Source organism: Ascaphus truei (genome assembly GCF_040206685.1).
Source record: "Ascaphus truei isolate aAscTru1 chromosome 8 unlocalized genomic scaffold, aAscTru1.hap1 SUPER_8_unloc_2, whole genome shotgun sequence".
Taxonomy (NCBI): domain Eukaryota; kingdom Metazoa; phylum Chordata; class Amphibia; order Anura; family Ascaphidae; genus Ascaphus; species Ascaphus truei.
In genome coordinates this window covers 335,212-407,300 of record NW_027453836.1, presented here as the reverse complement: position 1 = coordinate 407,300, position 72,089 = coordinate 335,212, and the positions used below count along the sequence as shown (strand labels likewise).

The following is a 72,089-nucleotide window of genomic DNA, read 5'->3' as shown; positions in this document are numbered from 1 at the left end:
CACCCGCTCTCCAGGCTCCTCCGAGTCTGAACTCTGACAAATGGTGGCCGGATAGCCCTGTGTTAGCCCAGGATGTGGGTACTGAAGCAGAACTGCAGTACCCCTCCTGTTCTAACACCTTGGCATCCCTGAGGCTTTCAAGTCCTGACTCCGCACAGACCCAGAGGCAGCAAGCTTGGTAGCCATCTGGTCTGCCCGGAATCCCTGACTTGGAAATCCCACAGTTCATTTACAGGTTATCAGTACATATACCTATTAAATATAACCCTTAATAATAATATACTGTGTCCTATCTTCTGTGATAAAATATATGTCTCTGTTCTGGTGTCAGGGATGGAGCGAGTGTATATATTTCCTACACTCACTAGCCTCATACTTCGCACACTTTAGAACTGACATTAAAAACTTTTACACACAAGAAATCACTCTTAGCTTTATCACATAGCTGGAGTTCCCCCTGAACCCCTATACCAGGTCCAGGGTACCTGGGCATGTATCTGGGGTACCCCTTCTTATTCTAGGGACCCCTCTTTACACTAGGGACTCCGTGCATAGCTGCACGTATACATTAACCCCTTCATGCCTGTTTAGCTGGTCTGGAAGATGCTGCAGCAGGAATCCTGGCGGTGAGTCGTATGAACGTTTTCAGAGTCAGAGTTTGCCCGGAGCAATGTGCTTGGCTGCATCCGAGAATCTAACTCAATTCCCAGATCCAACTCCTGGGGTACCCCATAACTCCGGAACCCCGATACATAGACACATTCTGTAACGACTTTCTCTGACAAACCCTCCCTGAAACTTACAGCCTAGAAATCTCCCGGTCCCAGCACCCCAGGAAAGGCAAAACACGCAGAAATCTTTAATGTCGCATAATTTGCACACAGTCACAGTAATGCATTTAGGACATCAGGGTCCAAGAGCTGACACTCTAGGACCCCAACACACAGATCAGGGGTAACTAAGTGGGCTGAACCTTTATTAGTGAGCCTGGTTAACCCCTTCACCACTACACAGGAGGAAGAGGTGGAGAAGAGGAGGAGGGGGACAGGAGGAGGAGGGGGAGAGCAAGAGGAGGGGGAGAGCAAGAGGAGGGGGCGAAGGGAGAGAGGAGGAGGGGGCGTAGAGAGAGAAGAGGAGGGGGCGAGGGGAGATATGAGGAGGAAGGCAACGGGAGAGAGGAGGAGGGGGCGAAGGGAGAGAGGAGGAGGGGCGAAGGGAGAGAGGAGGAGGGGGGCGAGGAGAGAGGAGGAGGGGGCGAAGGGAGAGAGGAGGAGGGGGGCGAGGAGAGAGGAGGAGGGGGGCAAGGAGGGGGCGAAGGGAGAGAGGAGGAGGGGGGCGAGGAGAGGGGAGGAGGGGGAGAGAGGAGGAGGGGGCAAGGGGAGAGGAAAGAAGGGAGGAGGGGAAGAGGAGGGAAGGGTGAGAGGAGGAGGGGGTGAGGGGAGAGGCAGACTGACTGTCCCCAGCATTCAACACACACAAAGACACCAGTATCACATGCAGTGTGATTAAAAGACACATAAGGCAGATACACACACGCTAAGAACATGTGCAGAAAACACTGACAATATACTCACATGCACACATATACTCACATACACACATACTCACATAGACACACGTTAAGAACATGTGCAGAAAACACTGACAATATACTCACATGCACACATATACTCACATACACACATACTCACATAGACACACGTTAAGAACATGTGCAGAAAACACTGACAATATACTCACATGCACACATATACTCACATACACACATACTCACATAGACACACGTTAAGAACATGTGCAGAAAACACTGACAATATACTCACATACACACATATGCTCACATACCCACATATACGCACATACACACACACTAAGAACATGTGCAGAAAACGCTGACAATATACTCAGCACATTCAGGAAAAGTGAGTTAGAAAAAAGGGGAAAACTAACAAAACAGTAAATACCTGACACCAAGAGTACCGATCATAGCGTGTACGCAGGAATACCTGAAACCAAGAGTACCGCTCATAGCATGTACGCAGGAATACCTGAAACCGAGAGTACCGCTCATAGCGTGTATGCGGGAATACCTGAAACCGAGAGTACCGCTCATAGCGTGTATGCGGGAATACCTGAAACCAAGAGTACCGCTCATAGCGTGTACGCAGGAATACCTGAAACCGAGAGTACCGCTCATAGCGTGTATGCGGGAATACCTGAAACCGAGAGTACCGCTCATAGCGTGTACGCAGGAATACCTGAAACCGAGAGTGCCGCTCATGGCGTGTACGCGGGAATACCTGAAACCGAGAGTACCGCTCATAGCGTGTACACAGAAATACCTGAAACCGAGAGTGCCGCTCATAGCGTGTACGCAGGAATACCTGAAACCGAGAGTACCGCTCATAGCGTGTACACAGAAATACCTGAAACCGAGAGTGCCGCTCATAGCGTGTACGCAGGAATACCTGAAACCGAGAGTGCCGCTCATAGTGTGTACGCAGGAATACCTGAAACCGAGAGTGCCGCTCATGGCGTGTACGCGGGAATACCTGAAACCGAGAGTACCGCTCATAGCGTGTATACAGAAATACCTGAAACCGAGAGTGCCGCTCATAGCGTGTACGCAGGAATACCTGAAACCGAGAGTACCGCTCATAGCGTGTATGCAGAAATACCTGAAACCGAGGGTGCCGCTCATAGCGTGTATGCAGAAATACCTGAAACCGAGGGTACCGCTCATAGTGTGTACGCAGGAATACCTGAAACCGAGAGTGCCGCTCATGGCGTGTACGCGGGAATACCTGAAACCGAGAGTACCGCTCATAGCGTGTATGCAGAAATACCTGAAACCGAGAGTGCCACTCATAGCGTGTACGCGGGAATACCTGAAACCGAGAGTGCCGCTCATGGCGTGTACGCGGGAATACCTGAAACCGAGAGTACCGCTCATAGCGTGTACACAGAAATACCTGAAACCGAGAGTGCCGCTCATAGCGTGTACGCAGGAATACCTGAAACCGAGAGTACCGCTCATAGCGTGTACACAGAAATACCTGAAACCGAGAGTGCCGCTCATAGCGTGTACGCAGGAATACCTGAAACCGAGAGTGCCGCTCATAGTGTGTACGCAGGAATACCTGAAACCGAGAGTGCCGCTCATGGCGTGTACGCGGGAATACCTGAAACCGAGAGTACCGCTCATAGCGTGTATACAGAAATACCTGAAACCGAGAGTGCCGCTCATAGCGTGTACGCAGGAATACCTGAAACCGAGAGTACCGCTCATAGCGTGTATGCAGAAATACCTGAAACCGAGGGTGCCGCTCATAGCATGTATGCAGAAATACCTGAAACCGAGGGTACCGCTCATAGTGTGTACGCAGGAATACCTGAAACCGAGAGTGCCGCTCATGGCGTGTACGTGGGAATACCTGAAACCGAGAGTACCGCTCATAGCGTGTACACAGAAATACCTGAAACCGAGAGTGCCGCTCTTAGCGTGTACGCGGGAATACCTGAAACCGAGAGTTCTGCTCATAGCGTGTACGCAGGGATACCGGAAACCGAGAGTACCACTCATTGCGTATACGTAGGAATACCTAAAACCGAGAGTACTGCTCATAACGTGTACGCGGGAATACCGGAACCCGAGAGTACCGCTCATAACGTGTACGTAGGAATACCTAAAACCGAGAGTACCGCTCATAGCGTGTACGCGGGAATACCTGAAACCGAGAGTACCGCTCATAACGTGTACGCGGGAATACAGGAAACCGAGAGTACCGCTCATAATGTGTACGCGGGAATACCTGAAACCGAGAGTACCGCTCATAACGTGTACGCGGGAATACCGGAAACCGAGAGTACCGCTCATAGCGTGTACGCGGGAATACCGGAAACCTAGAGTACCGCTCATAACGTGTACGCGGGAATACCGGAAACCGAGTGTACCGCTCATAGCGTATACGCGGGAATACCGGAAACCGAGAGTACCGCTCATAATGTGCACGCGGGAATACCGGAAACTGAGAGTACCGCTGTAAGGGAGTGAAGAGGTTAACTCCCTTCCCGGACTGCACGGGTGCCGGATTGCACACCTGAACAGGGAGGTGTGCACAATCAACTCCTGCTGGAACAGGGATAAAAGACAGAAGCTGTCAGAGACAGAGAGACTGCTTTCCTCCACAGAGAGAGGCGAAGTGAAACTTCTCCCAAACCAGGAGAGAGTGGCTGTTATGGACCCTAGGACTGAAGGAAGCAGGCCTGTGGGGTCAAGCTGGGAATCACACCCAGGATAAAGATTGCTCCCCAAAACCAGCGTTCCTAAAGGAATGAAGGAGCGACACGGAGACACTGTGAAGGAATCCCTTCAATTCAGATAAGACATTCTATATTACTCCCTAAATACTGTTGTATATGTTTTGGGCTGGGAACCAGATTAGTTGTCCAGCGCCGTTACCTAGGGACCTGCTGGTGTAGTTAGTTTCCCTAATGGGAATAGAATTTGATTTTATGATTTTGTGTTTTGCCTTAAAGGGGCAGTAGCCCCAATGTTTTGGTTGCTGTTTGGTGGCAAATAAACCAGTATAGCTAAGCGGAACCCTCTGTCTGTGCATCTATCTGCCCTCACCTACAGGCCACTCCGTCACAACCGCTCATAACGTGTACGCGGGAATACCGGAAACCGGGAGTACCGCTCATAATGTGTACGCGGGAATACCGGAAACCGAGAGTACTGCTCAGAACGTTTACGCAGGGATACCGGAAACCGGGAGTACCGCTCATAACGTGTACGCGGGAATACCGGAAACCGGGAGTACTGCTCAGAACGTTTACGCAGGGATACCGGAAACCGAGAGTAACGCAGGTAACGCTCATAATAGTAATACTGATCATAACGTGTACGCAGGAATACCTGTGTAAGGATTCTGCACGATCCATGGCGGGTTTTTACTACGGTCCAGGTTTTCTGTCTCTTCTACCCTTTCTGCTCACTGTGGCCATTTTGGGTACTGGCAGTCTGCTTTATAAGGCTGCAGTTCCTGGTGGTAGTCGCCGAGCAAAGTTCTATTTGCTGCATCTCTGTTTGATCTTCGCTGTCACACATTACCCTTTCGCCTATTTGGAATTCCTGTTGCTGACCCCAGACCATGACCCTGACCTCGCTGCCTTCTGCCTGCCCTGACCTTTGCATGTCGCCTGGACTCTGCACCACTGCCGCCTGCCCTAACCTTTTGCCTGTTGCCTGGACTCAGCACCACTGCCGAAAGCCCTGACCCCTGCCTACTTACCGACTACGAATACTCTTACAGGACTCTGTCCCCGGGCTCTGGTCAGTTATTCTGCATTCCTACCTCAGACCTACGGGTCCACCTCCTGATTCGATACGATCACCATCACATTTTGCTCGACCAAACATGGACCCCACTGAGGTAGAGCGAGCAGTATCTTTCCAAGGAGAACTACTCGGAACATGAGACACGCCTCGCACTGCAAAACCAACAGCTGGCTCTTATGTCAAGTGGAATTCAGGACATTTTGACCCGGCTGGACACACTCCAGGTGGGTTCTACCCCTGCATGTCCCTTACCGGAAGCTTCTCCGGCGCCAGCCCTTTCACCCCCTAAGCCCAGGGAACAACGGATCCCGACGCCTCTGGGTTATGAAGGGGACCCTATTGCTTGTAGAGGGTTTATGAACCAATGCTCGATTCAGTTCGAACTCCAGCCCTCCATGTTAAGCACCCACCGATCCAGGGTAGCCTATGTCATTTCCCTACTAACGGATGAGGCCTTGGCCTGGGCTTCCCCTCTGTGGGAGAGAGAATCCCCACTGATCAACTACTCAGTTGCCTTTCTCCAGGCATTTAAAAGAGTATTCGACGCCCCCGGCCGCGTCTCCTCCGCTTCTGCTTCACTACATCGAATCCGACAAGGAACCCGTACCGCAGGACAGTATGCCATTGAGTTCCGAACCCTTGCTGCGGAGACGGGCTGGACTAATGAAGCTTGGGGGCAGAATTTTGGCAGGGGCTTTATGAGCGCTTAAAGGATGAACTGACTTGCCGGGATATTCCCAAAGATCTGGAGGAACTAATTTAACTCTGTATCAGAATTGACCTCTGGATACAAGAAAGACTGACCGAGCGAGCTCAGTCTCCCAAAACTCCAACAATTCGGCTAGCTCCCCATTTCAACACTCCTCTTACTGCACCTCGCCCAGATGAGGAACCGATGCAATTAGGGGATACTAAATTACCTGAGCAGGAGAGAACTAGGAGATGAACCAATGGGCTGTGCCTGTACTGTGGGCTCGGGGGTCATCATGTCCGAGCCCTGTGGGTCCGCCTCCTGATTCGAGATGATCACCGTCACAACCTGAAACCGAGAGTATCGCTCATAACGTGTACGCGGGAATACCTGAAACGGAGAGTATCACTCATAACGTATACCCAGGAATACCTGAAACCGAGAGTACCACTCATAACGTGTACGCGGAAATACCTGAATCCGAGAGTACCGCCAGGATTAATCACTTAAGCACTACTACGCATGTCCGTGTCTTTGTGCCCTCACATGGATTACTGCAATGCCCTCTACCTGTGTCTTCCAGAAAAAGAGCTGCGCCCCCTGCAGCTGGTGCAGAACACTGCGGCCAGGTTGGTAACTAACCAGCCCGCTCTTGCCACATGACGCCTGTTGTCCCTTCTCTGCACTGGCTGCCTATAAAATGGCGAATTTATGTCAGGATTGGCGTGTTGACATACAAGCATACATGACACTACATGCTCAGGGCCCCAGCTAGCTTCTAGTTCCCTACACTCCCATTCGCTCACTTCCAATCTGCAGGTGAAGGACTCCTAACAGTTCCCAGAATCCTTGTGACTTCCTCTGGTGCCCGAGCTGTTAGTCACGCTGCTCCCATTCTGGAACAGTCTGCCTCATACAGCGCGAGAGGCCCCTATCTGGCAATCTATAATAACAGGCTCAGGACCTCCCTGCTTACCCAGGCATTTAATTACTGACCCACAACCTGTCCGGCATTTAATAGCCGTCCCATCCTGTACTGAATCTTTCCTTGTGTTTGGTCTCGTTTATAACCTTACATGTTTTCTTTTTCCTTTAGTGTAACTGTGAAGCTTTGAGTCCCATTGGGAGAAAAGCGTGATATAAATAAAGTTATTATTATAATTATATTAAGAAAATCTGCCCCTCCATTTCCTGCAATCTGTACAAGTGAAACCTCCACACTCAGACACTACACTTTCCCCTTTACATTTGGGAGAAGAATTAAACCAGTACACGAGGTCTGAAAAACATGTTTCTCCATAAAAGAGATCCTAAGATACATATAAATCTATATGGCTTTTTTTCTGGGGGTTACGCGGGGATATGCCATCTCCCCACCTTTTTTACACGGCTGCTGTGTCACGCACATGAAGCTGTTATACAAAGATGAGTAGCAGGGTGAATGCGTGTAATGGGGTACTCATGCCTGAGTGATTTATGTATGAGCTCACATACCTGCAGCCTCCTGGGGTTTCTCTGCACAGACACATTTATCCTGTGAAATGCCAATTTTCCACATATTTAGAGGTGGAAATAGAATTGAATAACTGTGACCAAGGTGTATCGGGACAATAAAAACACGTGTTTTCCCATGAAATCCACACGCACAGCGCTACGTACAGCCCTATCTGCGGGGCTCCAGCTACTTTTCAGCGCCTAATGGAGAAAACCATTGGAGACATGAATCCTCGGGAATGCTTGGTCTACCTGGACGATATTATTGTCTTCCGTAAAACCTTGGAAGAACATGAAGAACAGCTGCTTAAAGTGCTGGACAGTCTGGGCCGAGAGGGTCTGAAACTGTCACTCGACAAGTGCCGGTTCTGCCACACCTCAGTGACCTACGTGGGACACATTGTGTCTGCCGATGGAATCGCCACGGATCCGGTCAAAGTAGAAGCTGTGGTGAATTGGCCGCGGCCTGAGAACGTCATGGAGCTGCGCTCTTTCCTCGGCTTCTGTGGCTTCTATCGTCGCTTTGTGGAGGGGTATTCAAGTAAGGCCAAGCCCCTAAACAACCTCCTAAAAATATACCCCGAGGACACAGGGCGGAAGGCCACCTCTGCTAGACAACCGTTCGATGATTAGTGGATGGCTGACTGCGAACGGGCCTTCCTGGAGCTGTTCTCGCTTATGCCGACCCCAAGCAGCCCTACATCCTCCATGGAGACACGAGTCTTAATGGGTTAGGTGTAGTTTTACAACAGAAACACCCGGAGGGGCTCCGACCAGTAGCCTACATCAGCCGCAGTTTGACTCCTAGCGAGCAAAATTATCTGGTACACAAGTTGGAGTTTCTCGCCCTCAAATGGGCCATTGTGGACAAGCTCCATGACTACTTGGATGGGGTAACTTTCGAAGTGAGGACGGATAATAATCCGCTCACATACATACTAACATCTGCCAAACTGGATGCTACCGACCACCGATGGCTGGCGACGTTATCAAACTACACATTCACATTGAAATATAAACCAGGGCCCCTGAATATCAGAGCAGATGCTCTATTTCGAAGACCAGGACTGAGCACCACTCCAGATGATGACCTCTGAGAGGAGATCCCGGGACCAGGGATGAGAGCCATGTGCAACACTGTCATAGAAGATAGAGTGGCCTTCTCAGAGTTGAGGGTTGCTGATTCCTTAGGGTGCCAATCCAAAGCCATCCCCGCTGCTTACTGTGACCTAGAAGGGATGAACATCACCCATGATAAGATCATAGCGGAAGGATATGGTTCAATATCAGATTCGGGACCCCATAGCTGGCATCATCCATCAGGCTGTCCAGAAAAACAAGCCTGCCATTCTGAAATGTGCTCCTAGTGGCATGGTCGCCATTCTCATGCGAGAAGCAGATAAGTTCGAGATCGACAATGGGCTACTCTGTCGGGTGCTGCAATACCACAACCACCCAGATAGAAGACAACTGGTCCTCCCCAGGAACTTATAACATATGGTCCTGAAAGCCTTGCATGATGAGCATGGACATCTCGGTGTGGAGACGACCTTTGGACTTCTCAGAGATGCAAAGATGAGTGAGGCGGTGGAACGACACTGTCGGCGGTGTTCCAGGTGTATTCAATGCAAGACGCTTCCTACTCAAGCTGCACCAATGGCTCACCTGAAGAGTTCGGGTCCCATGGACTTGGTGTTCATGGATTTCCTATGCATCGACTTGATTCCCGACGTATCTGTAACATGCTGGTCACACGATATGCACAAGCTTTCCCGACCAAAGACCAGAAGGCCATCCTGGTGGCGAAGATACTGTGGGAAAGGTACTTCGTGCATTATGGTTCTACCCATAATGCTGTTGAAAGGGAGTGCCCAAGTTTGCCTATACCATATTCTCCTTTCCCTCCCTGGTGGCTGCATACCTATAAATCCAAATGACTTTGTGAAATCCAGACGGGTTTCACAAGAAGGAATCCTTCTCAATCTGCACTCTACCTATATAATGGTCAATTTGGCAGAAATATCTGCAGAGTCCAATACTCAAAACATATCAGAATAACAAAGGGAGTAGATGGTTCCCAAGAGACCTCACTAATACGAAAAAAATAATTAAAAAAATGTTATTAACATATATATCGTGTGTTAAAAGTGACATACAAGTGATAGTGTACCATGTGAATAAAATCCCCTCCGTGATAACGGACCAACTACTGTAGCAAGTGAAGAAAAATAGGGTAAGTATATATGTTCATGATGATGCCTGTGTGTGTCCACAGTGTGGCGCAATTGCCACTGTGTTGGTGGCAGTGACTGACAACCTGATACAGTAGTAATTCCCTGTGTGACTAACTACATGGGAGAGGAGAATCCAATGGAGAGTGGAAGGGCGATTGTCCTCACAGATCATAGGGTGATACACCCTCTATATATACACACGTGTGAAATTGCATGTGTAAGGTTGTATAATAGCAAACCACAATACTACTGTGACAAACCACAGCAACGATCTTAATAGTGGATGCAAACTGTATGTATGTGTCGGTGTGGTAAGGAAACATCAGTGAAACATATGTTCCTCCTAGCTCAACCATTCAATGCATGAATCAACACATTCTACTTCAGATGAGACATTCTAATGGGCACATGGAACAATCCCCCACATATAAATGAAATGTGGCTCTATATAGTATGTGATTGTATCCAGGCTAATGATGACAAAATAGCCAAACAACCCATGTAATGACTCACTGCTGTGAGGGTCAACGTATAGCCGCTGCACCAGCTGTAGTTGTATAAATACTCAGTAGTGCTTCAAGCTGAATGGTGTATATCAAAATGGAACCTACATGCATATATAATCTTATACTATATTAGTGAAAGCACTGTATGCCTGCCTGCCTGTCTGGATGTCCGGTGTCCCTAGGGGAAATCTCATTGGTCCCTTGGGCCGCCCGCCCCCGCACACCTCTCATTGGCCTGAGGCAGAGTGACGGGCCAAACACACACACACCTCAACGCACACATACACACACACACTCACATTCACACTCACACACACACTCCACCCTCCTCAACACACACACACTCCACCCTCCTTAACGGCTGCCTGGCCTTGATCCCCCCCCCGCCCTTCCCGGCGGCTGGCCCGCAACAACGGAACCCCCCCTATCACCACTCCGCGGGACCTCAACATCACCCTCTCTCCCGGTGCTCACCCTCTCCCCCGGTGCTCATCCTCTCTCCCGGTGCTCACCCTCTCCCCCGGTGCTCATCCTCTCTCCCGGTGCTCACCCTCTCCCCCGGTGCTAACCCTCTCCCCCGGTGCTCACCCTCTCTCCCGGTGCTCACCCTCTCTCCCGGTGCTCACCCTCTCTCCCGGTGCTCACCCTCTCTCCCGATGCTCACCCTCTCCCCCGGTGCTCACCCTCTCCCCCGGTGCTCACCCTCTCCCCCGGTGCTCACCCTCTCTCCCGGTGCTCACCCTCTCTCCCGGTGCTCACCCTCTCCCCCGGTGCTCATCCTCTCTCCCGGTGCTCACCCTCTCCCCCGGTGCTCATCCTCTCTCCCGGTGCTCACCCTCTCCCCCGGTGCTCACCCTCTCCCCCGGTGCTCACCCTCTCCCCCGGTGCTCACTCTCTCTCCCGGTGCTCACCCTCTCTCCCGGTGCTCACCCTCTCCCCCGGTGCTCACCCTCTCCCCCGGTGCTCACCCTCTCTCCCGGTGCTCACCCTCTTCCCCGGTGCTCACCCTCTCCCCCGGTGCTCACCCTCTCTCCCGGTGCTCACTCTCTCTCCCGGTGCTCACCCTCTCCCCTGGTGCTCCCTCCCACAGACCGCTCCCCCCCCCCCCCAGAGCACGCTCTCTCCGCTCTCACCTTCAGGCCTAGAGGCCGCGCCCCCAGCTCACCATCCCCGAGAGCGCTGCTCCGGCTCTCTCAGTCGGGAGCTGTACGGGCCGCTGCCCACACCACCTCCTGACCTGAGCGTCTCAGCTCTGCCTCGCCGGGGGTACGGAGACCGCCGAGGAACCCGAGGAGGAGCGCGGCCCGGTGCGAGGTAAGTAACCGCAGGGGAAGGGATCTTTCACCCCCGGCCCGGCCCTTCACCCGGCCCGGCGCTTCACCCCCGCCAGCCCGGCCCTTCACCCGGCCCGGCGCTTCACCCCCCCCCCCCGGCCTGGCCCTTCACCCGACCCAGCCCGGCCCTTCACCCGGCCCTTCACCCGGCCCGGCCCTTAACAACCCCCCCCGGCCAGCCCTTCACCCCCTGGCCCGGCCCTTCACCCCCCCAGCCAGGCCCTTCACCCCCCCCCCGGCCCTGCCCTTCACCCCCCCCCTCCAGCCAGGCCCTTCACCCCCCCCCGGCCCTGCCCTTCACCCCCCCCTGGCCCTGCCCTTCACCCCCCCCCGGCCATGCCCTTCACCCCCTCCGGCCCTGCCTTCACCCCCTCCGGCCCTGCCCTTCACCCCCTCCGGCCCTGCCCTTCACCCCCTCCGGCCCTGCCCTTTACCCCCTCCGGCCTTGCCCTTCGCCCCCATCCCCACCCTCCCTGCCCTTCGCCCCCATCCCCACCCTCCCTGCCCTTCGCCCCCATCCCCACCCTCCCTGCCCTTCGCCCCCATCCCCACCCTCCCTGCCCTTCGCCCCCACCCTCCCTGCCCTTCGCCCCCATCCCCACCCTCCCTTTGCCCCCATCCCCACCCTCCCTTCGCCCCCATCCCCACCCTCCCTGCCCTTCGCCCCCATCCCCACCCCCCTGCCCTTTGCCCCCACCCCCCCTGCCCTTCGCCCCCACCCCCCACCCTCCCTGCCCTTTGCCCCCACCCCCCTGCCCTTCGCCCCCACCCCCCCTGCCCTTCGCCCCCACCCCCCCTGCCCTTCGCCCCCACCCCCCCTGCCCTTTGCCCCCGCCCCCACCGCCCCCGCCCCCCTGCCCTTCGCCCCCACCCCCACACTCCCTGCCCTTCGCCCCCACCCTCCCTGCCCTTCGCACCCACCCCCACCCTCCCTGCCCTTCGCACCCACCCCCACCCTCCCTGCCCTTCGCACCCACCTCCACCCTCCCTGCCCTTCGCACCCACCCCCTCCGGCCCTGCCCTTCGCCCCCTCCGGTCCTGCTTTTCGCCCCCTCCGGCCCTGCCCTTCACCCCCTCCGGCCCTGCCCTTCGCCCCCTCCGGCCCTGCCCTTCGCCCCCTCCGGCCCTGCCCTTCGCCCCCTCTGGCCCTGCCCTTCGCCCCCTCCGGCCCTGCCCTTCACTCACACACCCCCTGCCCTTTGCCCCTGCCCTTCACTCACACACCCCCTGCCCTTCACCCCCACCCTCCCTGCCCTTCGCCCCCACCCTCCCTGCCCTTCGCCCCCACCCTCCCTGCCCTTCGCCCCACCCTCCCTGCCCTTCGCCCACACCCTCCATGCCCTTCGCCCCCACCCTCCCTGCCCTTCGCCCCACCCTGCCTGCCCTTCACCCCCACCCTCCATGCCCTTCGCCCCCACCCTCCCTGCCCTTCACCCCCACCCTCCCTGCCCTTTGCCCCCACCCTCCCTGCCTTTCGCCCCCACCCTCCCTGCCCTTCGCCCCCACCCTCCCTGCCCTTCGCCCCACCCTCCCTGCCCTTTGCCCCCACCCTCCCTGCCCTTCGCCCCCTCTCTCCCTGCCCTTCGCACCCACCCTCCCTGCCCTTCGCACCCACCCCCACCCTCCCTGCCCTTCGCACCCACCCCCTCCGGCCCTGCCCTTCGCCCCCTCCGGCCCTGCTTTTCGCCCTCTCCGGCCCTGCCCTTCGCCCTCTCCGGTCCTGCCCTTCGCCCCCTCCGGCCCTGCCCTTCGCCCTCTCCGGACCTGCCCTTCGCCCCCTCCGGCCCTGCCCTTCGCCCCCTCCGGCCCTGCCCTTCGCCCCCTCCGGCCCTGCCCTTCACTCACACACCCCCTGCCCTTTGCCCCTGCCCTTCACTCACACACCCCCTGCCCTTCGCCCCCACCCTCCCTGCCCTTCGCCCCCACCCTCCCTGCCCTTCGCCCCCACCCTCCCTGCCCTTCGCCCCCACCCTCCCTGCCCTTCGCCCCACCCTCCCTGCCCTTCGCCCCACCCTCCCTGCCCTTCGCCCCCTCTCTCCCTGCCCTTCACCCCCTCCCTGCCCTTCGCCCCCCTCCCTGCCCTTTGCCCCCTCGCCCCCCTCCCTGCCCTTTGCCCCCTCCCTGCCCTTTGCCCCCCTCCCTGTCCTTTGCCCCCCTCCCTGCCCTTTGCCCCCTCGCCCCCCTCCCTGCCCTTTGCCCCCTCGCCCCCTCCCTGCCCTTTGCCCCCTGGCCCCCCTCCCTGCCCTTAGCCCCCTTGCCCCCCTCCCTGCCCTTTGCCCCTTTGCCCCCCTCCCTGCCCTTCGCCCCCCTCCCTGCCCTTCGCCCCCCTCCCTGCCCTTCGCCCCCCTCCCTGCCCTTCACCCCCCTCCCTGCCCTTCGCCCCCCTCCCTGCCCTTCCCCGCCCCAGCAATCACGGGCAACGCTGGGTTTATCAGCTAGTATTCCTTATTCAGTCTCACCAAGCATATGCCAGCATAATAGCCTCTATCACAGTTAATCACTAGGCCTGGAATTAACCCCCACGTCTCAATAGCAGTGCGACTTGTGTAGTGTGTGGTAATTCCACAACAATAGGTAAGGAAAAGCCTGACTGCCCGTCTAGTGTTGTGCTGCTATGCGGCCATATATACTGATGCTGCTATGGCTGTAGCTCAAGATATATCTCATAATCTTTAACGCTTCAATCTGTATCTGCGGAGATAAGCTCGGCAAAGCCACCTGGTAACCATATGCAGCATAAGAGACGCCATACGAATACAATGGCTGGCACCAACGCTATACAACCCCTCTCCACGTCGCTCCTTCTTCTCCGGTCCGTTCACTGGGTGGACGTCAACGTCATGACATCACTGCTACCCGACGCACGTTTCCCGTGAACTTGTCACGCTTCATCAGGGGAAGGAGGAGTCTCTGCCTGCTAAGCCTCAGGTCTTATATATCCTGGGACATAATTGTTTAAGTAACTCCTTTGGTATCAATCAATGTTTGTTTTAATGAGTCTTTTGTATCCATAGGGCATCTGTGGCTCCTATTACGGGTCACCTATACAGCAAAAGGAATGTCTAAATAAATAAACAGTCACCTTTGATTTAGATCAATGAGCTACACTGTAGCTAATATGTGGTAGTTAATTGCAACACTAAAGTGCAATATGCCGTGTATTGTAACATTATTTAACAGAATTGGATGCATACACTTGCAGATTGAAATGTATATACACTGGTGTGCATACACACATCCCTACACGTATACAAACACACACACAACAACAACAACAACTACATATATACATACTGTATGCATATATATCTATATATCCACATATATACACACATACATGTATGCTGTTGAGAGAAGCCGTAGTGTGGATTCAATGGTGTAGGAGAGCCCCAAATTGTCCGCCTCTAAAAGCCAATACGGACCATGCTGTTCTAGTCTCTATATACCTGGATCCCCCAATGCTCCAAAATAAATTCGATATTAGTTTTAATCATGAAGTGTGTGTGTTTGATTATTTTGGCTCACAAGAAAGGAGAGAAAATAAACCCTTCATTCAAACCATGGGGGTTTAATGTTTGTAATTTAAATATCCATCTTGTTTCGTGCTGCAGGGGCACCTGGTCCCAATTGCCTTTACGTGGTCCTAAGGGGACATGTTCAATACCTGTGAAACGTAACGCGCCACTGTCTCCATTATGAACCATTGTTACCTGGCGTGCCATGGGGGTATCCAAGGTGTTCCTAATAGAACCAATAAGTTCTAAGATCCGCACTTTCAATTGGCGATGTGTTTTTCCCACGTAAAGTTTAGCGCATTGGCAATCCACAAGATAGATCACCCTCTTGGTGAGGCAATTAACAAAATCACGGATAGCAAAAGTTTTAGTCTTTGTAGAGTTACTGAAATCGTTAGTGTTTCTAATGGCTGGACAGGCCTTACAGTGACCGCATAGGTTACTGCCATTCGGTTTCTCCCCTAGCCATGTTCTGGCTGGTACGTTCTGGAAATGACTGTGTACCAGGCGGTCACGCAGGTTCCTAGATCTACGGCTTACCATACTTGGATTTTGCTTGATGATTTTGTTAACGTCACCATCCTATAACAGAAGATGCCAATATTTGTTCATAATCTGGCGAATGGATGTCCATTGATTATTGGACGTACTTATACATTTTTTTGTTGTTGTTATCCTTGGTCTTATTTTTGTTTTTTTCTGTGAGGAGTTGTGGTTTTGGTGTAATGAGAACACGGTGGTATGCTTTTTTGATGTTATTGTTACTATACCCACGTGTTTGGAAGCGATGTTTCATATCGACTACTTTTTCCAGGAACTCCTTGTGTTGTATAGTTACGTTTTAACCTTAGGAATTGGCCTGCCGGTATGTTTTTCACCATGTGAGTAGGGCGTTGACTCTCAGCCCTAAGCAGACTGTTAGCAGATGAAGGTTTCCGAAATATAGATGTTTCGATATAGCCTTCATGATTTTTCATGATAGTTAAATCTAAGAAATCTAGATGTTCTCTGTGATACTAGTAAGTTAACTTGAGATTGTGGTTATTGATATTCAGTATATCAATAAACTGTCACAACTGTATCTCCGTGCCCTTCCATAGGAGAAGTACATCATCGATATATGTTGCCCACAATTCTATGTGTTCGGTGTGGGATACCATGATGTCACTGAAAACCACTGTCTCCTCCCACCAACCCAGATAAAGGTTAGCATAGGTGGGAGCGACGGTGGTCCCCATGGCAGTACCCCATACCTGCTGATAATGCTTGCCACTGAATAAAAAGTAATTATGAGTGAGGGTAAAATGGAGTAATTTGCCAACAAATGCATTGTGGGGTTTGTGGAAATCACTCCTTGATCGCAAGAAATGTTCAACAGCTTGTAAACCCACTTGATGCAGAATACTGCTATACAACCCCTCAACATCTATCCCTACCAACCAAGTGTCTTGATCCAGAAAGACGTCCTCCAATTTAAGAAGGACGTCCATTCGTATCCTTGACATAGTGTGACGATGGGGAGGATTTGGCCACCCTCTACCCTCACCTGGGAAGCAAGGGGTTAACTGGACTGAGGTCCAGTAATGTGTTTTTACCTCGCTTCAATATCCAAATGCTTATTCCACTGTAAAAATGTATTGTTTCTGGGCCAGTGTCTGCACCACACACACTGGGGCTTAAGGGGTTAATGAGCTGCCTGTCATGGAACAGGAATACCCCTGTCTGCACTTCTGTTTCACCCCCCCCCCTTTCCTCGCAGCCCTGCTTGTCAGCTTCTTAGTGCCAGCTGTATGTGTTTGGCTCTGTACACAAACACAGTGCTTGTGTGATAATACAGTGCCATTTCCCCTCTCCCAGCAGCTTGCTGTATTAAAGATGCAACATTCTGTGAGTTGCCATAGCAGCCCCAGCCTTTCTCTCAAATGGTCTAGTCTGCTTTCTCCCCCTCTGCTCTGCCCACAGATGGTCTGTCCCCAGACTATCTTACTACCCAGCATACATTGCCATTTCCTTTCCACCAGACCACTGGACGAGTGAGTACCTTACTGTAACTCCTGTAATGGTGCTGCAGGATTATCTTTTCACCTCCCTTTACTACTAAGCACACACAGAGATATTTAGACATACACCTCTACACAAGAGACTGTTTTCCCTGCTTTCTCCAAAATAAAGTAAGAAAAGAAACAGACCTTGTCGTGCTTGGAAAAGAGGGCCGAGTTGACACTATCTGAGCTAAGTCATCCTACACGTGACCCTCTGGCTTCCAGAATAGTGAAAAGATATCGTGTGCCTTACAGACACTTACAGGAGCTGCTACTCCAGACTCCATGATAAACAGAGCAGTCTCTGCAGACAAAGGAAGCACCAAGTAGCTCAAACTGCACACAGCCTTAACAGACAAGCAGCAGCCTACACTGCACAGCAGCCTTGCAACAAACAGTGCTTCTCACACAAAACCTAACTGCCTTTTTCTCTGTCTGAGTTCACCCTCTGCACAGCCCCATAGTGAGGAGCCACCATCTCACCTACCCCTGCGCACGTCCCCATGGCCAGCGCCATCAAGGGCCACGCCACCGGACACCCGCCAGGACACGGGTCAGAGCCACCGGACACCTGTGAGTACAGCTCCCCCTACGCTGCACGCTGCAGGACACCGCTCGGCATCATCTGAGACAGACGCCCATCGCTGACAAGGTAAAAGACCGCACGCCACACGCACTGGCAAAAGGCCTACACACACCTACAGCATGGCAGAACTCAGAGCCTCACCAGACATCACGCAGGAAAGCGATCACTCAGACACAGAGACCGCCGCGCAACCGCAACAGGCGCAGGCAGGCGCAAGGCCCAAACGGACAGTCACACTGACACAAAAGGCCCGCGAAAAATATGAGACTGACATTGAAGCGCACCGCGCTAAATTAGAGTTGGCCTGGGAAACAACCACACTTGGGATAAGCAATGCCGCCGACGCTGGTAACTATATACAACAGCTTGAGCAGGCAATAACTCAATTGAAGATAGATCACTCGCGCTATCAAGCACTATCACAGGCATATTTCACCTATCTAACAAGAACTAACACAGAAGATAGCCTGCGAGAACGCGACCTACAAAAGGCGATCGACCTAGAACGTGATGGCATCGTGCAGGCCGCCATCACGGACACCCAAAGCGAGAGAAAAGGGCTCCTCTTGGAGACCGCGTCACAGCACTCAAGCACATCCAGACACTCATCAAGGTCAGCAAGATCAGCACAATCCAATGCGTCCAGCGCAAGCGCAAGCTCTACCAAGGCGCGAGCCACCGCAGAGGCCGCACGTGCCAGGGCCGAATATGGTCGGAAAGAGGCAACCGTACGGGCAGAAAGAGCGCGCATAGAAGAGGAAGAGCGGGAACGCCGCTGCTACCGCCGCCGCTGCCAATGCCGCCGCGCGTAGAAAGGCCGAATTGGACGCGGATCTAGAGGCCCTAAATCAAGAGAAGGAAGCCGCCGCCGCCATAGCCCAAGCTGAAGTCCTAGAAGCAGCCGCGAGACAGGACGGCGGGGAGCAACCGTACAGACGGATAGCCTCAGAGGATCCAGCCCGAAGCACTGAAGACTACGTAAGGAGCCTCTTCAGTGTAAACACCAGCGCACCATCTCAACACGAAGGGAGTGACACCACAGACACTGAAGACTTGCTAGGTCCACGAGGAGAAGACGCTGCTCCGTCAATGGCACATGGTGCCTGGGATAGCCACAGCCGCATCAGTGATCCGCACGCCAGCGCGCACACGGATGCACTACAACGGGCTCGCCATCCAGGTACACCCACACGGGGAAACACAGCCCCTCACACCGACCAGCAGTCATCACGGGTCCACACCAAGGAAGAGGCTACCGCACGGACCCTCCCAGCAACTACCTCAGAACGGGACAAACACGCCGATGCCTCAGGCCTGACAGACATAGCCAAGTATATGATCCGGCGCGACCTGGTGCAAGCAGGGCTCATCTGCTTCGACGACCGCCCTGAGAACTACCGGACGTGGAAGTTCACGTTCAAAGACGCAATCAACAGCTTGGACTTCTCAGCAAGGGAAGAGCTCAACCTGCTATTCAAGTTCCTGGGAAACGAATCCAGAGAGTACGCGAATAGACTGCGGGCGGCAAACGCGCACCAACCCCAAGTAGGTCTTGACCTAGTGTGGGAAAGGCTAGAAGAGTCCTACGGCAGCCCCGAAGCAGTCGAGGATTCGCTCTTCAAAAGAGTCGAAAGCTTCCCCAAGATCACAACCAAAGACTACTCGAAGTTACGAGAGCTCGGGGACCTGCTGCAAGAACTGGAGTTCGCAAGGAAAGACCATTCCTTAATAGGTCTCTGTGACGATAGTGAGGGTTTGGCCCGGGGTTAACGGGGTTACACCCCAAGGGCCCCCCTCTAACCTCGCCAGGGAGACAAGGGGTTAACTGGGCTGAGGCCCAGAAATGTGATTTTACCCATGTTATAACCTGTAAATGTATTTTCCCTTGTAATTTTTGTTTTCCTTTTATACTGTCCCCCAAGAGGGTTATAAACTAGGAACTGTGTATGTGGGGTTAACTATGTAAGCGCAGTGGGCTAATTAATGCGTTATCTGTGTATTCCCTTTGCCTCATGGGCCTGCAACTGCCTGTGTCAGCGTGTAAGTGGATTGCCTTGTATGGGTGGCCTCTTATGAGAAATAGCTGCAGGGCAGGGATGTCTGGAGCATGAGGGGAAAGGGGGGGATATTTTAACCTGTTTTGCCTGCCAGCAAGGTATTCTGAGCTGGTGTCTTAGAGAAGAGGAGGTTTTAGAACCCCACATGATAGATGCAGATGGGGGAATGCAAGCTTGTGCCTAAATATTGCTTCTCTGTGTTTTAAAACTACATAACCCACACCCTGGATCATAAGGGGTTAATAAGCAACAGTTTAAGGAAATCCCAGTGTATTGTGTCTGTTCAGGAAACTTGGGACTTCAAAGGGCTTAGGTGTGAATTGGCCAGTTGGATGCTAAATAGGATATCCTGCTAGATTTGAGCCTGGCTTCCCAGGGGAATTGTTTATGCGGGAAGCAGGCAAAAGGAAGGGAAGTGTTTGTTATTCACACCTTCCAGCAAAAGGTATCCCCCAGCAGACAATCAAAGTGAGTAACTTTATTAAATATAAGAATATTATGAGATGTCCTTGGCTGAACCGGCTAAGAATTACATAAGTGTATTGGCGGGAGTCAGCCGATCTTTTGAGTCTAAACATTGTATATGTAACTGCGGCTAAATGCCAGATATTAATATCTCTATTAAATTTGGTCTCTCTGCGAGCGTCGGGTGTCAAGGAATGTGTTAATATATCTCACCTGATTGTATGTATTACGGAACGGAAGTTATGCAATGATTTGCAGTAAATATGAAATTTTGGTTGAGTTCTGAGAAACTGCAGCCCCCCTGCTATGATAATGAGCAGGAAGGCTAGAATTTACATACCTGGTCATCAAAGGCTAATTGCTAAGTGTTATGCGTGGCCTAGGGACCAAGGGAAGTGGATGTTTTTGTAAATGTGGTAATTCACACTTCAATGGAAGCCAAAAGAGCTTCAAAGACTTTTTACTAGACGGCACAGAGCCGTAAACTGGGAAAGAGGGGGTTAAAATGATATATAAGTCAGAACCACCTTTTACCACCTTTTACCCATTGTTGTTCATGTTGTCCATTGTTCTGCATGCAAATGATCTTCAGGCCTGCATGTCATCAGGCCTGTTGTGCTATACCATCTTGATTGCTGAGAGGAAATGCCATGCAATGTCTTGGGCTGATTGCTGCATGAAACTGCCAGTCCAGCTGGGACTGTTTTCATTATTTTCATCTTTTAAGTAAGTGTCTATATTTTGCCTGTTATTTGTACATATTTGCTGTGTTCACCTATCCTAAGGAATAAATACAATTTGTTATATCTAAGTCTCGTCCCAGTTCAAACCCAGGTACATATATAGTTTTGGTGTAAATTACAACTTGTCACAAGCTACAGTGACAGTCTCAACGTCCTAGACTCAGCTCGTGGAGTGAGACCCATCCTGGAGAAGCTACCCTTCAACCTCCAAGAAAAATGGATCTCACAAGGCTCCAAATACAAAAGGGAGAAACAAGTCGTCTACCCCCCATTCTCAGTTTTCTTGAGCTTCATTCGCGAAGCAGCCAGGACAAGGAACGACCCCAGTTTCATCTTAGGTGCGCAAACCACATACAGTGCAAGCAGTCTGAGGAACGAGAGACCAGCGACGAGATATGGTAACACCCAAACACCCATCTCGGCCCGCAGGACGGACGTGCCTCCCACGACCCAAACTACTCCTGATCAGTCAGTCGCCGGAGACAAGGAACCAAGGGACCCAAACAGGGAATGTCCCATACTCAAGAAGCCACACCCACTCAACAAGTGCTTTGGGTTCAGGATGAAGTCCCTAGAGGAACGCAAGAGGTTACTTGGAGAATTCAGAGTTTGCTTCAGGTGCTGCGGTTTCACTTCTCACCTAGCCAGGGACTGTAAAGAAGAGATCAAATGCACAGTGTACGAAAGTGACAAGCACGTGACAGCGTTACACCCAGAGGCGCTGACACTCCACCAACTCAAGAACCCATCCTCCGTAGCGGAGCATGGCGGGGAGAAAGAAGAAGGAGAGTCAACATCCGTCACATCTCAGCGCACTGAGGTTTGCGGAAAAGAAGGTGACAAAATGTCCTGCTCCAAAATATGCCTCGTTGCAGTGCACCCCCGGGGACAACCTGAGAAGGCTATTCGGATGTACGCAATCCTTGACGACCAGAGCAACCGATCGCTGGTCAGGTCAGAGTTCAACGACATGTTTAACATACAAGACGGTGCTTCTCCTTACACTCTCAGAACGTGCGCAGGGCGAATGGAGACCACAGGGAGAAGAGTGAATGGCTACACCATATGCTCAATAGACGGCAAAGTGAACATGCCCCTTCCCACACTCATCGATTGCAACCACATGGCCACAAACAGGGATGAGATTCCCACACCAGACGTGGCACTCCATTAGCCCCACCTCAAAGGAATAGCCAACCACATCCGGCCGGTAGAACAAGGTGCCAAGATCCTGCTGCTGCTCGGTAGAGACATCATGAGGGTACATAAAGTCCGTAAACAGCATAACGGACCCCACAACGCGCCATATGCCCAAAGACTTGACCTAGGATGGGTGATAGTGGGCAACTCGTGCACCAACAAAGAGCACGGGCAAGACTACGTTGATGCCCGCAGAACGGTGGTGACAGAATGTGGACACACATCTTTCTCTGAACCATGTCTTGGCCATCTCCAAGTGATCGAAAGGCCAAGTGAAGAGAAAAGACAAGGTCATACCCCTGAGATCAACGAAGACATCCTCACGTCGAGGGGATGCAACAATGGCCTAGGATGCTCAGCAGTCCAGACAGCTAAGGATGACGAGTCAATTCCACCGAGGGAAGGAAGTAACCTCCCAAAGGTGACCGACAAAGGGATCGTCCAAAAGGCAATGAACAATCAGACAATACTCCCGCGAGCAATAGCACAACTAAGACGCACAGTTGTTCCTCTCCACAGAGTATCAAGCAACAAAGCAACCAACTGCCACGGCTGGCATAGCCGCAAAAGATTGCGCCCCACAGGTGAAGCCACAGTGTCAAAGGGACTGTCCTCTCACACGTCTAAAAAGAGACAGCCACAGAGACGTTTCATAAAGGGATTTACTAGGGCAAAAGAGACTGTTCTTCGTTACGTCCAGGGAGAAAATAACCTCCCGATGGCAGTTAACAAAGAAACACAAAAGCGTTTCACCAAACTACGCGGAGATGTTCTCGTGCAAGAGAAATGTACCGATGAACTACGGTGCACAGCGTTCCAGACAACAAGGAACGATGACAAGCAAACACCATCAAGGGAAGATAGAGGATTCCCGAAGTTAACAGTCAAGGAGCTCTCTAAAGACGGATTAAGCAGTTGGGTGACTCCGCTACCATTCCGTTCACCAAGAAGGCGCTTCCCAAACAATGGAGAACATGCCATCTCTAGGTTCACTTCGCACCTTTGCGACCTAAAAAGGGAACCAGAGACCAAAACCAACTTTGTGGCCTTCATCCAAAAGATATTCCTTACCGGCCACGCAAAGCCAGCACCTCTAATGAAGAAAGGTGAAGAATGCCGGTACCTCCAATCACCAGGGGCCTACCACCCTCAGGAACCCGATCAAATCCGGGTAATGTTCAACCCCAGCACTCAGCTTCAGGGAGTCCCTCTGAGAGACGCCCTCTTTACTGGACTAGATTCCACAACCAGTCTTCCAGAAGAGTTGTTCCGCTTCCGCAAGGAACCAAAAGCCATCTCCTTCTGTCGAACGCCAGGTGATAGGGCGACAAGCTACCACGACTGGCACACCTACAAGGGGATGTACTCTGTGGATAAAACTACAGAGACAAAAGGACTGTTTTCTCACAAGGCTAAAAGGAAACAGTGCCAGAGACTCTTACAAAAAGACATTGTGGTGCATCAAGCTAACCAAGAGCTGTGCATCCACCTGGCTTCCCTTACTGGAAGGTTTGGCCAAAGGACTTTGACGCCAGTGGTACCGGCCGGTATCACCTTGCTATGGGAATATGGACCTTTGCATTGTTATGTTATGTTTGCATTACACATATGTTCCACATAGCCTGTTATGTAGTGGTATCTACAGATACCAGACGGGAAGTGTCATGGAACAGGAATACCCGTCTGCACTTCTGTTTCACCCCCCCCTTTCCTCGCAGCCCTGCTTGTCAGCTTCTTAGTGCCAGCTGTATGTGTTTAGCTCTGTACACAAACACAGTGCTTATGTGATAATACAGTGCCATTTCCTCTCTCCCAGCAGCTTGCTGTATTAAAGATGCAACATTATTGCTACATGTTGTAGCTCCCCCAGACACTCCTGTGAGTTGCCATAGCAGCCCCAGCCTTTCTCTTAAATGGTCTAGTCTGCTTTCTCCCCCTCTGCTCTGCCCACAGATGGTCTGTCCCCAGACTATCTTACTACCCAGCATACATTGCCATTTCCTTTCCACCACACCACTGGACGAGTGAGTACCTTGCTGTAACCCCTGTAATGGTGCTGCAGGATTATCTTTTCACCTCCCTTTACTACTAAGCACACACAGAGATATTTAGACCTACACCTCTACACAAGAGACTGTTTTTCCCTGCTTTCTCCAAAATAAAGTAAGAAAAGAAACAGACCTTGTCGTGCTTGGAAAAGAGGGCCGAGTTGACACTATCTGAGCTAAGTCATCCTACACGTGACCCTCTGGCTTTCAGAATACTGCCGTTTAGGAAAATACATTAGGATGCGTGGTATCTTTTCAGAAATATCTGGGCTTCAAAGGGCTTGATTGAAGTTGGGTGTGAAAAAGTACAGATGGGGGTTTTGGTGCACAGTATGTTAATACCTGTTTGCAGGAAGCTGGAGTGGGTTGTGAGCGTTATAACTCACACTTACAAATGCCTCTGATTTAGGAGATCAGAATGAGTGACTTTATTAAATATAAGAATATTATGAGATGTCCTCGGCTGAACATGCTAAGAGTTACATATGTGTATTCGTGGGACCAAGCCCCAACTAACGAATACAGACACCTGAGGTTTAACAGATACTAAGAGCCAGATATTAATATCTCTCTTAATTTTAGTATTACACTGTAATATTTAGTCTCATTGGGAGCGTCATGCGTGCCGGAATGTATTAATATGTCTCGCGTGCCAGTAAGTATTACTGAACTGAAGTTATGAAGTTATTTACAGTGTATATGGGATTTTGGTTCTGTTCTGGAAACTGCAGACTCCACTGTTATGTTAATAGGCAGGAAGGGCATCCTGCAGGAATTAACATAGCCTCGTGATCAAAGGCTAACTGCCTAATTGTTTATGCTGGGCCCAGGAACCAAGGAACTGACTGTTTTTTAAGTGTGATACTTCACACTTACAATAGAAGCCCAAAATCTGCTTCAAAGATTTTTGCTAGTCAGCTCGGCGCCTTGAGTGTAAGAGAAGGGTTAAAATGGTATATAAGCCAGAGTCAGCCCTTACTCAAATGTCTTCATGTATAGTCTTCATGCCAGAGGTCTTCATGTCCTTCATGTGTCTTCATGACCTGCCTGTCTTGCTGTGATGTCAACTGAATTATGGAAGAAATGGCCATCCTGTATCCTGATGGCCTTCTTGTCCTAAACTTTAAGTAAGTGTCCATATTTTGCCTGTTATTTGTATATCTTGTGTGTTCACCTTTATCAAGGAATAAATTATATTTTATCATATCTAAGTCTCGTCCCAGTTCAACCCAGTTATATATATTTGGTGTGTATTATTAATAGCCTGTCACGAAGCTCCCGTCACACATAGGAAGGGAGTGAACTCACAAAATAACGAAGGAATTAGTCAAGGTACATACTAGCATTGGATGTAAGATTATTAATCCCTGACACTATGAGCCTACCAGGAAGTGGGGGGGGGGTAGTTTACCCTTATGGATTTTCGGTAGACAATAGAACGTCGCTATCCTAGGTGCTTAAATCATGAGATGAAATCTGATTCTGTTTTGGATATGACTCTACTGTCTAAACCCTCTTGAAGAATCGATGATAGTACACTCAAAAAGGTCTGGGTAGGATCCAATGGCAAAATCCGATAACAATCTTTATCTGATAATTGACGTAGGCACTCTGTAGCATAGGCCTCTTTATTTTGTATCACCACATTCCCGCCTTTGTCTGCCGGTTTAATAATGATGTTAGAGTCTTGTTCCAGATCTTTAAAGGCAGAAAGCTCTTTCAGGCTAAGGTTGTGGGGTCCTTTTTTATTTGGGAGTGCCAGAATATCTTTTGTGACCAGTTTGGTGAACATATCAATGTTTGAATTCGTTGTCAAAGAGGGCATAAAGGTAGATTTTTTACGAACCTCTGTAAACGGTCCTTCCCCTGCTGTCCTTGTACATTCTTCAAATAATTCATTAAGTATGCGAAAGTTAGTTCTTGTGAGTCAAGATGTTCAAGAGGTGTATCATGGTTGGCAAATTCTTCCTTTCTACTGAAAAATTTATGTAGTGGGAGCTTGCGTGAGAACAGGTTCAAGTCTTTAACACATTCAAAGACGTCAAGCTACTTGGGCAGAAGGATAGTCCTTTCTCTAACAACTGTAGATGTTCTGCTGACAAAATCTAGTTGAAAGGTTAATCCCTTGTTGTTTTTCCTGTTTGTTTTTCTGTATCGATTTTTTCCCCTTGTCCTGATCCTTGTATGCCCATTTTTCTCGATTTCTGAGGATGTCTGTTCTTCCCCCTTCTTGTCCTCCTTTTTGTGTGTGTATGTGAGGACCTGAGGTGTCTGAGATTGAACTTGACGTTGGTCTTGATGCTGTATCTAAAAAACGGGCTCTAGGATCTGGCTGTGTACCTGGTAGTGTTTCCTGTTCACTATCACTTGCGCTCTGCTCCCACTCTGTTGAAGACTCCTGACTTGGCTGCATACCTACCTGTTACATCCATTGGCTAGCCTATATGGCATCAGTTAGTACAGATATGGATATGTGCTGTTGAAAGGGAGCGCCCCAATTTGCCTATACCATGGTCTACCCAACCGCCTTCATTCCGATCAAGGCCGGGACGTTTAAAGCAAATAAATCCGGGAGCTACTCAAAATCCTGGACATCACCAAGTCCCGGACAACTCCGTACCATCTGAAGGGTGACGCTCTGCCGGAGCGATTCAATAGGATGTTGCTGGAAATGCTCGGCACATTGAAAGGTGCTCAGAAGACAGAGTGGAGCCGACATGTGGAAGCCCGAGTACATGTGTACAACTGTACCTGACACAAGTCCACGGGATTCTCCCCATACTTTCTTATGTTTGGGCGAGAAGCCAGGCTGCCGGTGTTGGTCTGCGAGTGTCAATAGACGGGATACATAACGCAACGCACTTCAAATACGTGCAAAGGCTTCAAGACAACCTTCAACAGGCTTACCAGCAAGCCGAGAAGTCCGCTGCTCAACTCAACAACAAGAGGCGCTATGATCACAAAGTCAGACACACCGGGAAATCCGTCCTGGAGATACCGTGCTTCTCCGTAATCTAGGGATCACCGGGAAGCATAAACTCGCTGACCTTTGGCGTGACGATGTCATTGAGGTCGAGCCACAGATGCCGGGCCTCCCAGTCTACTGTATGAAAGCCGTGGATGGCCGGGTAAGTGTCTGGCATCGTAATCACCTTCTTCCTATTCCACAAGTGAGAGGCGATGAACCAGAGATACTGGCTACTCCACTGGACGGTGAGCCGGAACAATCACACACTAACCAAGAGACTATAAATGAAACAATCTCTGAGACCACCAATGATCATGCTGACGGTGAAGAAACCGTCAACGAGACTGTAGAAGATCCTCTGGAGGGACAATCTCAAAGGGGACCTCAAAGTCAAAAAACACCTCCCGGAGGAGCTACGGGTAAAGGGCCCCGACGCACAACGCCTGCAAGGGTGGCTCCAACGAGTCAACCTCTGGATCCCAGACTATTTAGAGACATTTATGCCCTCAATGGGAGAGGCTGAGTCTCAAGACTGTGTGTACTACTCCCCAGATGGAGTTGCTGAAGAGCCATTCAGGCGGAGCCAGAGAGCTAGGAATCCACCCAATTGGATAACCTATGACCAAATTAGGGCACCCCATTATGAGACTCAGTAGTGGGCCTGTGGTAGAGTGAAATCTATAATATCAATGTTCACGGAAATGCATAACTTAATGTAGAGACATTGTGAATGTGTTAAGATTGTACATAATTACTGTTTTTTTTATTATATAAGTGCTGTGAATATGGTTATGTTACACTGTCCCAAGCGGAGACGTTGGGTTTTCACCAGGGGGAGAGTATAACCCGGGTCCACCTAGTCCCCATAAGCTCTGTTTACCTCCGCTACAGCAGGCAGCATTGCGGGGGAGGTGTGAGCGGGCAACAGGCTCGCCGGAGGCTATCGGCAGCTCCCACTGCATTGCGTCGCTATGTTGGTGCGCGCGGTGACTTTTTGCGCATGCGCAGGGATGGTCCCAGTTGCGGCGGCCATCACTGAGGCTTTGCGCATGCGTAGAGTGCTGCAGGGCGGCCAAGATATGTGGAGCTGCTGCAAGAGAACTACAGTTCCCAGAGGGCTTTGGGTGTATTAATCACATGCCGCACAACAGCCAATAGCGCGCAAGGATTCACCTACTCAGGGGATTGATACATTGCATGCACTGTGAGCACACCAGTCGGAGCTGGAAAAAGGAAGGGGTAGGTTATGTGTGCAGGTGTCTGTGGCACCTGCACTAGGCCAGATACCCACTATTAGGCCCCAGCTAGGCCCTGACTCACCTCAGCTTGTGGTTGCTGCAGGGACAGGCCCACAGATAGGGACGCTGCCCCTGTAGTATTAAAGTGAGAGACACAGGCAGGACGCGGCTGCATCCTTGCCTCAGGTGCTCTGGGACCAGACACCCATCTACTACAGAGACTATCAAAGGTGGTACAATCCCTGCGGGACCCACCTACATTGGGTGGGGGGATTGAGCTTGTGGGCACCGGGTTGGTTGGGTGCCCAAGGGCCCCTAGGTACTTTGGGGGACGGTGACTCCTGAGAGGAGGCGGAGTATTGGGAGGTACGGCCGTGCGAGGCATGGTGGGTAGGCTGTAACTATATTAGCTGCATATAGTAAAACTGTTTTGCTTTACCAAGTGTGTATTCTTTATGTGTCCTGTAACGGGGGAATTCCACACGCTAGAATCCCGTACAGGAAGGAGTGACTCAGTGAGTAAAGACACTGACTGGCACTGAGGGGAGCCTGGTTCAATTCCTGGTGTCAGCTCCTTGTGACCTTGGGCAAGTCTCTTTATCTCCCTGTGCCTCAGGCACCAAAAACATAGGTTGTAAGCTCCACGGGGCAGGGACCTGTGCCTGCAAAATGTCTCTGTAAAGTGGGCCGGCAAACTAGCAGAAAAGACACTGTGCATACAGATAAGGCCCTATATGATGCACTCAAGGTCTGAGGGAGAGAGAGAGAGTACCGTACTGAATTTGAAGTACAAAGGAGAGTTTGATCCCTCTATGGATGAAGCTAATGCGAAACGTACGTCAGAGGGCGTCATGACGTCACGTACTGCGACTCTCACCACGGATGCCAGTAGCTCTCAGCAGACCTGATCGCAACATTGACAGAGCCTCCTGAAGCTGCACACTCACCACGCTTGCTATACCAGGATCGTGTCCCCACAGGGCAAGCTCAGATAAGTTTTTTGAGGGCCTTCTCTCCCTCTTTTCTATCCTCTCCCCACCCTCTCCCCCCCGTGTGCCGTAGGGGTATGCTATTGAGGGCCAGATTGGGGGAGTACACAATCCTGCTGCACGGTTTTCCCCCCACAGGGTCAGTATATATTGGTGTGTAGGGATTTCCCATTTTTCATCTCCTGTCCCTGAGTGTAGTTACTGACGCTCAGGGTCAGTTTATGTGGGGTTCTCCTATTCAGCTTATTTAGCTACATATCCAAGTGTTTGTCCACTTACCAGAGTGGCAAACACTGCAAGCATGCACCTGTGTGTTATTTAGTCAGTGTATGGGCTTACAATCACCTTACACTGTCGTTCATCACACCACATTGTTGCCCTCATTTATTACTATTACAGTATACTACATATTGATGTGAGGCTTTACATGTTAGGTGTTATTCATTCAATTACACACTAGTGCTTATTGTGAGTGCTATGACCTTTAAGCGATCCAGTGACGTCATTTACCAGAAGCAGCCCAAATAGCCATGTTACATTAGGCATTGGGAACCTGTGCTTCTGGTTTCTCACTGTGCTGATGTTTTAGTCTCATTTGGACTACATTTGGCAATCTGCCAAACAAGAGACCCCCTACGGGGCATCAGCACCTAAACACTTTCAGTTTACTTTACTCACTACATTAACTGGTACCATCTCATTTTAATAGTATTTCCTTAATAAACACAATTTACATTACTACTTGGTCCAGACTCTCTCCTTTGTACTGCAAATTCAGTAGGGTTCTCGCCCTCCCTCAGACCTTGAGTGCATCATATAGGGCCTTATCTGTATGCACAGTGTCTTTGCTTCATACAGTGTTCTCTGTGTCTGATAATTATCTCCTTGCCCTATTGCACTAGTCTGTTTCTCTGACCCCTTTGGTTGTATTAGGTTGAGCGGGTGCATTTTCTTTTGTCTCTGCAAACTAGCAGCGCTATACAAGAACACGTTATTATTACAGGTGGAGGCGCTGCCGAGCATCACTCAGGTGCATCCCAGGTTCCCAGCAGCGGAGGCTCAGACCCCCTGCCACCATAAGGTATTGCACCACATCCACACACCGTAGCCACACATCTCCCAGGGGGTGGGGGAAAGTGCGCTACGTGTAATATATCTCCGCGAGTTATTATATATATATATCTCCGCGAGTTATTATATATAATAAATCTCCGCGTGTTATTATATATATAAATCTCGCCGTGTTATTATATCTCTCTGCGTTTTATTATATATATATATTTCCACGTGTTATTATAAATATATATAGATCTCTGCGTGTTATTATATATTATCTCTGCGTGTTTATATATATATCTCTCTGCGTGTTATTATATATATATATATATATATCTGCGTGTTATTTTACTGCGCGTTGTCACGCATGTCCCGGGCACAAAGTTAAGATGACAGATACACGGTTACAGATACACAGTCCTCCAAGACCCGATCCATGACAATACATGTGGCGTCTTCCCAGGAAATGCCGGTTTGGTGGGTGTACTTTCTCCCTGACAGAGGTTCCCTCCTGCAGGGCCGCAGAGGACAACCTCCTTCCCTGCTCAGGTTAATCCCATTCCTCTTGCCCTGACTAAAAATGGCGACTGAGCACGAGGACACCTCCACCCAGATGAACCCCATTACTTTTGCCCTGACTAAAGATGGCGGCTGAGCGCTCCAAACGTCACGCGTTGTTTTTCTTTTTCGAAACTTTATTAACGGTTGTCTGCGGCGCACGCGCGGAAGCTCCGCCCCCGGAAGCGGAAACGGATTGAGCCGGAAGCGCCTTGTGGACGTTGGCAGCACGCGGGCTGAGTGCGTGAGCTCGGAAAAAAAAAAAAAACCCCTGCCCGGTAACACGGAGCGAGCCAATCACAAACCGGTGTCACGAGAGCCGGAGCCAATCACAGCGCGGTGCACCGAGAGCACGGGGAACCGCAGGAACCGACCAATCGCAGGAGAGTCCTGCGGCCCCGCGCGCACCGCGAACAGACCAATCAGCGGCCAGAGTGTGCGAGAAAATGTCCCTGACCTGCTTCAGTGAGTATATATTCTATACTGTGTGTTATATCATATACTGCTTCAGTGAGTGTATATATTCTATACTGTGTGTTATATCATATACTGCTACAGTGAGTGTATATATTCTATACTGTGTGTTATATCATATACTGCTTCAGTGAGTGTATATATTATATACTGTGTGTTATATCATATACTGCTACAGTGAGTGTATATATTATATACTGTGTGTGTTATATCATATACTGCTTCAGTGAGTGTATATATTATATACTGTGTGTGTTATATCATATACTGCTTCAGTGAGTGTATATATTATATACTGTGTGTGTTATATCATATACTGCTTCAGTGAGTGTATATATTATATACTGTGTGTTATATCATATACTGCTACAGTGAGTGTATATATTATATACTGTGTGTTATATCATATACTGCTACAGTGAGTGTATATATTATATACTGTGTGTGTTATATCATATACTGCTTCAGTGAGTGTATATATTATATACTGTGTGTGTTATATCATATACTGCTTCAGTGAGTGTATATATTATATACTGTGTGTTATATCATATACTGCTTCAGTGAGTGTATATATTATATACTGTGTGTTATATCATATACTGCTTCAGTGAGTGTATATATTATATACTGTGTGTGTTATATCATATACTGCTTCAGTGAGTGTATATATTATATACTGTGTGTGTTATATCATATACTGCTTCAGTGAGTATATATTATATACTGTGTGTTATATCATATACTGCTACAGTGAGTGTATATATTATATACTGTGTTATATATATATATATATATATATATATATATATATATATATATATATATATATATATTATACTGCTACAGTGGGTGTATATATATATATATATATTATATACTGTGTTATATATGTGTGTGTTATACATATATACTGCTAAAGTGAGTGATATATACTGTGTGTGTAATATCTATATATAGACATGCAAATGAGCATACAGTCATATTTCCTTTTGCTATATGCTTTACTGAGGAGGGTTTTTGTCACTTTTTTGTTACCCACCATAATTTTACTAAGTATGGTAAAACCGATCCCTGCTTCATTTTGCAAAGCCCGTATAACCAACCCCACACTGAGACCCATTAAGGTCAAAACGGCTGTCTGTGGGATGGTTTACTGGCTATGCATCTTAATCCCTTGCTGCAGTGGAAGTGCTGTGTGCTGGGTGATAATGGTGAAATGAGGGGTTAGAGACCTGTCTAAGACATGCAAATGAGCATACCGGAATATTTCCATTTATGCATGTCTTTATTTATATAGCGCCAAAAGTGTACTCGGCACTTCACAAAGAATACAGTACAGGAAATTATAATACAATAAGCGCAGCAATATCAGACAATAGGAAAGGAAATCCCTGCCTTGAAGAGCTTACAATCTAAGTGGTATGATGGGGAACTAACAGACAGCAGGTGAGGGAATAAGTGGTGTACATGGCAGTGCTTGGTCACAATGGGGGGTAGGAGTGACTGGGTGTGGGACATTAACCATGAGTGCAGGATATTGGGATGCTTGATTTGTGGGGCGAGTTTTAAGGTTAATCATTATTAAAATTAGGTTTAACACCATTTACAGGGAAAGAGATGACAGGGAAGCGTGGGCGAGAGCAGGAGTGTATGTCTGGGTTAAGGCTGCACGTATAGTGCCGGCGATGGCGCCCAAAAACAAATGAATTGCTGCTGCTGCCGCGTGCGCTTATAGTAAGCGCGATGGAGGGACGTTGCGTCGCGAATTTTGGTAGCTGGCAATATTTGATTTTTCAAGGGCTGTCGCCTCATGTGACAGCTGTGAACCAATCAAATGCTTATACGCCCGCGCCGCCGCAAAGCGAAATATAACTTTTGCTAGCGGCGACGGGTGACGTCACCCGTCGCGTCGCCAGCACTATACGCACAGCCTTAGGGGAGATCCCCTGCAGCAGGAAGGAGTAGATAGATGGTGTGAATAGAGGATTTGTGTGGGTGTTTTTTATTTAGGGTTAAAGAAGTTGTTGGGAGAGAGGTGTATAAATAATGGTGCAGTGGGGAAGTTGGAGAGAACAGAGACGTTCACAAAGGAGTGAGGAAACAGAAAAAGCAATAGGGAGGGCATAGTGAGATACAGGAGGAGAGACTTCCCAGGTACTGGGGGATAGGAAGAGTACAAAGAATCACAGCTTTTGGAACGTTGTTGTGCAGAGTCCCGATCTTCCTCAAATCTTCACCTCCAATTTCAACTCCAAAATTAACTCTGCCAGACACTTTTTAAATGTGACACAGCCATATGGCTTCACAGCCTAGACGGATGGTCTTAAATACTATGACCATATGCAATTGAATAACAATTAAGGGAGGGGGGGTCTGCCTATCAACTCACAGAAACATACTGTACCCCAATAGTTAATTAAATCTTAATTTCTCATTATGGTAGAATTCAGCTCAATGAAACATACCTGTTTGAAGAAATAAATCAGAATGTTAATTCAGATATTCAGAATGCATCCATTATGTGTGTGTGTGTGTGTGTGTGTGTGTGTGTGTGTGTGTGTGTGTGTGTATATGTATGCACCACCTTGAGAAAGGTCCCGCTTGCGGACCGAAACGTTGGTATTGTGTCTTGTCTACAATATACTTTTTTTGACCATTTCTGGAGTGCTGCCTTTTATTTCGTCTTTAAACACGGTATTGTGTGTGTGTGTGTGTGTGTGTGTGTGTGTGTGTGTGTGTGTGTGTGTGTGTGTATGTATGTATATATTCTATAATGACAAACGACCTGTGTGCTCCCCTCTGTGTAATGTATATACACTTCTCTCTCTGTATACAGTCAGTAATGAGGTCACAGACCGCCCCTGCGTGTCTCCACTGTCGGGTCACGTGTTTGATCGGCGTCTCATTGAGAAATATTTGGCTGAGAATGGGACGGATCCAGTGACCAATCAGCCACTGAGCGAGGATCAGCTGGTCGACATCAAAGGTCAGAGGGCAGCCGAGGGTTCACGGGCATCTCTAAGGCCCCGGTGCGCGAGCGACGGGGTCCCTGGCGGCGCTCGTTCCCTGCATCAGCACGACCTGAAGGACTCCATGAGGCAACTCGTGGCGGGGACGTGGCCATGACATCACGCGGCTGGTTCGCCCTCATTGGCTGAACCGCCGCCGCCACCTGGCCAATGCTCGTCCGCCGCACCACAAAGCAAACATCTTGTCTTTTGGCAAAGGCGGTCGTTCAAAGCGCTTTGTGTGCGACGCACACGCCGACTGGGGCCTGCCCCATAGAGGGCTGTACTTTGTGTGCGGTGCACACGCCGACTGGGGCCTTCCCCATAGAGGGCTGTACTTTGTGTGCGGCGCACACGCCGACTGGGGCCTTCCCCATAGAGGGCTGTACTTTGTGTGCGGCGCACACGCCGACTGGGGCCTTCCCCATAGAGGGCTGTACTTTGTGCGCTGCGCACACGCTGACTGGGGCCTGCCCCATAGAGGGCTGTACTTTGTGTGCGGCGCACACGCCGACTGGGGCCTGCCCCATAGAGGGCTGTACTTTGTGTGCGGCGCACACGCCGACTGGGGCCTTCCCCATAGAGGGCTGTACTTTGTGTGCGGCGCACACGCCGACTGGGGCCTTCCCCATAGAGGGCTGTACTTTGTGTGCGGCGCACGCCGACTGGGGCCTTCCCCATAGAGGGCTGTACTTTGTGTGCGGCGCACGCCGACTGGGGCCTTCCCCATAGAGGGCTGTACTTTGTGTGCGGCGCACACGCCGACTGGGGCCTTCCCCATAGAGGGCTGTACTTTGTGTGCGGCGCACGCCGACTGGGGCCTGCCCCATAGAGGGCTGTACTTTGTGTGCGGCGCACGCCGACTGGGGCCTGCCCCATAGAGGGCTGTACTTTGTGTGCGCTGCGCACACGCCGACTGGGGCCTGCCCCATAGAGGGCTGTACTTTGTGTGCGGCGCACACGCCGACTGGGGCCTGCCCCATAGAGGGCTGTACTTTGTGTGCGCTGCGCACACGCTGACTGGGGCCTGCCCCATAGAGGGCTGTACTTTGTGTGCGGCGCACGCCGACTGGGGCCTGCCCCATAGAGGGCTGTACTTTGTGTGCGGCGCACACCGTCGCTCGCGCAGCGTGGCCACCGGGGACGAAGCCGTAGACGCTTAACATTCTTCTTTTGCTCTCTGGCTGTCTCTTGAAATCCCTCCCCTTCTCTTATTGTCCCCCTCTCATAGTCTCCCTTTTCTGGGTGTCTCTCTCTCTCTCTCTCTCGCAGTTGCCCACCCGATTCGCCCCAAGCCGCCGTCTGCAACCAGTATCCCTGCTATTCTGAAGTCTCTGCAGGATGAATGGGTGAGCGTCTTGCTGTCTAAGTGTTACTCCCAGCTCTCTCGCGCTCGCATGCCTTACTTACACAGCTCTGCTTATAAGCGGTTGTGTGAGTGCATTCATTATCTGCTTTTTAATTAGTGAGCTAGAATAGGTTTTGTACAATGCTGCGCCCCTTTTCTTTATTTGGAGAGAAGGGAGGGGGATTTGTACCTGGTGATATCGCACAAAATTGAAATAAATTCCCCCCGACAAATACGAGTGTCAGTCGCCCCCAGAATTTCCCGCCTCCAATTGTGTCAGGGGGTGATTTAGGTTATTGTGCGGAGGAGGAGGAGGAGGCAACGTGTGCCATCTGTCAGGGGGGGTGTCACATTGCCCCCCCCCCCCCCCCCCCATCTAATGACCTCTCCCTGCCTTCCAGGACGCGGTGATGCTGCACAGTTTCACGCTGCGCCAGCAGCTGCAGACTACTCGCCAGGAACTGTCTCACGCTCTCTACCAGCACGACGCCGCCTGTCGTGTCATCGCACGTCTCACCAAGGAGGTGACAGCCGCCCGTGAAGGTAAGAACTGCCCCGGGGGATGGGAGGGTCTCTGGTTCCCCCTTAGTGCTGCTAGAAGGGTCTGCAGTGTGAGAGAAAGAGGCTAAACCCGACAGCGCTGTGTAACACCTCTGTGCGGAGCGGTAATGCACTGATATGCAGAATCCTAGGGTAATCTTCTGTGCGTGCGCTCACTGTAATATACACAATCCTAGGGTAATCTTCTGTGCGTGCGCCCTCACTGTAATATACACAATCCTAGGGTAATCTTCTGTGCGTGCGCCCTCACTGTAATCATATACACAATCCTAGGGTAATCTTCTGTGCGTGCGCCCTCACTGTAATCATATACACAATCCTAGGGTAATCTTCTGTGCGTGCGCCCTCACTGTAATATACACAATCCTAGGGTAATCTTCTGTGCGTGCGCCCTCACTGTAATCATATACACAATCCTAGGGTAATCTTCTGTGCGTGCGCCCTCACTGTAATCATATACACAATCCTAGGGTAATCTTCTGTGCGTGCGCCCTCACTGTAATATACACAATCCTAGGGTAATCTTCTGTGCGTGCGCCCTCACTGTAATCATATACACAATCCTAGGGTAATCTTCTGTGCGTGCGCCCTCACTGTAATATACACAATCCTAGGGTAATCTTCTGTGCGTGCGCCCTCACTGTAATCATATACACAATCCTAGGGTAATCTTCTGTGCGTGCGCCCTCACTGTAATCATATACACAATCCTAGGGTAATCTGTGCGTGCGCCCTCACTGTAATCATATACACAATCCTAGGGTAATCTGTGCGTGCGCCCTCACTGTAATCATATACACAATCCTAGGGTAATCTTCTGTGCGTGCGCCCTCACTGTAATCATATACACAATCCTAGGGTAATCTGTGCGTGCGCCCTCACTGTAATCATATACACAATCCTAGGGTAATCTGTGCGTGCGCCCTCACTGTAATATACACAATCCTAGGGTAATCTTCTGTGCGTGCGCCCTCACTGTAATATACACAATCCTAGGGTAATCTTCTGTGCGTGCGCTCACTGTAATATACACAATCCTAGGGTAATCTTCTGTGCGTGCGCCCTCACTGTAATCATATACACAATCACGGTGTAATAACTCTCTCTGCAGCTTTGGCGACTCTGAAGCCCCAGGCCGGTATCTCTCTTCCTCAGGCCAACCCGACCCCGCAGGCTGGAACAGCGGTGAGTATCCGTTCGATGTCCATCCCACTCCTGTCTGTCTGTCTCTTCCTCTCCACGTCTCTCTCCACGTCATATTCACGTCTCTCTTCTGTTCCGCACAGGGCTCGGGAGAGGCGATGGACCTGGGAGAACTGGTTGGAATGTCGGCAGAGATCATCCAGAAGGTAATGATTAAATACTGTAACAATGCTGCTAGAGTACTCATCTCCCAGTGAGTACCAAGGTCCTTACTCCCAGGTGCTCTCACCATACAGTGCAGCGATTAACAAGCTCTCTCTCTGTCTTGCAGCTTCAAGACAAAGCAACTGTCCTCACCACGGAGCGTAAGAAGGTAAGAAAGGAGTGCTGCAGTCTGACGCGCTCTCTGTCTTGGTCTCATTCCGCGTCTCATGCCCCTCCCTCTTCTGCTCTCTCCATAGCGCGGTAAGACCGTCCCAGAGGATCTAGTGAAGCCCGAGGAACTCAGCAAGTATCACCAAGTTTCCTCTCACGTGGTGAGTTTCTGCGCTCGCTCCAAAGTCCTAGTCTGTCTCGCTGTGTTTCCTGCTAGTCTGTCTCACTGCAGCTGTCTCTTTGCCCAGGGTCTGCACAGTGCGAGCGTCCCTGGTATTTTGGCTCTGGATTTGTGCCCAACAGACACAAACAAAACTCTTACCGGTAAGCGCCTGTTGGATGTCACTGACGCTCTCTCCGTCTTGGCACACGCAGATTCCATATCTTCATTGTTTCTCCTTGTCTCGCTTACGGTCTCTGGCGGAACAGACCTCATAATTAAAGTTCCGTCTGTCTCTCTGCCTCCTTCTTGACTGTCGCAGGTGGGTCGGATAAGAGCGTTGTGGTGTTTGACGCTCTCTCGCAGCAGATCCTTGCCACTCTCAAAGGGCACACTAAGAAAGTCACCAATGTTGTATTCCACCCCTCACAGGTGAGCAGTCACCGCTGTCTGTGCTCGAGTTATGCAGTCTCCGGAAATACCTGATGACTGTGCGTGTCTCTTTCTGGCTCGGCCTGCCTGCGAGCGTCTCTTTCTGGCTCTGCCTGCCTGCGTGCGTCTCTCTGGCTCTCTCTCTCTCTGCCCGTCTGCGCGCGTCTCTCTGACTCGCTCTCTCTCGGACCGCCTGCGTGCGCGTCTCTCTCTTGGCCCGTGTCTCTCTCTGACTCTCTCTCTGCCCGCTGCTCTCACTCGCGCTCGCTCTCTCACTCGCTCTCTCGGCCTGCCTGCGTCTCTCACTCTCTCGGCCTGCCTGTGTCTCTCACTCTCTCGGCCTGCCTGCGTCTCTCACTCTCTCGGCCTGCCTGCGTCTCTCACTCTCTGGGCCTGCCTGCGTCTCTCACACTCTCTGCCTGCCTCTCTCACTCTCTCTGCCTGCCTCTCTCACTCTCTGGGCCTGCCTGCGTCTCTCACTCTCTGGGCCTGCCTGCGTCTCTCACTCTCTGGGCCTGCCTGCGTCTCTCACTCTCTGGGCCTGCCTGCGTCTCTCACTCTCTCGGCCTGCCTGCGTCTCTCACTCTCTCGGCCTGCCTGCGTCTCTCACTCTCTCGGCCTGCCTGCGTCTCTCACTCTCTGGGCCTGCCTGCGTCTCTCACCCTCTGGGCCTGACTGCGTCTCTCACTCTCTCGGCCTGCCTGCGTCTCTCACTCTCTCGGCCTGCCTGCGTCTCTCACTCTCTGGGCCTGCCTGCGTCTCTCACTCTCTGGACCTGCCTGCGTCTCTCACTCTCTCGGCCTGCCTGCATCTCTCACTCTCTCGGCCTGCCTGCGTCTCTCACACTCTCTCGGCCTGCCTGCGTCTCTCACTCTCTCTGCCTGTCTGCGTCTCTCACTCTCTCTGCCTGCCTGCGTCTCTCACACTCTCTGCCTGCCTGCGTCTCTCACACTCTGCCTGCCTGCGTCTCTCACTCTCTCGGCCTGCCTGCGTCTCTCACTCTCTCGGCCTGCCTGCGTCTCTCACACTCTCTGCCTGCCTGCGTCTCTCACACTCTCTGCCTGCCTGCGTCTCTCACACTCTCTGCCTGTCTGCGTCTCTCACACTCTCGGCCTGCCTGCGTCTCTCACACTCTCTGCCTGCCTGCGTCTCTAACTCTCTCGGCCTGCCTGCGTCTCTCACTCTCTCGGCCTGCCTGCGTCTCTCACACTCGCTGCCTGCCTGCGTCTCTCACACTCTCTGCCTGCCTCTCTCACTCTCAGGAGCTTGTTTTCTCCGCCTCTCCGGACTGCACCATCCGGGTCTGGTCCGTTCCGGACGCCTCGTGTGCTCAGGTGCTGAGAGCTCACGAGGGGGCGGTGACTGGGCTGAGTCTGCACGCCACTGGGGATTACCTGCTCAGCTGCTCCGATGACCAGGTGAGGGGACACTCCGTCGCCCCCTCTTCGGGACTCAAGGCGCCCTCTCTCCCCCCACTAAACGTACATTCAGTGGTTGACAAATCACCAAAAAATCTACTCGCCACACAAAAAAATCTACTCGCCACCTAGTACCAAACGTGTGCTGCTTGGGCCAATATTTACTCGCCCGGGGGTTAAATCCACTCGCCCGGGGCGACCAAATGTATAGGTTTGTCGAACACTGCGTACATTTATATCCCCGCTCAGTCCCACGCCCTCATAACTCCCCCCACTAAACGTACATTTATATCCCCGCTCAGTCCCACGCCCTCCTTACTCCCCGCACTCTCTTGCAGTACTGGGCTTTCTCTGACGTGCACGTGGGGCGCGTTCTCACCAAAGTGACAGACGAGACGTCCGCCTGTGGTAAGAAGACCCCCCCCCGCCTGTCTCTTGTGCGTCCGTTCTGCTCCCCACGCATCCCTGCCCCCTCACTCTGTCCCCCTTTATCCCTGCCCCCCTCACTCTGTCCCCCTTTATCCCTGCCCCCCTCACTCTGTCCCCCTTTATCCCTGCCCCCTCACTCTGTCCCCCTTTATCTCTGTCCCCCTTTATCTCTGTCCCCCTTTATCCCTGCCCCCCTTTATCCCTGCCCCCCTCACTCTGTCCCCCTTTATCCCTGCCCCCTCACTCTGTCCCCCTTTATCTCTGTCCCCCTTTATCTCTGTCCCCTGCCCCCCTCACTCTGTCCCCCTTTATCCCTGCCCCCCTCACTCTGTCCCCCTTTATCCCTGCCCCCCTCACTCTGTCCCCCTTTATCCCTGCCCCCCTCACTCTGTCCCCCTTTCTCTGTCCCCCTTTGTCCCTGCCCCCTCACTCTGTCCCCCTTTCTCTGTCCCCCTTTATCCCTGCCCCCTCACTCTGTCCCCCTTTCTCTGTCCCCCTTTGTCCCTGCCCCCTCACTCTGTCCCCCTTTCTATGTCCCCCTTTATCCCTGCCCCCCTCACTCTGTCCCCCTTTATCCCTGCCCCCTCACTGTCCCCCCTCACTGTCCCCCCTCACTGTCCCCCTTTGTCCCTGCCCCCCTCACTCTGTCCCCCTTTCTCTGTCCCCCTTTATCCCTGCCCCCTCACTGTCCCCCCTCACTGTCCCCCTTTATCCCTGCCCCCCTCACTCTGTCCCCCTTTGTCCCTGCCCCCCTCACTCTGTCCCCCTTTCTCTGTCCCCCTTTGTCCCTGCCCCCCTCACTCTGTCCCCCTTTGTCCCTGCCCCCCTCACTCTGTCCCCCTTTCTCTGTCCCCCTTTATCCCTGCCCCCCTCACTGTCCCCCTTTCTCTGTCCCCCTTTATCCCTGCCCCCCTCACTGTCCCCCTTTGTCCCTGCCCCCCTCACTGTCCCCCTTTCTCTGTCCCCCTTTGTCCCTGCCCCCCTCACTGTCCCCCTCACTCTGTCCCCCTTTGTCCCTGCCCCCTCACTCTGTCCCCCTTTGTCCCTGCCCCCTCACTCTGTCCCCCTTTATCCCTGCCCCCCTCACTGTCCCCCTCACTGTCCCCCTTTATCCCTGCCCCCCTCACTGCCCCCCTCACTCTGCCCCCCTTTGTCCCTGCCCCCTCACTCTGTCCCCCTTTATCCCTGCCCCCCTCACTGTCCCCCTCACTGTCCCCCTTTATCCCTGCCCCCCTCACTGCCCCCCTCACTCTGCCCCCCTTTGTCCCTGCCCCCTCACTCTGTCCCCCTTTATCCCTGCCCCCCTCACTGTCCCCCTCACTGTCCCCCTTTGTCCCTGCAGCTCTCACCTGTGCTCAGTTCCACCCGGACGGTCTCATTTTTGGCACCGGGACAATGGATTCTCAAATTAAGATCTGGGATCTCAAGGTAAAACGGGAACCTGTGCCGCTCCACGATTACCTACTCTCTCCCCCCGCCCCCCCCCCATACCCTATAATGGTATATGTAACCTGTCGCTGACTCTCGGCCTCCCCCGTCTCTGTAGGAACGCTCTAACGTGGCTAACTTCCCCGGTCACTCTGGGCCCGTCTCGTGCGTGGCGTTCTCAGAGAACGGTTATTACCTGGCAACCGCCGCGGACGACTCCAGCGTCAAACTGTGGGATCTGAGGAAACTGAAGAACTTCAAGACCCTGCAACTGGAGGAAGGATACCAGGTACTGAGCAGTGACAGGGCTGTGATAGGAGGAAGGATACAGGTACTGAGCAGTGACAGGGCTGTGATAGGAGGAGGGATACAGGTACTGAGCAGTGACAGGGCTGTGATAGGAGGAGGGATACAGGTACTGAGCAGTGACAGGGCTGTGATAGGAGGAGGGATACAGGTACTGAGCAGTGACAGGGCTGTGATAGGAGGAGGGATACAGGTACTGAGCAGTGACAGGGCTGTGATAGGAGGAGGGATACAGGTACTGAGCAGTGACAGGTCTGTGATAGGAGGAGGGATACAGGTACTGAGCAGTGACAGGGCTGTGATAGGAGGAGGGATACAGGTACTGAGCAGTGACAGGGGAGGGATACAGGTACTTAGCAGTGACAGGGCTGTGATAGGGGGAGGGATACAGGTACTGAGCAGTGACAGGGCTGTGATAGGGGGAGGGATACAGGTACTGAGCAGTGACAGGGCTGTGATAGGAGGAGGGATACAGGTACTGAGCAGTGACAGGGCTGTGATAGGAGGAGGGATACAGGTACTGAGCAGTGACAGGGCTGTGATAGGGGGAGGGATACAGGTACTGAGCAGTGACAGGGCTGTGATAGGGGGAGGGATACAGGTACTGAGCAGTGACAGGGCTGTGATAGGAGGAGGGATACAGGTACTGAGCAGTGACAGGGCTGTGATAGGGGGAGGGATACAGGTACTGAGCAGTGACAGGGCTGTGATAGGAGGAGGGATACAGGTACTGAGCAGTGACAGGGCTGTGATAGGAGGAGGGATACAGGTACTGAGCAGTGACAGGGCTGTGATAGGAGGAGGGATACAGGTACTGAGCAGTGACAGGGCTGTGATAGGGGGAGGGATACAGGTACTGAGCAGTGACAGGGCTGTGATAGGGGGAGGGATACAGGTACTGAGCAGTGACAGGGCTGTGATAGGAGGAGGGATACAGGTACTGAGCAGTGACAGGGCTGTGATAGGAGGAGGGATACAGGTACTGAGCAGTGACAGGGCTGTGATAGGAGGAGGGATACAGGTACTGAGCAGTGACAGGGCTGTGATAGGGGGAGGGATACAGGTACTGAGCAGTGACAGGGCTGTGATAGGAGGAGGGATACAGGTACTGAGCAGTGACAGGGCTGTGATAGGAGGAGGGATACAGGTACTGAGTAGTGACAGGGCTGTGATAGGGGGAGGGATACAGGTACTGAGCAGTGACAGGGCTGTGATAGGAGGAGGGATACAGGTACTGAGCAGTGACAGGGCTGTGATAGGAGGAGGGATACAGGTACTGAGCAGTGACAGGGCTGTGATAGGCGGAGGGATACAGGTACTGAGCAGTGACAGGGCTGTGATAGGGGGAGGAGGGATACAGGTACTGAGCAGTGACAGGGCTGTGATAGGGGGAGGGATACAGGTACTGAGCAGTGACAGGGCTGTGATAGGAGGAGGGATACAGGTACTGAGCAGTGACAGGGCTGTGATAGGAGGAAGGATACAGGTACTGAGCAGTGACAGGGCTGTGATAGGAGGAGGGATACAGGTACTGAGCAGTGACAGGGCTGTGATAGGGGGAGGGATACAGGTACTGAGCAGTGACAGGGCTGTGATAGGAGGAGGGATACAGGTACTGAGCAGTGACAGGGCTGTGATAGGAGGAGGGATACAGGTACTGAGCAGTGACAGGGCTGTGATAGGAGGAGGGATACAGGTACTGAGCAGTGATAGTGGGGAAGGGATACAGGTACTGAGCAGTGACAGGGCTGTGATAGGAGGAGGGATACAGGTACTGAGCAGTGATAGGGGGAGGGATACAGGTACTGAGCAGTGACAGGGCTGTGATAGGATGAGGGATACAGGTACTGAGCAGTGACAGGGCTGTGATAGGAGGAGGGATACAGGTACTGAGCAGTGACAGGGCTGTGATAGGAGGAGGGATACAGGTACTGAGCAGTGACAGGGCTGTGATAGGGGGAGGAGGGATACAGGTACTTAGCAGTGACAGGGCTGTGATAGGAGGAGGGATACAGGTACTGAGCAGTGACAGGGCTGTGATAGGGGGAGGAGGGATACAGGTAATGAGCAGTGACAGGGCTGTGATAGGAGGAGGGATACAGGTACTGAGCAGTGACAGGGCTGTGATAGGGGGAGGGATACAGGTACTGAGCAGTGACAGGGCTGTGATAGGAGGAGGGATACAATACAGGTACTGAGCAGTGACAGGGCTGTGATAGGAGGAGGGATACAGGTACTGAGCAGTGACAGGGCTGTGATAGGAGGAGGGATACAGGTACTGAGCAGTGATAGGGCTGTGATAGGAGGAGGGATACAGGTACTGAGCAGTGACAGGGCTGTGATAGGAGGAGGGATACAGGTACTGAGCAGTGACAGGGCTGTGATAGGAGGAGGGATACAGGTACTGAGCAGTGACAGGGCTGTGATAGGAGGAAGGATACCAGGTACTGAGCAGTGATAGGGGGGGAGGGATACAGGTACTGAGCAGTGATAGGGGGAGGGATACAGGTACTGAGTAGTGACAGGGCTGTGATAGGAGGAGGGATACAGGTACTGAGCAGTGATAGGGGGAGGGATACAGGTACTGAGTAGTGACAGGGCTGTGATAGGAGGAGGGATACAGGTACTGAGTAGTGACAGGGCTGTGATAGGGGGAGGGATACAGGTACTGATTAGTGACAGGGCTGTGATAGGAGGAGGGATACAGGTACTGAGCAGTGACAGGGCTGTGATAGGGGGAGGGATACAGGTACTGAGCAGTGACAGGGCTGTGATAGGGGGAGGGATACAGGTACTGAGCAGTGACAGGGCTGTGATAGGAGGAGGGATACAGGTACTGAGCAGTGACAGGGCTGTGATAGGAGGAGGGATACAGGTACTGAGCAGTGACAGGGCTGTGATAGGAGGAGGGATACAGGTACTGATCAGTGACAGGGCTGTGATAGGGGGAGGGATACAGGTACTGAGCAGTGACAGGGCTGTGATAGGAGGAGGGATACAGGTACTGAGCAGTGACAGGGCTGTGATAGGGGGAGGGATACAGGTACTGAGTAGTGACAGGGCTGTGATAGGAGGAGGGATACAGGTACTGAGCAGTGACAGGGCTGTGATAGGGGGAGGGATACAGGTACTGAGCAGTGACAGGGCTGTGATAGGGGGAGGGATACAGGTACTGAGCAGTGACAGGGCTGTGATAGGAGGAGGGATACAGGTACTGAGCAGTGACAGGGCTGTGATAGGAGGAGGGATACAGGTACTGAGCAGTGACAGGGCTGTGATAGGAGGAGGGATACAGGTACTGATCAGTGACAGGGCTGTGATAGGGGGAGGGATACAGGTACTGAGCAGTGACAGGGCTGTGATAGGAGGAGGGATACAGGTACTGAGCAGTGACAGGGCTGTGATAGGAGGAGGGATACAGGTACTGAGCAGTGACAGGGCTGTGATAGGAGGAGGGATACAGGTACTGAGCAGTGACAGGGCTGTGATAGGAGGAGGGAGACAGGTACTGAGCAGTGACAGGGCTGTGATAGGAGGAGGGATACAGGTACTGAGCAGTGACGGGAGGGATAGGGGGAGGGATACAGGTACTGAGCAGTGACAGGGCTGTGATAGGAGGAGGGATACAGGTACTGAGCAGTGACAGGGCTGTGATAGGGGGAGGGATACAGGTACTGAGCAGTGACAGGGCTGTGATAGGGGGAGGGATACAGGTACTGAGCAGTGACAGGGCTGTGATAGGAGGAGGGATACAGGTACTGAGCAGTGACAGGGCTGTGATAGGAGGAGGGATACAGGTACTGAGCAGTGACAGGGCTGTGATAGGGGGAGGGATACAGGTACTGAGTAGTGACAGGGCTGTGATAGGAGGAGGGATACAGGTACTGAGCAGTGACAGGGCTGTGATAGGGGGAGGGATACAGGTACTGAGCAGTGACAGGGCTGTGATAGGGGGAGGGATACAGGTACTGAGCAGTGACAGGGCTGTGATAGGAGGAGGGATACAGGTACTGAGCAGTGACAGGGCTGTGATAGGAGGAGGGATACAGGTACTGAGCAGTGACAGGGCTGTGATAGGAGGAGGGATACAGGTACTGATCAGTGACAGGGCTGTGATAGGGGGAGGGATACAGGTACTGAGCAGTGACAGGGCTGTGATAGGAGGAGGGATACAGGTACTGAGCAGTGACAGGGCTGTGATAGGAGGAGGGATACAGGTACTGAGCAGTGACAGGGCTGTGATAGGAGGAGGGATACAGGTACTGAGCAGTGACAGGGCTGTGATAGGAGGAGGGAGACAGGTACTGAGCAGTGACAGGGCTGTGATAGGAGGAGGGATACAGGTACTGAGCAGTGACGGGAGGGATAGGGGGAGGGATACAGGTACTGAGCAGTGACAGGGCTGTGATAGGAGGAGGGATACAGGTACTGAGCAGTGACAGGGCTGTGATAGGGGGAGGGATACAGGTACTGAGCAGTGACAGGGCTGTGATAGGGGGAGGGATACAGGTACTGAGCAGTGACAGGGCTGTGATAGGAGGAGGGATACAGGTACTGAGCAGTGACAGGGCTGTGATAGGAGGAGGGATACAGGTACTGAGCAGTGACAGGGCTGTGATAGGGGGAGGGATACAGGTACTGAGCAGTGATAGGGGGAGGGATACAGGTACTGAGCAGTGACAGGGCTGTGATAGGATGAGGGATACAGGTACTGAGCAGTGACAGGGCTGTGATAGGAGGAGGGATACAGGTACTGAGCAGTGACAGGGCTGTGATAGGAGGAGGGATACAGGTACTGAGCAGTGACAGGGCTGTGATAGGGGGAGGGATACAGGTACTTAGCAGTGACAGGGCTGTGATAGGAGGAGGGATACAGGTACTGAGCAGTGACAGGGCTGTGATAGGGGGAGGAGGGATACAGGTACTGAGCAGTGACAGGGCTGTGATAGGAGGAGGGATACAGGTACTGAGCAGTGACAGGGCTGTGATAGGGGGAGGGATACAGGTACTGAGCAGTGACAGGGCTGTGATAGGAGGAGGGATACAGGTACTGAGCAGTGACAGGGCTGTGATAGGAGGAGGGATACAGGTACTGAGCAGTGACAGAGCTGTGATAGGAGGAGGGATACAGGTACTGAGCAGTGACAGGGCTGTGATAGGAGGAGGGATACAGGTACTGAGCAGTGACAGGGCTGTGATAGGAGGAAGGATACCAGGTACTGAGCAGTGATAGGGGGGGGGGGATACAGGTACTGAGCAGTGATAGGGGGAGGGATACAGGTACTGAGCAGTGACAGGGCTGTGATAGGGGGAGGGATACAGGTACTGAGCAGTGACAGGGCTGTGATAGGGGGAGGGATACAGGTACTGAGCAGTGACAGGGCTGTGATAGGAGGAGGGATACAGGTACTGAGTAGTGATAGGGGGAGGGATACAGGTACTGAGCAGTGATAGGGGGAGGGATACAGGTACTGAGTAGTGATAGGGGGGGGATACAGGTACTGAGCAGTGATAGGGGGAGGGATACAGGTACTGAGCAGTGATAGGGGGGAGGGATACAGGTACTGAGCACTGAGCAGTGATAGGGGGAGGGATACAGGTACTGAGCAGTGATAGGGGGGAGGGATACAGGTACTGAGTAGTGACAGGGCTGTGATAGGGGGAGGGATACAGGTACTGAGCAGTGATAGGGGAGGGATAAGGTACTGAGCATGATAGGGGGAGGGATACAGGTACTGAGCAGTGATAGGGGGAGGGATACAGGTACTGAGTAGTGATAGGGGGAGGGATACAGGTACTGAGTAGTGATAGGGGAGGGATACAGGTACTGAGCAGTGACAGGCTGTGATAGGATAAGGGATACAGGTACTGAGCAGTGACAGGGCTGTGATAGGAGGAGGGATACAGGTACTGAGCAGTGACAGGGCTGTGATAGGAGGAGGGATACAGGTACTGAGCAGTGATAGGGGGAGGGATACAGGTACTGAGCAGTGACAGGGCTGTGATAGGAGGAGGGATACAGGTACTGAGCAGTGACAGGGCTGTGATAGGAGGAGGGATACAGGTACTGAGCAGTGATAGGAGGAGGGATACAGGTACTGAGCAGTGATAGGGGGGAGGGATACAGGTACTGAGTAGTGACAGGGCTGTGATAGGGGGAGGGATACAGGTACTGAGCAGTGATAGGGGAGGGATACAGGTACTGAGCAGTGATAGGGGGGGAGGGATACAGGTACTGAGCAGTGATAGGGGGGGAGGGATACAGGTACTGATTAGTGACAGGGCTGTGATAGGAGGAGGGATACAGGTACTGAGCAGTGACAGGGCTGTGATAGGGGGAGGGATACAGGTACTGAGCAGTGACAGGGCTGTGATAGGGGGAGGGATACAGGTACTGAGCAGTGACAGGGCTGTGATAGGAGGAGGGATACAGGTACTGAGCAGTGACAGGGCTGTGATAGGAGGAGGGATACAGGTACTGAGCAGTGACAGGGCTGTGATAGGAGGAGGGATACAGGTACTGATCAGTGACAGGGCTGTGATAGGGGGAGGGATACAGGTACTGAGCAGTGACAGGGCTGTGATAGGAGGAGGGATACAGGTACTGAGCAGTGACAGGGCTGTGATAGGGGGAGGGATACAGGTACTGAGTAGTGACAGGGCTGTGATAGGAGGAGGGATACAGGTACTGAGCAGTGACAGGGCTGTGATAGGGGGAGGGATACAGGTACTGAGCAGTGACAGGGCTGTGATAGGGGGAGGGATACAGGTACTGAGCAGTGACAGGGCTGTGATAGGAGGAGGGATACAGGTACTGAGCAGTGACAGGCTGTGATAGGAGGAGGGATACAGGTACTGAGCAGTGACAGGGCTGTGATAGGAGGAGGGATACAGGTACTGATCAGTGACAGGGCTGTGATAGGGGGAGGGATACAGGTACTGAGCAGTGACAGGGCTGTGATAGGAGGAGGGATACAGGTACTGAGCAGTGACAGGGCTGTGATAGGAGGAGGGATACAGGTACTGAGCAGTGACAGGGCTGTGATAGGAGGAGGGATACAGGTACTGAGCAGTGACAGGGCTGTGATAGGAGGAGGGAGACAGGTACTGAGCAGTGACAGGGCTGTGATAGGAGGAGGGATACAGGTACTGAGCAGTGACGGGAGGGATAGGGGGAGGGATACAGGTACTGAGCAGTGACAGGGCTGTGATAGGAGGAGGGATACAGGTACTGAGCAGTGACAGGGCTGTGATAGGGGGAGGGATACAGGTACTGAGCAGTGACAGGGCTGTGATAGGGGGAGGGATACAGGTACTGAGCAGTGACAGGGCTGTGATAGGAGGAGGGATACAGGTACTGAGCAGTGACAGGGCTGTGATAGGAGGAGGGATACAGGTACTGAGCAGTGACAGGGCTGTGATAGGGGGAGGGATACAGGTACTGAGTAGTGACAGGGCTGTGATAGGAGGAGGGATACAGGTACTGAGCAGTGACAGGGCTGTGATAGGGGGAGGGATACAGGTACTGAGCAGTGACAGGGCTGTGATAGGGGAGGGATACAGGTACTGAGCAGTGACAGGGCTGTGATAGGAGGAGGGATACAGGTACTGAGCAGTGACAGGGCTGTGATAGGAGGAGGGATACAGGTACTGAGCAGTGACAGGGCTGTGATAGGAGGAGGGATACAGGTACTGATCAGTGACAGGGCTGTGATAGGGGGAGGGATACAGGTACTGAGCAGTGACAGGGCTGTGATAGGAGGAGGGATACAGGTACTGAGCAGTGACAGGGCTGTGATAGGAGGAGGGATACAGGTACTGAGCAGTGACAGGGCTGTGATAGGAGGAGGGATACAGGTACTGAGCAGTGACAGGGCTGTGATAGGAGGAGGGAGACAGGTACTGAGCAGTGACAGGGCTGTGATAGGAGGAGGGATACAGGTACTGAGCAGTGACGGGAGGGATAGGGGGAGGGATACAGGTACTGAGCAGTGACAGGGCTGTGATAGGAGGAGGGATACAGGTACTGAGCAGTGACAGGGCTGTGATAGGGGGAGGGATACAGGTACTGAGCAGTGACAGGGCTGTGATAGGGGGAGGGATACAGGTACTGAGCAGTGACAGGGCTGTGATAGGAGGAGGGATACAGGTACTGAGCAGTGACAGGGCTGTGATAGGAGGAGGGATACAGGTACTGAGCAGTGACAGGGCTGTGATAGGGGGAGGGATACAGGTACTGAGCAGTGATAGGGGGAGGGATACAGGTACTGAGCAGTGACAGGGCTGTGATAGGATGAGGGATACAGGTACTGAGCAGTGACAGGGCTGTGATAGGAGGAGGGATACAGGTACTGAGCAGTGACAGGGCTGTGATAGGAGGAGGGATACAGGTACTGAGCAGTGACAGGGCTGTGATAGGGGGAGGGATACAGGTACTTAGCAGTGACAGGGCTGTGATAGGAGGAGGGATACAGGTACTGAGCAGTGACAGGGCTGTGATAGGGGGAGGAGGGATACAGGTACTGAGCAGTGACAGGGCTGTGATAGGAGGAGGGATACAGGTACTGAGCAGTGACAGGGCTGTGATAGGGGGAGGGATACAGGTACTGAGCAGTGACAGGGCTGTGATAGGAGGAGGGATACAGGTACTGAGCAGTGACAGGGCTGTGATAGGAGGAGGGATACAGGTACTGAGCAGTGACAGAGCTGTGATAGGAGGAGGGATACAGGTACTGAGCAGTGACAGGGCTGTGATAGGAGGAGGGATACAGGTACTGAGCAGTGACAGGGCTGTGATAGGAGGAAGGATACCAGGTACTGAGCAGTGATAGGGGGGGGGGGATACAGGTACTGAGCAGTGATAGGGGGAGGGATACAGGTACTGAGCAGTGACAGGGCTGTGATAGGGGGAGGGATACAGGTACTGAGCAGTGACAGGGCTGTGATAGGGGGAGGGATACAGGTACTGAGCAGTGACAGGGCTGTGATAGGAGGAGGGATACAGGTACTGAGTAGTGATAGGGGGAGGGATACAGGTACTGAGCAGTGATAGGGGGAGGGATACAGGTACTGAGTAGTGATAGGGGGGGGATACAGGTACTGAGCAGTGATAGGGGGAGGGATACAGGTACTGAGCAGTGATAGGGGGGGAGGGATACAGGTACTGAGCAGTGATAGGGGGGAGGGATACAGGTACTGAGCAGTGATAGGGGGGAGGGATACAGGTACTGAGTAGTGACAGGGCTGTGATAGGGGAGGGATACAGGTACTGAGCAGTGATAGGGGGGAGGGATACAGGTACTGAGCAGTGATAGGGGGAGGGATACAGGTACTGAGCAGTGATAGGGGGGAGGGATACAGGTACTGAGCAGTGATAGGGGGGAGGGATACAGGTACTGAGCAGTGATAGGGGGGAGGGATACAGGTACTGAGTAGTGATAGGGGGGAGGGATAAAGGTACTGAGCAGTGATAGGGGGAGGGATACAGGTACTGAGCAGTGATAGGGGGGAGGGATACAGGTACTGAGTAGTGATAGGGGGAGGGATACAGGTACTGAGTAGTGATAGGGGAGGGATACAGGTACTGAGCAGTGACAGGGCTGTGATAGGATAAGGGATACAGGTACTGAGCAGTGACAGGGCTGTGATAGGAGGAGGGATACAGGTACTGAGCAGTGACAGGGCTGTGATAGGAGGAGGGATACAGGTACTGAGCAGTGATAGGGGGAGGGATACAGGTACTGAGCAGTGACAGGGCTGTGATAGGAGGAGGGATACAGGTACTGAGCAGTGACAGGGCTGTGATAGGAGGAGGGATACAGGTACTGAGCAGTGATAGGAGGAGGGATACAGGTACTGAGCAGTGATAGGGGGGAGGGATACAGGTACTGAGTAGTGACAGGGCTGTGATAGGGGGAGGGATACAGGTACTGAGCAGTGATAGGGGGAGGGATACAGGTACTGAGCAGTGATAGGGGGGGAGGGATACAGGTACTGAGCAGTGATAGGGGGGGAGGGATACAGGTACTGAGCAGTGATAGGGGGGGGGGGATACAGGTACTGAGCAGTGATAGGGGGAGGGATACAGGTACTGAGCAGTGATAGGGGGAGGGATACAGGTACTGAGCAGTGATAGGGGGGAGGGATACAGGTACTGAGCAGTGATAGGAGGAGGGATACAGGTACTGAGCAGTGATAGGGGGAGGGATACAGGTACTGAGCAGTGATAGGGGGGAGGGATACAGGTACTGAGTAGTGATAGGGGGAGGGATACAGGTACTGAGTAGTGATAGGGGGAGGGATACAGGTACTGAGCAGTGATAGGGGGGAGGGATACAGGTACTGAGCAGTGATAGGGGGGAGGGATACAGGTACTGAGTAGTGATAGGGGGAGGGATACAGGTACTGAGCAGTGACAGGGCTGTGATAGGAGGAGGGATACAGGTACTGAGCAGTGACAGGGCTGTGATAGGAGGAGGGATACAGGTACTGAGCAGTGACAGGGCTGTGATAGGGGGAGGGATACAGGTACTGAGCAGTGACAGGGCTGTGATAGGAGGAGGGATACAGGTACTGAGCAGTGACAGGGCTGTGATAGGAGGAAGGATACAGGTACTGAGCAGTGACAGGGCTGTGATAGGAGGAGGGATACAGGTACTGAGCAGTGACAGGGCTGTGATAGGAGGAGGGATACAGGTACTGAGCAGTGACAGGGCTGTGATAGGAGGAGGGATACAGGTACTGAGCAGTGACAGGGCTGTGATAGGGGGAGGGATACAGGTACTGAGCAGTGACAGGGCTGTGATAGGGGGAGGGATACAGGTACTGAGCAGTGACAGGGCTGTGATAGGAGGAGGGATACAGGTACTGAGCAGTGACAGGGCTGTGATAGGAGGAGGGATACAGTACTGAGCAGTGATAGTGGGGAAGGGATACAGGTACTGAGCAGTGACAGGGCTGTGATAGGAGGAGGGATACAGGTACTGAGCAGTGATAGGGGGAGGGATACAGGTACTGAGCAGTGACAGGGCTGTGATAGGAGGAGGGATACAGGTACTGAGCAGTGACAGGGCTGTAATAGGGGGAGGATACAGGTACTGAGCAGTGATAGGGGGGGGGATACAGGTACTGAGCAGTGATAGGGGGGAGGGATACAGGTACTGAGCAGTGATAGGGGGGAGGGATACAGGTACTGAGTAGTGATAGGGGGGAGGGATACAGGTACTGAGCAGTGATAGGGGAGGGATACAGGTACTGAGCAGTGATAGGGGGGAGGGATACAGGTACTGAGTAGTGATAGGGGGAGGGATACAGGTACTGAGTAGTGATAGGGGAGGGATACAGGTACTGAGCAGTGACAGGGCTGTGATAGGATAAGGGATACAGGTACTGAGCAGTGACAGGGCTGTGATAGGAGGAGGGATACAGGTACTGAGCAGTGACAGGGCTGTGATAGGAGGAGGATACAGGTACTGAGCAGTGATAGGGGGAGGGATACAGGTACTGAGCAGTGACAGGCTGTGATAGGAGGAGGGATACAGGTACTGAGCAGTGATATGAGGAGGGATACAGGTACTGAGCAGTGATAGGGGGAGGGATACAGGTACTGAGTAGTGACAGGGCTGTGATAGGGGGAGGGATACAGGTACTGAGCAGTGATAGGGGGAGGGATACAGGTACTGAGCAGTGATAGGGGGGGAGGGATACAGGTACTGAGCAGTGATAGGGGGGGAGGGATACAGGTACTGAGCAGTGATAGGGGGGGGGGATACAGGTACTGAGCAGTGATAGGGGGAGGGATACAGGTACTGAGCAGTGATAGGGGGAGGGATACAGGTACTGAGCAGTGATAGGGGGAGGGATACAGGTACTGAGCAGTGATAGGAGGAGGGATACAGGTACTGAGCAGTGATAGGGGGAGGGATACAGGTACTGAGCAGTGATAGGGGGGAGGGATACAGGTACTGAGTAGTGATAGGGGGAGGGATACAGGTACTGAGTAGTGATAGGGGAGGGATACAGGTACTGAGCACTGATAGGGGGAGGGATACAGGTACTGAGCAGTGATAGGGGGGAGGGATACAGGTACTGAGTAGTGATAGGGGGAGGGATACAGGTACTGAGCAGTGACAGGGCTGTGATAGGAGGAGGGATACAGGTACTGAGCAGTGACAGGGCTGTGATAGGAGGAGGGATACAGGTACTGAGCAGTACAGGGCTGTGATAGGGGGAGGGATACAGGTACTGAGCAGTGACAGGGCTGTGATAGGAGGAGGGATACAGGTACTGAGCAGTGACAGGGCTGTGATAGGAGGAAGGATACAGGTACTGAGCAGTGACAGGGCTGTGATAGGAGGAGGGATACAGGTACTGAGCAGTGACAGGGCTGTGATAGGAGGAGGGATACAGGTACTGAGCAGTGACAGGGCTGTGATAGGAGGAGGGATACAGGTACTGAGCAGTGACAGGGCTGTGATAGGGGGAGGGATACAGGTACTGAGCAGTGACAGGGCTGTGATAGCAGGAGGGATACAGGTACTGAGCAGTGACAGGGCTGTGATAGGAGGAGGGATACAGGTACTGAGCAGTGACAGGGCTGTGATAGGAGGAGGGATACAGGTACTGAGTAGTGATAGTGGGGAAGGGATACAGGTACTGAGCAGTGACAGGGCTGTGATAGGAGGAGGGATACAGGTACTGAGCAGTGATAGGGGGAGGGATACAGGTACTGAGCAGTGACAGGGCTGTGATAGGAGGAGGGATACAGGTACTGAGCAGTGACAGGGCTGTGATAGGAGGAGGGATACAGGTACTGAGCAGTGACAGGGCTGTGATAGGGGGAGGAGGGATACAGGTACTTAGCAGTGACAGGGCTGTGATAGGAGGAGGGATACAGGTACTGAGCAGTGACAGGGCTGTGATAGGGGGAGGGATACAGGTACTGAGCAGTGACAGGGCTGTGATAGGAGGAGGGATACAGGTACTGAGCAGTGACAGGGCTGTGATAGGAGGAGGGATACAGGTACTGAGCAGTGACAGGGCTGTGATAGGAGGAAGGATACCAGGTACTGAGCAGTGATAGGGGGGGAGGGATACAGGTACTGAGCAGTGATAGGGGGAGGGATACAGGTACTGAGTAGTGACAGGGCTGTGATAGGAGGAGGGATACAGGTACTGAGTAGTGACAGGGCTGTGATAGGGGGAGGGATACAGGTACTGAGCAGTGACAGGGCTGTGATAGGAGGAGGGATACAGGTACTGAGCAGTGACAGGGCTGTGATAGGAGGAGGGATACAGGTACTGAGTAGTGACAGGGCTGTGATAGGGGGAGGGATACAGGTACTGAGCAGTGACAGGGCTGTGATAGGAGGAGGGATACAGGTACTGAGTAGTGACAGGGCTGTGATAGGAGGAGGGATACAGGTACTGAGCAGTGACAGGGCTGTGATAGGAGGAGGGATACAGGTACTGAGCAGTGACAGGGCTGTAATAGGGGGAGGGATACAGGTACTGAGCAGTGATAGGGGGGGGGATACAGGTACTGAGCAGTGATAGGGGGGAGGGATACAGGTACTGAGCAGTGATAGGGGGGAGGGATACAGGTACTGAGTAGTGATAGGGGGGAGGGATACAGGTACTGAGCAGTGATAGGGGGAGGGATACAGGTACTGAGCAGTGATAGGGGGGAGGGATACAGGTACTGAGTAGTGATAGGGGGAGGGATACAGGTACTGAGTAGTGATAGGGGAGGGATACAGGTACTGAGCAGTGACAGGGCTGTGATAGGATAAGGGATACAGGTACTGAGCAGTGACAGGGCTGTGATAGGAGGAGGGATACAGGTACTGAGCAGTGACAGGGCTGTGATAGGAGGAGGGATACAGGTACTGAGCAGTGATAGGAGGAGGGATACAGGTACTGAGCAGTGATAGGGGGGAGGGATACAGGTACTGAGCAGTGATAGGGGGAGGGATACAGGTACTGAGTAGTGACAGGGCTGTGATAGGGGGAGGGATACAGGTACTGAGCAGTGATAGGGGGAGGGATACAGGTACTGAGCAGTGATAGGGGGGGAGGGATACAGGTACTGAGCAGTGATAGGGGGGGGGATACAGGTACTGAGCAGTGATAGGGGGAGGGATACAGGTACTGAGCAGTGATAGGGGGAGGGATACAGGTACTGAGCAGTGATAGGGGGGAGGGATACAGGTACTGAGCAGTGATAGGAGGAGGGATACAGGTACTGAGCAGTGATAGGGGGAGGGATACAGGTACTGAGCAGTGATAGGGGGGAGGGATACAGGTACTGAGTAGTGATAGGGGGAGGGATACAGGTACTGAGTAGTGATAGGGGAGGGATACAGGTACTGAGCAGTGATAGGGGGGAGGGATACAGGTACTGAGCAGTGATATGGGGGAGGGATACAGGTACTGAGTAGTGATAGGGGGAGGGATACAGGTACTGAGCAGTGATAGGGGGGGGATACAGGTACTGAGCAGTGATAGGGGGGGGATACAGGTACTGAGCAGTGATAGGGGGAGGGATACAGGTACTGAGCAGTGATAGGGGGGGGATACAGGTACTGAGCAGTGATAGGGGGAGGGATACAGGTACTGAGCAGTGATAGGGGGGGGATACAGGTACTGAGCAGTGATAGGGGAGGGATACAGGTACTGAGCAGTGATAGGGGAGGGATACAGGTACTGAGCAGTGATAGGGGGGGGGGATACAGGTACTGAGCAGTGATAGGGGGGGGAGAGATACAGGTACTGAGCAGTTACAGGTGACAGTGCACCATTATACACTGAAGTTTAGGGTTTGGGAAAGGTTTACGTCCTCTGTCGCTTCTGTGGCCTTATAGAAATGTGGCAGGAACGAAATCCTTATGTGCACGTGTTATAAAGACGCACAGTGCACTTCCTCCGCAGCTCTGTGCACGGGTAGGGAGCATTTTCAGCAGTCCCGGGGTTAAACGTTTTCGGTGCCCCACTCCTGTCTTGCAAAGTCCCGAGCTCCATCCTGGGTGCAACGGAGTCTGGTGGAAAACGATGCATCTTTACTGCATGACCTTGCTGTCTAGCAGGGGGCGTATTTGTAAGTATCATATTTAGCAAACAGACCGGCTCGAGGGAGGGGGAGGGAGGGGGAGGGAGGGGGGGGCAGAGGGGGAGAGAGAGAGAGGGGGGGGGAGGGAGAGAGAGGGGGGGAGGGAGAGAGGGGGGGAGGGAGAGGGAGGGAGAGAGAGGGGAGGGGGGGGAGGGAGAGAGTGGGGGGAGGGAGAGAGAGAGGGGGGGAGGGAGAGAGAGAGGGGGGGAGGGAGAGAGAGAGAGAGGGGGAGGGAGAGAGAGAGAGAGGGGGAGGGAGAGAGAGAGAGAGGGGGAGGGAGAGGGAGAGAGAGGGGGGGGGGGGAGAGAGGGAGGCCTGAATGTCCGTTTTCATTCCCCTACAATTGCTGTAAATTCTGCAAATAGAAATACAATGTGTGAGCACATTCGCATGTCCCGGGCTGGTCTGCAACCCTGCTTTTAGCCATCATCTCCTAGCATAGCGCTACCACTGCAGCCAGGAATTCTGGGTAATGACATGCAAACGAGCACACAGTAAATATACATTCTGCAAATGGGACGACCCTCCTTCCCTCTTCCAGATCTCTCCCGCCCTCCTTCCCTCTTCCAGATCTCTCCCGCCCTCCTTCCCTCTTCCAGATCTCTCCCGCCCTCCTTCCCTCTTCCAGATCTCTCCCGCCCTCCTTCCCTCTTCCAGATCTCTCCCGCCCTCCTTCCCTCTTCCAGATCTCTCCCGCCCTCCTTCCCTCTTCCAGATCTCTCCCGCCCTCCTTCCCTCTTCCAGATCTCTCCCGCCCTCCTTCCCTCTTCCAGATCTCTCCCGCCCACCGTCCCTCTTCCAGATCTCTCCCGCCCTCCTTCCCTCTTCCAGATCTCTCCCGCCCACCTTTCCTCTTCCAGATCTCTCCCGCCCTCCTTCCCTCTTCCAGATCTCTCCCGCCCTCCTTCCCTCTTCCAGATCTCTCCCGCCCTCCTTCCCTCTTCCAGATCTCTCCCGCCCTCCTTCCCTCTTCCAGATCTCTCCCGCCCACCGTCCCTCTTCCAGATCTCTCCCGCCCTCCTTCCCTCTTCCAGATCTCTCCCGCCCACCTTTCCTCTTCCAGATCTCTCCCGCCCTCCTTTCCTCTTCCAGATCTCTCCCGCCCTCCTTCCTTCTTCCAGATCTCTCCCGCCCTCCTTCCCTCTTCCAGATCTCTCCCGCCCTCCTTCCCTCTTCCAGATCTCTCCCGCCCTCCTTCCCTCTTCCAGATCTCTCCCGCCCTCCTTCCCTCTTCCAGATCTCTCCCGCCCTCCTTCCCTCTTCCAGATCTCTCCCGCCCTCCTTCCCTCTTCCAGATCTCTCCCGCCCTCCTTCCCTCTTCCAGATCTCTCCCGCCCACCGTCCCTCTTCCAGATCTCTCCCGCCCTCCTTCCCTCTTCCAGATCTCTCCCGCCCACCGTCCCTCTTCCAGATCTCTCCCGCCCTCCTTCCCTCTTCCAGATCTCTCCCGCCCTCCTTCCCTCTTCCAGATCTCTCCCGCTCTTCTTTCTACTCTTTCCTTTATTATTTCTCTCTCATTTGATGGTTTTTATTCTCTCTCTCTGTCTCTCTCTTCTATTTCTGTCACTTTTCTTCTTTACTCTTTACATTTTCTCTCTCTCGATCAGAGCGGTACATACCTGGCACACTCAGTAATGCGCGCTCTCGCTCGCGCTCTCTCAGATGCGCTCTCTGGTGTTCTATCAGAGCGGTACATATCTGGCACACTCAGTAATGCGCGCTCTCGCTCTCTCTCAGGTGCGCTCTCTGGTGTTCTATCAGAGCGGTACATACCTGGCACACTCAGTAATGCTCTCTCTCTCTCTCTCTCTCAGGTGCGCTCTCTGGTGTTAGATCAGAGCGGTACATACCTGGCACACTCAGTAATGCGCGCTCTCGCTCTCTCAGGTGCGCTCTCTGGTGTTCTATCAGAGCGGTACATACCTGACACACTCAGTAATGCGCGCTCTCGCTCTCTCTCTCTCTCAGGTGCGCTCTCTGGTGTTAGATCATAGCGGTACATACCTGGCACACTCAGTAATGCGCGCTCTCGCTCTCTCTCAGGTGCGCTCTCTGGTGTTCGATCAGAGCGGTACATACCTGACACACAGTAATGTGCGCTCTCAGGTGCGCTCTCTGGTGTTCGATCAGAGCGGTACATACCTGGCACACTCAGTAATGCGCTCTCGCTCTCTCTCAGGTGCGCTCCCTGGTGTTCGATCAGAGCGGTACATACCTGGCACACTCAGTAATGCGCGCTCTCGCTCTCTCTCTCTCAGGTGCGCTCCCTGGTGTTCGATCAGAGCGGTACATACCTGACACACTCAGTAATGTGCGCTCTCGCTCTCTCTCAGGTGCGCTCTCTGGTGTTCGATCAGAGCGGTACATACCTGGCACACTCAGTAATGCGCGCGCTCTCGCGCTCTCGCTCTCTCGCTCTCTCAGATGCGCTCTCTGGTGTTAGATCAGAGCGGTACATACCTGACACACTCAGTAATGCGCTCTCTCGCTCTCTCTCAGGTGCGCTCTCTGGTGTTCGATCAGAGCGGTACATACCTGGCACACACAGTAATGCGCGCTCTCGCTCTCAGGTGCGCTCTCTGGTGTTAGATCAGAGCGGTACATACCTGGCACACTCAGTAATGCGCGCTCTCGCTCTCTCTCTCTCAGGTGCGCTCTCTGGTGTTCGATCAGAGCGGTACATACCTGACACACAGTAATGTGCGCTCTCGCGCTCTCTCTCAGGTGTGCTCTCTGGTGTTCGATCAGAGCGGTACATACCTGGCACACTCAGTAATGCGCTCTCGCTCTCTCTCAGGTGCGCTCCCTGGTGTTCGATCAGAGCGGTACATACCTGGCACACTCAGTAATGCGCGCTCTCGCTCTCTCTCTCAGGTGCGCTCCCTGGTGTTCGATCAGAGCGGTACATACCTGACACACTCAGTAATGCGCGCGCTCTCGCTCTCTCGCTCTCTCTCAGATGCGCTCTCTGGTGTTAGATCAGAGCGGTACATACCTGACACACTCAGTAATGCGCTCTCTCGCTCTCTCTCAGGTGCGCTCTCTGGTGTTCAATCAGAGCGGTACATACCTGACACACTCAGTAATGCGCGCGCTCTCGCTCTCTCTCAGGTGCGCTCTCTGGTGTTAGATCAGAGCGGTACATACCTGGCACACTCAGTAATGCGCGCTCTCACTCTCAGGTGCGCTCTCTGGTGTTAGATCAGAGCGGTACATACCTGACACACTCAGTAATGCGCGCTCTCGCTCTCTCTCTCTCAGGTGCGCTCTCTGGTGTTAGATCAGAGCGGTACATACCCGACACACTCAGTAATGCGCGCTCTCGCTCTCTCTCTCTCAGGTGCGCTCTCTGGTGTTAGATCAGAGCGGTACATACCTGACACACTCAGTAATGCGCGCTCTCGCTCTCTCTCTCTCAGGTGCGCTCTCTGGTGTTAAATCAGAGCGGTACATACCTGGCACACTCAGTAATGCGCGCTCTCGCTCTCTCTCTCTCAGGTGCGCTCTCTGGTGTTAGATCAGAGCGGTACATACCTGACACACTCAGTAATGCGCGCTCTCGCTCTCTCTCAGGTGCGCTCTCTGGTGTTAGATCAGAGCGGTACATACCTGACACACTCAGTAATGCGCGCTCTCGCTCTCTCTCAGGTGCGCTCTCTGGTGTTAGATCAGAGCGGTACATACCTGACACACTCAGTAATGCGCGCGCTCTCGCTCTCTCTCAGGTGCGCTCTCCTGTGTTCGATCAGAGCGGTACATACCTGGCACACTCAGTAATGCGCGCTCTCTCAGGTTAGCTCTCTGGTGTTAGATCAGAGCGGTACATACCTGACACACCCAGTAATGCGCTCTCGCTCTCTCTCAGGTGCGCTCTCCTGTGTTCGATCAGAGCGGTACATACCTGGCACACTCAGTAATGTGCGCTCTCGCTCTCTCTCTCTCAGGTGCGCTCTCTGGTGTTCGATCAGAGCGGTACATACCTGGCACACTCAGTAATGCGCGCTCTCACACTCTCTCAGGTGCGCTCTCCTGTGTTCGATCAGAGCGGTACATATCTGACACACTCAGTAATGCGCGCTCTCGCTCTCTCTCAGGTTAGCTCTCTGGTGTTCGATCAGAGCGGTACATACCTGACACACTCAGTAATGCGCGCTCTCGCTCTCTCTCTCTCAGGTGCGCTCTCTGGTGTTCGATCAGAGCGGTACATACCTGGCACACTCAGTAATGCGCGCTCTCGCTCTCTCTCTCTCTCTCAGGTGCGCTCTCTGGTGTTCGATCAGAGCGGTACATACCTGACACACACAGTAATGCGCGCGCTCTCGCTCTCTCAGGTGCGCTCTCTGGTGTTAGATCAGAGCGGTACATACCTGACACACTAAGTAATGCGCGCTCTCGCTCGCTCTCAGGTGCGCTCTCTGGTGTTCTATCAGAGCGGTACATACCTGACACACTCAGTAATGCGCGCGCTCTCGCTCTCTCTCAGGTGCGCTCTCTGGTGTTCTATCAGAGCGGTACATACCTGACACACTCAGTAATGCGCGCGCTCTCGCTCTCTCTCAGGTGCGCTCTCTGGTGTTAGATCAGAGCGGTACATACCTGACACACACTAAGTAATGCGCGCTCTCGCTCGCTCTCAGGTGCGCTCTCTGGTGTTCTATCAGAGCGGTACATACCTGACACACTCAGTAATGCGCGCGCTCTCGCTCTTTCTCAGGTGCACTCTCTGGTGTTCTATCAGAGCGGTACATACCTGGCACACTCAGTAATGCGCGCTCTCGCTCTCTCTCAGGTGCGCTCTCTGGTGTTAGATCAGAGAGGTACATACCTGGCACACTCAGTAATGCGCGCTCTCGCTCTCTCTCAGGTGCGCTCTCTGGTGTTCTATCAGAGCGGTACATATCTGGCACACTCAGTAATGCGCGCGCTCTCTCTCTCAGGTGCGCTCTCTGGTGTTCGATCAGAGCGGTACATACCTGGCACACTCAGTAATGCGCGCTCTCGCGCTCTCTCTCAGGTGCGCTTTCTGGTGTTCGATCAGAGCGGTACATACCTGGCACACTCAGTAATGCGCGCTCTCGCTCTCTCTCAGGTGCGCTCTCTGGTGTTCGATCAGAGCGGTACATACCTGACACTCAGTAATGCGCGCGCTCTCGCTCTCTCTCAGGTGCGCTCTCTGGTGTTCTATTAGAGCGGTACATACCTGGCACACTCAGTAATGCGCGCTCTCGCTCTCTCAGGTGCGCTCTGGTGTTCGATCAGAGCGGTACATACCTGGCACACTCAGTAATGTGCGCTCTCGCTCTCTCTCAGGTGCGCTCTGGTGTTCGATCAGAGCGGTACATACCTGGCACACTCAGTAATGTGCGCTCTCGCTCTCTCTCAGGTGCGCTCTGGTGTTCGATCAGAGCGGTACATACCTGGCACACTCAGTAATGCGCGCTCTCGCTCTCTCTCAGGTGCGCTCTCTGGTGTTCGATCAGAGCGGTACATACCTGGCACACTCAGTAATGCGCGCGCTCTCGCGCTCTCTCTCAGGTGCGCTCTCTGGTGTTCGATCAGAGCGGTACATACCTGACACACTCGGTAATGTGCGCTCTCGCTCTCTCTCTCAGGTGCGCTCTCTGGTGTTAGATCAGAGCGGTACATACCTGGCACACTCAGTAATGCGCGCGCTCTCGCTCTCTCTCAGGTGCGCTCTCTGGTGTTCTATCAGAGCGGTACATACCTGACACACTCAGTAATGCGCGCTCTCGCTCGCTCTCAGGTGCGCTCTCTGGTGTTAGATCAGAGCGGTACATACCTGACACACTCAGTAATGCGCGCTCTCGCTCTCTCTCAGGTGCGCTCTCTGGTGTTAGATCAGAGCGGTACATACCTGGCACACTCAGTAATGCGCGCTCTCGCTCTCTCTCAGGTGCGCTCTCTGGTGTTCGATCAGAGCGGTACATACCTGACACACTCAGTAATGCGCGCTCTCGCTCTCTCTCTCAGGTGCGCTCTCTGGTGTTAGATCAGAGCGGTACATACCTGACACACTAAGTAATGCGCGCTCTCGCGCTCTCTCTCAGGTGCGCTCTCTGGTGTTCGATCAGAGCGGTACATTCCTGGCACACTCAGTAATGCGCGCTCTCGCGCTCTCTCTCTCTCAGGTGCGCTCTCTGGTGTTCGATCAGAGCGGTACATACCTGACACACTCAGTAATGCGCGCTCTCGCGCTCTCTCTCTCAGGTGCGCTCTCCTGTGTTCGATCAGAGCGGTACATACCTGACACACTCAGTAATGCGCGCTCTCGCGCTCTCTCTCAGGTGCGCTCTCTGGTGTTCGATCAGAGCGGTACATACCTGGCACACTCAGTAATGCGCGCGCTCTCGCTCTCTCTCAGGTGCGCTCTCTGGTGTTCGATCAGAGCGGTACATACCTGACACACTCAGTAATGCGCGCTCTCGCTCTCTCAGGTGCGCTCTCTGGTGTTAGATCAGAGAGGTACATACCTGGCACACTCAGTAATGTGCGCTCTCGCTCTCTCAGGTGCGCTCTCTGGTGTTAGATCAGAGCGGTACATACCTGGCACACTCAGTAATGCTCGCTCTCGCTCTCAGGTGCGCTCTCTGGTGTTAGATCAGAGCGGTACATACCTGACACACACTGTAATGCGCGCTCTCGCTCTCTCTCAGGTGCGCTCTCTGGTGTTCGATCAGAGCGCTACATACCTGACACACTCAGTAATGCGCGCTCTCGCTCTCAGGTGCGCTCTCTGGTGTTCGATCAGAGCGGTACATACCTGGCACACTCAGTAATGCGCGCTCTCGCGCTCTCTCTCAGGTGCTCTCTCTGGTGTTCGATCAGAGCGGTACATACCTGGCACACTCAGTAATGCGCGCTCCCGCTCTCTGTCAGGTGCGCTCTCTGGTGTTCGATCAGAGCGGTACATACCTGGCACACTCAGTAATGCGCGCGCTCTCGCTCTCTCTCAGGTGCGCTCTCTGGTGTTCGATCAGAGCGGTACATACCTGGCACACTCAGTAATGCGCGCTCTCGCTCTCTCTCTCAGGTGCGCTCTCTGGTGTTCGATCAGAGCGGTACATACCTGGCACACTCAGTAATGCGCGCTCTCGCTCTCTCTCTCTCATGTGCGCTCTCTGGTGTTCGATCAGAGCGGTACATACCTGACACACTCAGTAATGCGCGCTCTCGCTCTCTCTCTCAGGTGCGCTCTCTGGTGTTAGATCAGAGCGGTACATACCTGGCACACTCAGTAATGCGCGCTCTCGCTCTCTCAGGTGCGCTCTCTGGTGTTAGATCAGAGCGGTACATACCTGGCACACTCAGTAATGCGCGCTCTCGCTCTCTCTCAGGTGCGCTCCCTGGTGTTCGATCAGAGCGGTACATACCTGGCACACTCAGTAATGCGCGCTCTCGCTCTCTCTCTCTCTCATGTGCGCTCTCTGGTGTTCGATCAGAGCGGTACATACCTGACACACTCAGTAATGCGCGCTCTCGCTCTCTCTCTCAGGTGCGCTCTCTGGTGTTAGATCAGAGCGGTACATACCTGGCACACTCAGTAATGCGCGCTCTCGCTCTCTCAGGTGCGCTCTCTGGTGTTAGATCAGAGCGGTACATACCTGGCACACTCAGTAATGCGCGCTCTCGCTCTCTCTCAGGTGCGCTCCCTGGTGTTCGATCAGAGCGGTACATACCTGGCACACTCAGTAATGCGCGCTCTCGCTCTCTCTCTCAGGTGCGCTCTCTGGTGTTCGATCAGAGCGGTACATACCTGGCGGTCGGCGGGACGGATATCCAGGTTTATATCTGCAAGCAGTGGGCGGAGGTTCTGCACTTCACAGGTCAGTCGCTAACTTCTCGTGCTCTCTGATCACTGCACTCTCGTCTGCTCTCTCGTTCGCTCTGATCCCCGAGCTCTCTCTGACTGCGGCGCTCTCTCTCTCTCTCTCTCTCTCTCAGATCACAGCGCTCTCACGACGGGTTTGGCGTTTGGTCAGAATGCAAAGTTTTTGGCCTCTACAGGGATGGACCGGAGTCTGCGCTTCTACAGCCTGTGACCTGCACGCGTGTCCCTGTCACACGGCTCCTAACGCCACGTGGCCTCCATAACCGTGACTCACAGCTTGTGTAACATGCTTTTAACTTGTGACGTGTGTAACGCAGCCAGTGTAACACGCTTACAACATGGAAAGCGCGTGTACTGCAGCATGTCTGCGGCAGCTATATGTGAAATATTGGGAGTGTAACATCCGTGTTCTGCAGCCGCTCAACACACACAGTGTAACATGCATGACACGTGACACATAGTGCGTGTGTATCGAGGCGCGCTGCGCTTCACATCCTGTGTGGCTCCAAACGTGTGCGTCGCAGCCGTGCCGCGTGTCCAGTAGTCTGATCACTGGGGTTAACACTTTCCCTGCCGGAAAAAACAGTGATGTGTGACCAGATCCTCAATTACACTCACCCGGACTCTTCTCCTCCGTACCCAACCTCCATTACACTCACCCGGACTCTTCTCCGTACCCAACCTCCATTACACTCACCCGGACTCTTCTCCTCCGTACCCAACCTCCATTACACTCACCCGGACTCTTCTCCGTACCCAACCTCCATTACACTCACCCGCACTCTTCTCCTCCGTACCCAACCTCCATTACACTCACCCGGACTCTTCTCCGTACCCAACCTCCATTACACTCACCCGGACTCTTCTCCTCCGTACCCAACCTCCATTACACTCGCCCGGACTCTTCTCCATACCCAACCTCCATTACACTCACCCGGACTCTTCTCCGTACCCAACCTCCATTACACTCACCCGGACTCTTCTCCGTACCCAACCTCCATTACACTCACCCGGACTCTTCTCCTCCGTACCCAACCTCCATTACACTCACCCGGACTCTTCTCCTCCGTACCCAACCTGCATTACACTCACCCGGACTCTTCTCCTCCGTACCCAACCTCCATTACACTCACCCGGACTCTTCTCCGTACCCAACCTCCATTACACTCACCCGGACTCTTCTCCTCCGTACCCAACTTCCATTACACTCACCCGGACTCTTCTCCTCCGTACCCAACCTCCATTACACTCACCCGGACTCTTCTCAATACCCAACCTCCATTACACTCACCCGGACTCTTCTCCGTACCCAACCTCCATTACACTCACCCGGACTCTTCTACTCCGTACCCAACCTGCATTACACCCACCCGGACTCTTCTCAATACCCAACCTCCATTACACTCACCCGGACTCTTCTCAATACCCAACCTCCATTACACTCACCCGGACTCTTCTCCTCCGTACCCAACCTCCATTACACTCACCCGGACTCTTCTCAATACCCAACCTCCATTACACTCACCCGGACTCTTCTCCTCCGTACCCAACCTGCATTACACTCACCCGGACTCTTCTCCATACCCAACCAGCATTACACTCAACCGGACTCTTCTCCTCCGTACCCAACCTGCATTACACTCAACCGGACTCTTCTCCGTACCCAACCTGCATTACACTCAACCGGACTCTTCTCCGTACCCAACCTCCATTACACTCACCCGGACTCTTCTCCTCCGTACCCAACCTCCATTACACTTACCCGGACTCTTCTCAATACCCAACCTCCATTACACGCACCCGGACTCTTCTCCTCCGTACCCAACCTGCATTACCCTCACCCGGACTCTTCTCCGTACCCAACCTCCATTACACTCAACCGGACTCTTCTCCGTACCCAACCTGCATTACACTCACCCGGACTCTTCTCCTCCGTACCCAACCTCCATTACACTCACCCGGACTCTTCTCCTCCGTACCCAACCTGCATTACACTCACCCGGACTCTTCCCCATTACAATTCTCCCTTCTCTTTCCTTCCGTTATGCCCAACTGCTCTCATCCAAAATGCAAACGTCCGCCTTCCTTCTTCACATCCTCCTTCAGCTCTCTCTCCCTCTATTCTCTCTCCTCTCTCTCCCCTATCTCATATCTCTCTCCGCCCCTTTTCCCCACTTTGCTCTCTGCCCTCTCTCCGCCCTCTCTCACTCTATTCTCTCTCCTCTCTCTCCCCTATCTCATATCTCCGTCCCTTTTCCCAACTTTGCTCTCTGGGCTCTCTTTTGCGCTGCTCCTGAGCTCTCTTCTCCCTCTCTCTCGGCCCCCGCCCTTTCTCCTCCTCTCGTATCCCTCTCTCTCCGCCCTCTGTCCTCCTCTCTGCCCTCTCTCCGCCCTCTCTCCTCCTCTCTGCCCTCTCCTCCTCTCATATCCCTCTCTCTCCACTCTCGCAGTTTGTAATTTTTTTTGGTATTTTGTATTTCTTAATAATAAAAAGTGTTTACAAAAAGACGTTTGAATATTGTTTTCTGGAGTTTATAGGGGGGGGTGGGATGGAGTGGGGGGGGGGGGTAGTTACACGCACATCCGTGAGAAGGGGAATGTGCAGATGTAGGAAACAAACCAGGACCACCCTGTGTGAGAGACCCAGGAGGTTAATATATATAACGAACGCCTGTCACACCCGGTCTCCTGGAACATTAGTGCTTCCCGCTCGTGTTATACATGTTATGTATGTTTATACATTTATGCATGCGTGTTGTATATTTATATATGCATGCATGTTGAATATTTATATATGCATGCGTGTTGTATATTTATATATGCATGCATGCGTGTTGTATATTTATATGCATGCATGCGTGTTGTATATTTATGCATGCATGCGTGTTGTATATTTATATATGCATGCACGCGTGTTGAATATTTATATATGCATGCATTTATTTATTTATTTATTTATAAAATGTGTTACCAGGAAGTAATACATTGAGAGTTACCTCTCGTTTTCACGTATGTCCTGGGCACAGAGTAAAACAAATAATACATGGTTACAAATACAGTTACATAAATGAACAGGGTATACATTATATACAAGACATTGCGTGCACAGTTAAAGAAAATATATATTATGGGCGTATGAAACAGTTACAGACCAGATTAAAGTGTGAGACAGCCTTAGATTTGAAAGAACTTAAACTGGTGGTGGATGTGAGAGTCTCTGGTAGGTTGTTCCAGTTTTGGGGTGCACGGAAGGAGAAGGAGGAACGTCCGGATACTTTGTTGAGCCTTGGGACCATGAATAGTCTTTTGGAGTCTGATCTCCGGTGATAAGTGCTGCAAGTGGTAGGGGTGAGGAGCTTGTTCAGGTAGCTGGGTAGCTTGCCCATGAAGAATTTAAAGGCAAGACAGGAAAGGTGAACTTTGCGCCTAGACTCGAGTGATGACCAATCTAGTTCTTTAAGCATTTCGCAGTGATGTGTGTTGTAGTTGCATTGGAGAACAAAACGACAAATTGAATTGTAGAGGGTGTCAAGTTTGCTAAGGTGGGTTTGAGGAGCCGAGCCATATACTATGTCTCCATAGTAAATAATTGCCATTAGCATCTGCTGTGCGATACGCTTTCTGACCAGCAGACTTAGGGAGGATTTGTTCCTGTAAAGTACCCCTAGTTTGGCATAGGTCTTGGTTGTCAGGGTATCAATGTGCATCCCGAATGATAAGTGGGAGTCAAACCATAAGCCCAGGTATTTAAAACTAGTGACAGGTGTTAGGGTGGTGTTAGCGTTGTTTCTAATCAGGAGCTCAGTCACTGGAAGCTTTAAAAATTTAGTCTTGGTCCCAAATACCATTGTTAGTCTTGTCAGTGTTTAAAAACAGTTTGTTTTGGGAAATCCAGTTTTCGAGTCTCAAAAAGTCAGACTGAAGTATGTGTTGAAGGTCAGAGAGGCTATGGCTGTGTGCATATAGGATTGTGTCATCTGCATACATGTGTATTGAGGCTTCCTATACAAGCTGTGGGAAGATCATTAATGAACACTGAGAAGAGTAGGGGCCCCAGAACAGAGCCTTGCAGGACACCACAGGTGATATCCAGGGGGTTGGAGTTAGAGCCTGAGATGGACACATGTTGGGATCTTCCTGATAGGTAGGACTGAAACCAGTTTAAAGCATGCTTCCCTATTCCAGAGCTCTGGAGTTTAAGCAGGATATCATGATCAACTGTGTCAAAAGCCTTTGCAAAATCTAGGAATACTGCACCAGTGAGTTGTCCCCGTTCTATACCACACTGGATTCCATTGCAAACTTTTAGCAGGGTAGTTACGGTGGAGTGTTTGGGACGAAAGCCAGATTGGAATTGGCTAGGGAAATTTGTCTTGGTATAGAAATCGGTTAATTGTGAGTGGACACATTTTTCTATGACTTTGGATAGAATTGGGAGAAGTGAGATTGGCCTGTAGTTTGAGACAGTGTTTTTGTCCCCACTTTTGAAGATTAGGATAACTCTGGCAGTTTTCCAGGTCTTAGCGATATGGCCTGCAGACAGGATAGAGTTGACTATGGACGCAATTGGTTTGGCAATGGCTGGGGCACCAAGTCGTAGGAACCTAGATTGTAGTAAGTCAGGTCCACATTGGCTGCTTAGTTTTAGTTTGAGGAGCGCTTGTATAATCTCTTCAGATACTGGGCCAAATTGAAAATTGTGGGCAGTGTTGGGAGAGGGTGGGACTGTAGGGGTACTCCCAGGATGAGATTCATGTTTGGGGTTTGTGCTGCGTTTCGCTAATAAGTTAGTGGCACACCCCACAAAGTAATCATTGAATGCATTTGCAATGTCAGTGGGGTTTGTCAGAGTAATATCCCCCTTAGTGATATTACTTGGTTGTTGATGGTTAGGAGGCTGGAATATATTGTTGATAACCTTCCAGAAGTTAGCTGGGTTTGATGTATTCTGGAGGAGATTGTCAGAGTAATATTGTGCTTTTGCGTGCCTTGTTTGCCTTGTGCACACGTTCCGCAGGCATCTGTAGTGATTGAGATCCTTGGTAGTGCCAGTTACTTTGTAGCTTTTCCACAAGGTATCCCTGAGCTGGTAGAGTGCTATAAGGTCAGGTGTAACCCATGGAAGGTGGGTCCCCCGTACCCTTATTCTGCGTAGTGGAGCATGGGTATCGCAGAGTTTTAAGAACTCGGATTGGAAATAGTCGAGCGTAGAATCAGGGTCGGGAATTAAATCGATTCTGTGCCATGGGCAGTTGGTAAGGTCATCCAGAAACTGTTGTGGGTTCAAATTTTTAAATGTTCTAGTGAGGAGAACTTTAGGGCTTGAATGGGGCGGTTTAATTTTCCTTACACAGTACACTATTGCATGGTCACTGAAAATATCAGGAAGGTGCCAGAGGATTGGATTCTGCTGGGGTTTGAGGAGAGAATCCAGTCTAGCGAGGAATGGTTGTGCGATTTCAGGTTTATCCGTGTGGGTTGGGAAATGAGTTGCGATAGGTTAAGTGACTTGAGTTGTATCTGGATTTTGTGGTTTTTAGGGTCAAGCCAATTGAAGTTGAAATCCCCAAGAACTAGCAGCTCACTCTTCTCATTCAGAGAGGAAATGGAGCCAAGAAATTGGGTGATATCAGCCAGGGATTGTAGAGGGGCTTTAGGGGGGCGGTAGATGCCAGCAAGCAAGATGGGCTTAGAAAAGGGGAGGCAGATTTTGCCAACTAGAATTTCAAAAGAGGGTGGGCTTGGTGGGCAATTTAACAGTGTAAATTGTAATGTGTCTGCAATATAAAATACCACCCCATCTCCTCTCTTTGACCTATCTCTCCTAAAAATGGAGTATCCCTGAATAGCAATATTAGCATCAGGGGTTTTAGGGGATAGCCATGTTTCTGTAAGAACGATGGCTTTGGGTTTATGCATAAGGCACCATGCCCTTAGTTCGTCCAGTTTGGGCAGCAGGCTCCGGATGTTTATATGGGCGACAGATAGACTTTTTTGGAATTTAAAGGTGGAATTCTCAGGGGCATGGGACAGAGTTGAAATGGGAGGACCTGGTTTAGATTCAATATCACCTGCTAAAGAGAGTAATAGTATGAGTAGGAATTTGGGTAGTTGTTTGCAAGTTGTAAATTTGTGGTGTTTTCCATTAGAGTGAGCAGTGGTTGGTGTGCTGGTTTTTAGAGTTCTCCACCAACATTCAGTAGATAGTGCAAGGCTTCTGAGTAGTCTAGGGTGTATGGTGATGTTGGGTGTGGGCCAGGATGGAGGAGTTTGTAGTGGATAGAGGGAGTAACATCTCCATGAGGCCAGGAGAAAGAAAACAGTTAAAATACATAGCAGGTTCATGATGCCAGAGGTAGGCAGTGCTGCAAGGAGCTGTTGTGAGCAGAGTGAGTGTGAGCAGACTAAACAGCAGGTGTGTGCCTGTTCCTTGTCAAATGTTTAGCTGTATTGCAATGCTAGAGTCAGTTCAGGGTGCGTGTTGTATATTTATGCATGCATGCGTGTTGAATATTTATATATGCACGTGTGCTGAATATTTATATATGCATGCGTGTTGTATATTTATATATGCATGCATGCGTGTTGAATATTTATATATGCATGCGTGTTGTATATTTATGCATGCACGTGTGTTGTATATTTATATATGCATGTATGCGTGTTGAATATTTATATATGCATGCGTGTTGTATATTTATGCATGCATGTGCGTTGAATATTTATATATGCATGCATGCATGTTGTATATTTATATATGCATGCGTGTTGTATATTTATATATGCATGCATGCGTGTTGAATATTTATATATGCATGCGTGTTGTATATTTATGCATGCACGTGTGTTGTATATTTATATATGCATGCATGCGTGTTGAATATTTATATATGCATGCGTGTTGTATATTTATGCATGCATGTGCGTTGAATATTTATATATGCATGCATGCGTGTTGTATATTTATATATGCATGCGTGTTGT

The 72,089-nt window shown here is 52.2% G+C and overlaps 1 protein-coding gene across 2 annotated transcripts; it reads left to right on the top strand.

Moving 5' to 3' along the window:
- The first annotated feature begins 31,240 nt into the window (after positions 1-31,240).
- Positions 31,241-65,355, top strand: PRPF19 (pre-mRNA processing factor 19). 2 transcript variants are annotated; one of them, XM_075580648.1, is made up of 17 exons: positions 31,241-31,530; positions 32,840-32,988; positions 34,379-34,528; positions 35,823-35,899; positions 36,300-36,441; positions 37,571-37,644; positions 37,746-37,808; positions 37,934-37,975; positions 38,064-38,138; positions 38,226-38,301; positions 38,460-38,569; positions 39,832-39,987; positions 40,326-40,395; positions 41,759-41,844; positions 41,963-42,133; positions 64,995-65,100; positions 65,219-65,355. In XM_075580648.1, exons 5-17 carry the CDS (start codon positions 36,309-36,311, stop codon positions 65,314-65,316), a joined length of 1,260 nt encoding a protein of 419 aa, XP_075436763.1. In that variant the 5' UTR covers positions 31,241-31,530; positions 32,840-32,988; positions 34,379-34,528; positions 35,823-35,899; positions 36,300-36,308; the 3' UTR covers positions 65,317-65,355. The 2 variants fall into 2 exon arrangements, with proteins under 2 accessions (XP_075436763.1, XP_075436762.1); XM_075580647.1 differs by lacking the exon at positions 32,840-32,988.
- Positions 65,356-72,089: the final 6,734 nt, after the last annotated feature.

Excerpts from the sequence above, each read along its gene's own strand:
- PRPF19 (XM_075580647.1), top strand. Across the intron at positions 42,134-64,994 it reads AACTGGAGGAAGGATACCAG|GTGCGCTCTCTGGTGTTCGA; the intron begins GTACTGAGCAGT and ends TCTCTCTCTCAG. Across the intron at positions 65,101-65,218 it reads GGAGGTTCTGCACTTCACAG|ATCACAGCGCTCTCACGACG; the intron begins GTCAGTCGCTAA and ends TCTCTCTCTCAG.